At 35.3% G+C, this 72089-nt stretch overlaps 1 protein-coding gene across 2 annotated transcripts; it reads right to left on the bottom strand.

Annotated features, from left to right (window-relative positions):
- Positions 1–28216: 28216 nt before the first annotated feature.
- Positions 28217–45883, bottom strand: LOC131040965 (uncharacterized). Of its 2 annotated transcripts, none has more exons than XM_057973933.2 (9): positions 45245–45883; positions 42326–42371; positions 42123–42201; positions 41961–42006; positions 41746–41844; positions 31209–31277; positions 30745–31087; positions 30308–30474; positions 28217–30214 (listed from the first exon to the last, which is right to left on the bottom strand). In XM_057973933.2, the coding sequence occupies exons 1-9, from the start codon at positions 45848–45850 to the stop codon at positions 28679–28681; spliced, it is 2991 nt and encodes a 996-aa protein (XP_057829916.2). In that variant the 5' UTR covers positions 45851–45883; the 3' UTR covers positions 28217–28678. The 2 variants fall into 2 exon arrangements, with proteins under 2 accessions (XP_057829916.2, XP_057829917.2); XM_057973934.2 differs by having other exon boundaries at positions 30308–30462; positions 45245–45882.
- Positions 45884–72089: the final 26206 nt, after the last annotated feature.

Genomic DNA, 72089 nt, shown 5'->3' with positions numbered 1-72089 from the left:
AGGGAAAAACCACTATGGGATTTTGGACCCACTAAGAAATATACTCTTCTAGAGTATGCTCGGTTAAAAGCAAATCCTGTTAAAGATTACAAACACATTGCTAGATGTGACCTGGTTAAGGGATTTCCCTCAGATTTGTTAGGATCTTCACTTTGTTAAAAGTGACCTTGTCGAAGGATTTCAAACACTCTTTTAGAATGTTACCTTGCTAGAGGGTTTACATATAAGACTATTAAGTCCACTCGGTTAAGAGATTTTCTGTCACTTACAAAATAACAGTAATAAAAATCTATCTGCAACTTCACATCTAAAATACTAAAGCAGATTCTTATTTGTTCAACACAATCAAGTCATAGGACTTATCTTGTCCCTCTACTGGGCTCTCTACTCTGTTATTCAAACAGGTCTTCAAGCTTATGTGCTCGATAATCACTATGTAGCATCCCTGTGCATACACTTGCTCGCATACATTGTTTATCAACAATTCCTTATTTATAAACAATTGCTAACCGCTTAATCTCCTTGATCACATTTCCCATGATCAATCTTAGCCATCAGATCTTCAAATTTGACCAGGTTCAATGTATCATTCGATCTGAAAGTGTTTTACCTTGCCTCAGGACTTGCAGTCCTTTCTTGGAACTTGCACAAGGTTATTGCGGTTCAATCTGCGTTGTAGATCTTCCTGCCGATTTTCCTTTGTCATAGATCCTTAACAAACTTCATACATGGCATACCAATCATTTATACATCTCCAGCTAATCATTGTCCTTCATTAAATAATGTTTTTATCCATCCCATGCGCATTGTCATAACTCGGTAATAGTTGCCCATTGAATAACTTATTTCTCCCTTTATTCATCACATTCTTTCTGTGTCTTTTACCGACATCTTAATTCTCTTCAGATCAATCTTCTCAAGATATGGCAACATCATACTGAATTAGATAATCAATCTCTTGACATCAATGATAAAATAATGTTATAAAGATAGTTATCATCCTTCTTCAGTTATATCAATAATCTTTAACAACTTTCTCAATATCCTTACTGAATATCAACAATCTCCTGATATTGAAATGCAAACAATCTTTCTTACTATAATGCCAATAGGGAACTGATCAGAGAAGAAGACAGATAGAGAACCTAGATCAAAAAGAGATAGAGAGGAAAGAGCAGAGAGAGTTACTAGCAAAAACAGAAAGCACAATTGAAGAGAAGAAAAATAGAACGAAGTGCAGAGAGCAGAGAGAGAAAAGAAAGATAGAAGAAAACCAGTAAGGGCTACAAAACTTTATTTGTAGTGAGGTATCAAATCTGTATTTGAATCTATTCTTAATTGTAAATTTCTACATGGGTACTCAGAGCAGGGGTAGGTGCTCCTTTGAGTTGTAGTTCATAAAACATTAGGGGTTGGTGCTCTTTGAGTAGGTGCTCAAAATTTAGGGGTTGGTTCTCCTTGAGTTGGTGCTCAAAATATCAAGGGTTGGTGCTCCTTGGGTTGCTACCCTAAAACTCATTGTAACTGTTATTCATTGTGAGGCTCTATTGGAGTAGTAGTCTCCAATAGCTATTCTCAGCGAGGTTTTTCCAACATTGGGTTTTCCTCGTAAATCTTGTGTTATGTGATTTGCTCTTGTGTGTATGTTCTCAATTAGCTTAAAGTCACAGTATCAGCACATTTATTTTAAAGTTTTTAAAACACATTGATTCACACACCCCCTCTCAGTGTCCATTTGTGTTCAACAAGCACTCCCCCAATCCAGTTTTTATCATGGAGATTGGAACCTCGGTGATTCATTCTACACTCTCAACCTCGAAGGATAAAAAGGACCCTTCGAAAGGAAAAGGAAAATCCACTAGGAAATGGAAACACATCATTGTTGATTACAGTTCTAATGACTCGGGTAGTGAGTAAATTCCTGCTAAGAGTTTTGTGAAATCTAAGGGAAGGAGGAGGTCCCATAGGCTTGCATCTAAGACTACCAAAAAAAAGAGAAATAGAAGAATAGATGATGAAGAGGAGGAGGAGAGCCCTAATAAAATTGATTTGGATCCTAGGACGGATGAAGAGGACAAGCAGGATTCCAAAGGTGAATTTTATACCTTTTTGACCCCACCTAATACCCTTGAGCCAAACCCCAATTATGTGATGGGGGATGCTCTCGGGAAAGAATGTTTTTGAATATGTGGATGATGAAGAGGAAGGCAAGTGTAGCAACGAAAAGGAGGACCGTATGAAAAAGGGGATGTGTCCCACCCTAACAGAGAAAAGGAGGACCATGTACAACAGGTGGATGTGCCCCACCCTATCAGCCCCACTACCCAATCATCTGGAGAAGATGTTAACACTTTGTCTAGGGATGCGCTCAAAGAAGTGACTGAGGAAATGAAGACAATCGCGGAGGAGGCTAGGACCATTAAGTAGAAACATGAGGTGTTGGACATGAAAATATCGAGCATTGCCAGGGCGAGCCTTAGAATTATGCACAGCTCGACAACTACCTTGTGTGCCCTCCAGGACAGGATGCTCGAGGATGATGATGCTGATAAGGAAAAGATCAAGGGCCTTTTCAAATTCCTCACTGAGGATTGGGAGGGTGTCATTAGACAAGAAGGCATTTGGAATCCCTAGTAGTTTTCCTAGGCGTAGGTCTGGGGGTTGGTTTTGTTTTGACTGGCTTTGTCTCAGGGGTCCCCTGTTTTATTCTGAACTTGCTACTACTAGTTTTTGTTGTTTTTTGGTAATATGTAATGTTGTTATGATGCCTTTGGGTTGTGGATTATTAGGGTCAACTCCCTTGTAAAACTGTTTTTCCTAATAAAAAAATAAGAATCAATGAAGCTGGCTTTTTTGGCGGGAGACATCGCGCATATCTAGTGGGGTTCCCACAATAATTTTCTATCGACTAATTATGAATTTCTTATTCTAATAAAAACTATCCCTTGCACTTGGATGAGGTGCAATGGATAAGCCAATAATAATTTATATGATTATAAATGTGGTAGAATGTTTATAATTGAATGTATGAATACTTTATCAAAAAAATCTAGGAAATATCCAAAGCAAAAATCGGCGAAGCTGACTTTTCTGGTGTGAGACATCAGACATATCTAGTGGGGTTCCCAAAATAATTTTCTATCTGCTAATTATGAATTTCTTCTTCTAATAAAAACTAGCGCTTGCACCTAGATGAGGTGCAATGAGTACGCTGATAATAATTTGTATGATTATAAATGTGGCAAAATGTTTATAATTGAATGTATGAATATTAAATTTCACCCTCAATTTTCCTTAAACAAGTTCAAATAGATAAGCTTCTCCAACTCATTAAAAAAAGAAAAGTATAAATTAAGAAACACTATGATTAATTAATTAAGCAATTCTATATTTCAAAATATATATATATAATCTTTGCTCAAATTTACATTGTTTAACATGATTAGCTAGAAGTATTTCTGAATCAACTTGAAATACAAAAGAATTGTTTAACATGATTAGCTAGAAGTATTTCCGAATCAACTTGAAATACAAAAGAATTGTCAACCTCTTTGATGAAAAGAAAAAACATTAATAACATGGTAAATAATTCAATCCAAAATCAAATTCATGTTTATAAATAAAATCTTGCTTCATACTTCAATAAAAAATATAAAATGTTTGTAAATGAAATCTTTCTTCATACAAATAACTACCTTTCACAATCTTACTGAAATTTAAAAATCACAAATTTTGAAATTATTATTTAGAAATCGATATTTAGAAATCGATTTAAAATATGTATATTAAAACATCTTTGGTTGCTTTGGACAAATTATTAAAGCGAGAAGCCTTTTCTGAAGAAAAGGTGAAATAATATAAATGTTGATCACAATTTACTTCTAGAGTTGGCAGAAATTGAGGCTCATGGAGGTCACACACAAAGGATAGTTGAAATATTGTTGTCTTAAAAGAGACTTTACAAACAAATTGTATTGCTCGCTTGGACCATGGATTTAATGTATCATTGGTAGAAATTATCATGTATCGTGGTTTGTATTTTAAAGTCTAGAAAAAGCCTTTACAAATAGCTCAGGATGCGGTGGCTCAACATAGTTAATCAAAATGAATATTTGTTAACTAATCTTCCTAACAATACAAATATAAAATTGCATGAAGAACCTTTTTCAACAACCTAAAATTCTTTGGCAATCAACAAAAATGAAGAGTACAAAATTCTCGACAAATTACATACATTTTATATGACGTGAGGCAATATTTTGATGGAGGTGCTCTCCACCAAAGATAGTCTATCAAATAGAACTTGCATCAAATAGAGGTGCAATGGTTATGTCGATATTAATATATGCTAAAAGTTTTGGAGTTCTAAATGTGGTTGAGTCTAAATTTATTTAGAACTTTGAATAAAACAAAACATTTATACAATGTAAGAAAGAAATGAATCACCATGTTTGTGGAGCTGAGTACATTAAATAAATTTCTTTTTGGATGTTGTCCCTTCAAAGAGCATTTATGTGTTTTTGTTGCTCATGACTCCTTTTGTTGCATCTAGTATTGAAGGCACAATGGTTAATAAGCATTCAAGCAATATTTTTCCATCTTTCCCAATTGCATAGACGTTCATCATTCTGTTATGAGAGGCTATTGTCAAATTTATAAACATCGGTCAAATTTATTTTTGCCTTATGTTTTTCAGCTCGTTCTGTTATTAGCGACTATGGCGACTTTAACGACACCAGACAAATTTATTTTGGCTAATTAAAATTTCCCAGTGTGACCGTGAGACAATTTTCGGTGGCAGGGTACCCCCACGTATCGGCTAACCATCGGCTAATTAAAATTTTAAATAAATCCCACGACTAATTATAACTATACTAAAAATATATGTAAACAATAACCTACAAATGAATTATATGAGTGACACATATCTATTCTAACTAGGGTTCAAGTGGGACACGAAGATTGAGGTTCGAACTAGAATTTTGGCACTAAAGAGGAGGAAACACACCTACTCCACCTAGATTTGGGGTTCCTAACCCACATAAGTGCCCTCTACTCTGTCTTATCCTCATTCTCTCTAGCAATAAATAATGTTGTGTACTTTTGTTGATTATTGTGGTTAGTTTTAGCCTTACTTTCCAATTGAAATACTAAGGTTGGGGTCTCATGGAGGGGCTTCCTAAAAAGTATAGTTGTAGTTGCTAAGTTTTTTTAGGAAAATTTTAAAGTTGTTGGTCCCATGAATTTTGTAGTGTAGTTCAACTTAAAAAAAAAATCTTTGAAATTTAAGGAAGTTGGTGGTTCATGAATATAATAAATTTGTCTTATATACTATGTGTATATTAAAAACAAGTTCATTTCCCTCCAAAACTATATTTAATAGAAATTAAACTTAGATGTTTGACAAGCGGCAGAAAACATCCCTAAGCTAGTGGGGCAATTTCTAGCCCCACCCCCTTTTCACCCACTTAAATTCCAAAACCTAAAAAGTAAGGCATCCTTCTTTTTTTTGGAAAAGATTCCAAATAATTCTGCAGCACAAAAAAAAAAATTCATGAGACCACCTCTTCCTTAAAAATAGAACTTAAGCCCCCCTCATGGGACCCCTGCCTAAGTAATCTATGAGCCTAGGGCTAGCGGTGCTTCGCTCAACCCATGGATGGTGACCTGTCTTCAAACGCCAATGAGCCCTCTACTCAAAATGCTTTAAACTCGAAATCTTTTAGGGATGCCCTAGTCAATTCTCTAGTGGTTATTCTTGATAGTGCGCAATTTGTTGCTAGCATTATTTCATCTGTAAATATTTATGAACCATTAAATGGGGGACAAGGTAAGCACCCCCTATGCTATCCTTTGAAACTTTTTATCACTTCTAACCCAGACATGGCTAAATTCTTTTTCAAGAAAAAAATAGATTAAAACGCATTGCAATCTTTCTAGCACTCGTCGAAAGTTCAAATGTATCAACTAAGAATTTTTTAGATGAATGGTTTAAAATGTGTGGATTAATACGTTTGGATTTCAAATATCCTTTTGTGGAATGTTACATAAATAATTATTCATTATATTTTTCAAAAACTCTAATATGCAAGAATCTGTTAGCAGTAAGCAATACTAGAATATTGGCATTTGTATCTTCAAGGCCCTAAAATGGACACTTGAAGCTATCAATGATGAATTCATGGCCTTGTCAAGCCCTAAATGGATCACAGTAAAAAATGTTCCTACTTTCTTGTGGTCTCTCTTACCTCAAATGCTCACTTCTTTCGGTAAAATTTTGAGATAGGACAAGGTTAGTGTCACCCTACCTTACATGGATGTCAGAATCCTTATTTCATTAAACCCTAGTATTCATCTTCTAGGCTCTATGAAAATTACTAATTTTTTTTTTATTGGTAATATATGTATTTTATTTATTTAAAACTAAACAGTACAACTTCAGCAAGATAATAAACTATCAAGAAGTTCCCTAAAACCACCCACAAAAAATCATCCAAACCACCCAACCAAAAAACTGGAATTTCACAACTAGTAACCAACACCCACACTGAACCCATACCCCCATGCTATGAGTACAAAAAACTACATATTACATCTTGCCATTCAAAATTCTGGCAAATTCTGCATAAAATGTTCTAAACGGAAACCAGAAAGTTTAATTTTTCCAACTGAAAATTTAACTGAACCAAAAAAATAGAGGAAATTGGCACCTAGAGGTACCATTGCATGATGTGACCAATTCATCTCTCTTCCTTCACATCTCTTGCAGCCGAGGCACTAGATTCACCAACCACCCTAAGTCGGCGAGAGCCTCCTCTTCCCGCGTGTGGATCCCCTATCCTTCCTTCTACATCCTTGCTCGTTGCCCCTCGTGAGAGTGGTTTTTTCGACTCGCCGCCACGTCCACCCACTGCATCACCCCCCACATGTTTTGCCATTTTAGTAGATAATCTCCTTGTTCTCGACCTCCTAAGGCTCAATTACTCCACCACTCTCTCTCCACCCTCTTACCTAATCTCATCTTCAATGTCCATAATCTGGACAAATATTAGCAGCCCTTCCCATCCTCACTTTGCATCATCCTTGAAGCGAGCTCTAGTTTCTTCACGATGGCGAAGAAACTAAATATGCAAATGTCTCTCCCTCAACTCCTCGTTCTCCTTCGGGATACCTTCTACGAAATTAAAACCCCATCCTGGCACCACCCACTCCAACAAGGACTCCAAATTTAATAGGTAGTCTCTTGGAACAATTCTTTGCAAGACTTCCTCACCTCTTCACAAGTGTGTCCCAACTCCAAACCCCACGCCATAAGGAGCAAGTAGATGTCTTCTCTGCACCTATAACGGTGGCCGATAATAGCCACCTCTTCTCCTAAAACCAACTGAATTTCTTTCAAGAGTAGAGGGTCCTTAGCCAGAAACATTTTCTTAAGCTTCTTGGGAGGGACAGGTCCTTGAAAAGACGACATAAGCTTGGAGGATTCCAGAGTGAAATTTGCTTCCATTTCTGAGCTTGCTAAAAGTTGCAAAAATTTTCGATGAAACCTGATTTAAATTTGGTTTCACCAACTTGCCAAATCTATTCATTACATGTGCGGGCATTATGAAATTGGCATTCAATGCATAGCACTCCACCATCGCTGCCAATTCAGAGCATGTCGCAATAACTACACATTAACTCAACCTTGCATAGGAAAAAAGTCGGCTTCTGACAGGAAATTTGAAATGTTTGTCGTACCAACTTGGCAAGCGATCTTAACTCCATTTAACAGTTTCTTTTCTGCTATTCCGCCACCTCACCTCCCCTGGCACGAGACCACATGCATCATTTGACAACCCATCCGCAATAATATTTCCATCTCTTTTCACATGCAAGATGCAGTAATTTTTGAAAGCTTTCAGTTTTTCACTTATATTATTTACATATTTGTTCAATTTCCAGCACGGTGTATGGCCTCTAACCAAAGCCTGGACAATAATTCGGGAATCACCCTCCAGGTGTAACTTTGTCACCTTCATATTTGTTGCTAAATCAATTTCTAGTAAAGCCACCTGAGCTTCCACCTCATTATTAGTGCCATCTCGAAGCCTTCTAGCACCCGTACATAGGATCTTCCCTTCATCATCAGAGGCCACACATCCTACACCTGAAATCCCTGGATTGCCTTTTGAAGCTCCATCAAAATTTATTTTCACCCACCCCTTCTCTAGTTTTGACCACTTTACCATCTCTCCATCCAAAGGGTCAATTAAAGGATTAACCCTAGGGAACCCATGAACGAGTCTCTATGAAAATTACTATTGATGGAGAGCTCTTCTCATGTAGTATTGAAGCCCTAGGTGGCCTAAATGTGTGCATTCTTTGTCAAAGAGAAGTTCATATTCGAAAAAAATTCTCATCATTGCTAATAAGAAGAGCAAGAAAAATCTCAAAGTATTATTGAATGGATCTAAGATATCACATTTGAAACCCAACCCTAGCCTAGCTACTATTGAGTTGGATAAAGGGTTACCATTGATTACCTTGCCAAACCCTAGTAACAGGGTTAATGTCTCCACTCAATTGGAGGCTTCAACTAATGTGGTTCATCAAGCCATGAAAGGACATTCACAATGGTCATGTGCTTTGGTTGAGGGGAATGTGATCCCCCAACACCCTAACTTGCATTCTCTAGATAGTTCTCTATTGGATAAGAGAATTCAATGCAAATCCCCTCCCTTATCCATCCATCTTTCAATATCTCTCCCAAATACAAGACAACTCCAAGGATAAAGACCATATGTTGGAGTTAAATGTCCCTACCAAATAGAGTAGAGGTAAAAATAAGAATGCTCAATAGATTGTTATTGATACTATCAGAAAGAATATTACTAACAAGAACAATAATATGGGTTCTAATGATAATTTGATTGAGGATTGCAACCCTAATGTAATACTCACCTCTCTAAACCCCAATATGATGGTGATCCTATTCACTTCTTTGGCACTAGATCTATTGCTAAGAGCATTATCAATGAGATGGAAAGTAGAGCCAAAAATGTAAGAGCCTTCATAAGAATAACTGTGTGACAATTCTCTCAGTGCCTGAGACTAGCTTGAATCTTTCTCAAAAATTCAACTTCTTGTCTAACATACAAGACATGTAGCCTAAAAATGATAGGAGTTTGATGGTGCAAAATCCCTCTAAGAATAATCAGAGTTTCATCTTAGCCAAGGAGGTTGTTCAAATAGCCCCGCCTATGCAAGCTCCTAATATTCTAACCCCTACTAGCTACATCATGGACAATGGTATAAAAGATCTTGATAGGCCAAAGGAAGAATTTGGAGGACCCCCAGACCCAATCCCAAAGGGACCTATTCACAACCCAATCCCAAATGGACCTATTCACAACCTAAACCCTATTATGGACAATGAGACTTCTAATACCTTTGATTCCAAGGCATTGATCCCATATGAAAAGAGCTAAGCCAACTAAAACATGTCCAATAAGGATATGCTCCATATGGAACTTGTAGAGGTTATCAAGGAAGCAACCAACCATGAAATCATTAAAAGGAAGGAAAAGACCAGAGGAAGGACCCCCCATATGGAGAAAAAAATTTAAAAGATCTATTCCTATCAGACATGGACAAGTTTATGTGGTGAAACTAAAAAGGAGATACAAAACCAAAGAGTTTGCTTCTCCATTCACAAAAAGAGGAGCAATGAGGAAAAACTACCTAAATTCTTTGATGGATTTAGGAAGTCAATGGATATATCTAAGTAAAGTTGGCTATGGAGTTGAACTATGTCTCATGAAATGTTAGGGGACTAGAATCCCCAAATAGAAAGTATGTGGTTAAGAGATTCCTTAACCTATCTAAAAATAAGGATATAGTGTTTTTGCAAGAGGTCAAAGCAACCAACTTTACCCTCAATGTTAATCTTAAGTGCATTTGGAATTATGCAAAACAATTTACTACTAAGCATGATAAGGGTAAAGGAGGGGTTGTGATCCTTCTCTCTAATAAATGGGCCAACTATGTCATTGAAAATGGCTCCTCCCCATTTTATAGGGCAACATGGGTCATTGTTAAAAAAGAGAGCATTATGTTTGGGCTTTGTTCTATATATGCCCCAAATGACTATAGTAAAAGGATTGAATTGTGGAGATGGATTTATTACCTTGTTGAAATCCCCTAGATTATCAGAGGAGACATTAACATGGTAGAGCATCAAGAAGACAAAATTGGGGGATTGAAGTTTGAATGGAAAGGAAGTGAAAAATATTATTGGGCTAGAATGAAAGACAAACTTAACCTCATTGACCCCCTTCAAGGGAAAAAGCAGGAACATAGTAGGATCTGATTCACCTAATGTAATTACCAACAAGGGAGCAAGAGGATATACTCTAGGCTAGACATGTTTTATGTCAATAAGAATTTTTTCAGCTTTGATAAGGATGACAAATGTAACAACATTAGGGTTTCCCCTTAAACCCTTTTAGACCATCACTCTATTCAAGTTGTCATTAATTTCATTAATGGTGGTATCTTAGTTCATAGAAAAAATGATAACTTTATGCTTAATAACAGACTTTTGGAAGATGAGGATTAAATTGTGTTGCAAACATGACCAAACAAATCAAAAAGTGGGGAATGTCTAATAGTTCTAATATTGACAAATGGGTACAAAATGTCAAGGGTCCAAATCAAAAGGATCCAATGTATGAGACTGAGAGCCAAAGATAATTGGATGCAATATGGAAATAAGGGGACTAATCTATTCATTAGGATGTTGAAACAAAAAGAGGCAAAAGAAAAAAATCATAGGATATGAGGGGAAGAAGGGGCAATCAAAGACCAAAGAGATATTAGTAATGCATTTATCTAGTACTATAAGTAGTTGTTTACCATAGAAGGTAACAACATTAATAGCTAGGAAATTAGGGAATATTGTAAAAAGCTCATTCCTAACAAGCCTACAAAAGAAGACATCTACATGCTTAGTCAAGATATCACCTTGGAGGAAGTGAAAAATGACATTAAGGTGCTCGATAAGGACAAGTCACCAAGTCTTGATGGGCTCTTTGTGGAATTTTAAAAGAACATTTGATGGATTAGTGAAGACCTTCTATATATAAGCTTTAAAAAAAGGTTCTTTGGGGTCAAATATTAACAGAGGGGTTATCAAGTTGTTACCCAAAGATGGGAATAAAACCCTCACCGAGAATTGGAGGCCTATTACTCTACCGAACATTTCCTATAAGATTTTGGCCAAAATCATAGCTATCAAACTTGTTCATAGTCTCCCTAAATTTGTGACCAACATTCAAACAAGTTTCATTAAAGAGGTGTGCAGTTTGGAGAACCTGTTGACTAGCTGGGAGGCTATGAACTGGGCTAAGGTCTCTAACCAAAATGTTGCTATGTTCCTCCTAGACTTGGATAAAACGTATGATAGAATCGAATGGTCATTCCCGATCATGACTCTTGATACCTTTGGATTTCCTATAAAAAAAATCATATCGTGCAGACCCTCACGAGGGATGCTTCTTCTCAAATAGATATTGATAGTTCATTGACTATAAGTTTTTCTCTTGAAAGATCTATTAGGTAGGGTTGTCTCCTTGCCCTGACCCTTTTTGTTATAACATCTGATGCTATTTACTATATTCTTAGAGAATTTATTGTTTCTCCTAGGGTAAAGGGTGTCTCCCTCCCTAATAATGATAACCTTCTCAACATCTAATTTGTTGATGACACGACTCTGTTCATTATCTTAGGGAGGAGAGCATGGGCTCTCTGATGTACAAACTCAATTTCTTTTGGTGATGCCTCTAGTGTAAGAGGAAAGTGAGATACCTGGGCATCACATTTTCTATTAACCCCAATTTGAAAGAGATGTGGTCATGGATTAAGGGGAAAATTGAGCATAAGTTGGACAAATGGAATAAGCAATATCTTTCCTTAGTTGGGAGATTGCAAGTTTGCCAAAAAATTATTTCTTCTTACAGTATATACTATGCCTCAGTTTGGATTTTCGATAGTTATCAAATCAATGACATCCAAAAACATATCAAAATATTCCTATGGTCTGATGGAAAAGGACACAATAATATTCACTCTATGAAATTGCAATGGTGATGTCTTGAAAAAAGAGGATGGGGTATTGGGCTTAAAGACCTTAAATTGCAAGAACCTTGGAAGATCTTAGTAAGAAACAACATTAGTTTCTCTATCCCCAAGACACACAAATCATGGAAATTCCTTCCTCTGAATGATCTACTGGCTGGGAACTTCCTTATAACCCCTATTGGTTCCAATCTATTTAAATCTTTTTGGAAGGATTGATAGCATACTAGAAGTCTCATTATGCATAATAAGGTCATTGTTGATGGTAGTAATATTGATGGTATGATGAAAGAATAAGTATCCGGTAGATTACTGAAAGGGGGGGTGAATCAGTAAACTGAAAAATTGATACAAACTTGTCAATCTAAAATTCAAACACATAAAGTAAACTTTCACTGTCAAGATCAATACTCATAAGAATACTCAACATCAACCGTTAACTGTTATAACAACTTCAATCTTGTAAACATCCAAATGCTTAATCATATATCAATATATTCCATCTCTCAATGCTTTTAGTTATCATGCCTTATCAGAATAGTTAAGTAGTCAATCAAATCAACATATAAGATCATAACCACAAAAACATTCACCACATGACACAAATGTTTTTATGTGGAAAACCCAAATAGGTAAAAACCACAGTGAGATGAGACTCACAAGATAGCTATTTGAACTCTTCTGAAGTTTGCCCTGTTAGGAGCCAAGCTTATTAAAGCCTATTAAGAACTGATCTTGTTAGGAATCACCTGGTTAAGGGATTTACAAAATGCCTTGATGAAAAGAAAATACCCTATTAGGAGTAACCTCGATAGAGGATTTGAGAATCCAAGCTAATGGTCCACCTTGTTAGAGGATTTAATAAGTAACCAAGCTTGTTAGAGCTTACCCGGTTAGGGGATTTCAATTCTACTTTAATTGTTAGAAAACAACAAGTTTTCTCGATCTGTCTGAATAGCACTACATTTGCTTGATCAGATCCTTTTAAACTTCAATCTGCTTTTACTCAAACTGCAGATCCATTCTCCGGTTAGGCAACCACACACTCAACCGATTTCTGCCAACACTTTGCCAACAACTTTACAAACAACTTCATCAACCTTAAATACAAATCAATTAGGTTGGTAACACAACAAAAACCTAATTCTCTCATAGAGATTACAAACAAATCGGTTCAAGTGTGACTGTTGGATTTACATAGCAATCTATACACATTCTTCAAGAAAATTCCAACCACTCCATGATCACCGCTTCATTGGACTTTGTAACTCATCACGCGCTATACATTAGATGCAATCCACTTTGCTCATTCCCTAGACAATCAAACAAACGAACAAGTGCGCCAAAACAATCTGAACTTATCCTCATACAATGATCACACGTGTCACTATCATTACCGCTCATCATTAGATCTTAAACCAACAAACTTGATCGGTTTGGTTTTAACAAAACAACTGGTAGGGTTTATCGATTACATTGCATAGAAAGGGTTTTAACCTTATACATCGATTTACCGGTTCAACTCACAAACTTACATATCGGTTTACAACATCTTCCTCAAAGTTCTTCCTACCAGTTACAAGACAATATCATAAATACCATTACCAATTAAATTGACATCAATGACAACATAACATATCATTAATGCAATCTTCATGCAAATGCCAACAATCTCCCCCTTTGGCATTGATGGCAATACAAATATCAATGCCTCTGATTGTTGCTGTGATTGGTGAATAGGAATCCTGGTTTACATTACCAAGTATTCACCATGCTTTGTCTGTCTTCAGTCTGTCGCTAGTTTCCCTTTGCCAGTCACATAATTCTTCTTCTCAATCACATAATTCTTCTCCCCCTTTGACAGCAATGCCAAATTGAAAGTAAAACATGTAATGTCAAATTTTCACTGTGCATCAACAACATATTGCAACTCGATGCTCCCCCTATGGAATACATCCACTCTTCATCAATGCTTCTAAGATTTTGCAATTAATTCAAGGACTGATGCAATCAGCATCATGCTCAACTAACTTCATGAAGAGGGAAAACCCCCAACTGACTTCTAAGATACTCAAAAGTGGTCTTAGACAGAGGTTTGGTAAAAATATCTGCAAAATGCTCCTTGGTAGAAACATGCTCTAAGATAACATCTTTACTTTGAACTTTTTTCCCTAAAAAAGTGATACTTCAATTCAATGTGCTTGGTGCAAGTGTGCAAAACAGGATTCTTAGAAATATTAATGGCACTTGTATTATCACATAAAATCTTTATAGGTTTTGAGATCTTCATCTTAAAACCTTCCAAAATGTGCCTCATCCAAATAGCTTGTGTGCAATTCATATAAGCTGCAACATACTCAGCTTCAGCAGTAGATTGTGAAGTACAACTTTGCTTCTTACTACTCCATGAAACTAGCCTTCCTCCTAGAAAGAATGCTCCACTGGTAGTACTTTTTCGGTCATCAATATTTCCTGCCCGATCAACATCTATGTATGCCTTCAAATCAAAGTTTCCTCCATATGGATACCATAATCCATAGTCAACTGTACCTTTCAGATATCTAAAAATTCTCTTGGTTGCTATCAGGCGTGTCTCCTTTGGATTCTTCTGAAATCTAGCAACTATACCAACCGCATGGGCAATATCCGGTCAGTTGTGAACAACATAGTATAATTTACCAATCATTGACCTGTATTCCTTTTCATCAACAGACTTAGATTCATCTTCCTTGGATAACTTACGACCTGTAACCATTTGTGTTCCAACTAGTTTACAGTCACTCATGCCAAAATTCTTCAAAACCTCTTTCACATACTTAGATTGAGTAATGAAAATACCATTCTTCATTTGGTGTATCTGCAAGCCTATGAAAAATTTTATTTCCCCTACTAAAGACATTTCAAACTCATTTTTCATTTCACCTCCAAAACTATTGCTCATGACATCATTACCTCCAAAAATAATATCATCAACAAATACTTCACTGACCAATATTTCATCTCCCTCAGACTTGAGATAAATATTACTATCATCATTGGTTCTTGCAAATCCTATCTTCATCAGATGTGTATGAAGTCGTTCATACCATGCTCTGGGTGCCTGCTTCAATCCATACAAAGCTTTATGCAATCTGCATACCATGTCTTTCTCATCTGTCAAAGCATAACCATCTTGTTGCTCTATGTATACCTCTTCTTCCAATATCCCATTCAAAAATGCAGACTTAACATCCATCTGGTATACCTTGAACTTCTTATGGGCTACAAATGGAAGTAAAGTTCTAACACCTTCCAGTCTTGCTACTAGTGCAAAAGTTTCTCCATAATCTTCTCCTTCTTCTTAAGCATAACCCTTGCAAACTAATCTTGCCTTGTTGCGAACTACAACACCATCTTCATTTAACTTTTTTCTGAATACCCATTTAGCACCTATAACATTCTTATTTATCGGTCAGGGTACCAGGGTCCAAGTGTTGTTCTTCTCAATTTGATCCAATTCCTCCTCCATAGCTTTAACCCAATGATCATCACCAAATGCCTCCTTAGCACTTCTTGGTTCAATGGTGGAGATCATGCAAGAGTTCTCTCTTATTCTCCTTCTAGTTAGTACTCCAGCATCTTTATCCCCAATAATCTGCTCAGGACTGTGGTTCAGTCTCACATACCTAGGAATAACATGATCATTCTCTTCAGGTTCAGCTTCTTCATTGTCATCTTCTTCTGAATTTATTTGTTCCGGTTGAACAAGTACATCAGAATTTGCTTTACCGGTTTCTGATTTGACAGTTTCAGGTTCCAGAAGCAAAATGCTAGGATCTTCATCCTTTTTCACTGAACTGGTTCATTCTGAGACTTCAGGACATTCATCTACTCGAACATCAGCACTCTCAACAATTCTTTGTGTCCGGTTGTTGAAGCATTTATAGGCCTTACTCTTGGTGGAATAGCCAAGAAATATGCCTTCATCACTCTTAGCTTCAAACTTGCTTATGTAATCACCTCTTTTAATAAAACATTTGCTACCAAATATCTTAAAATAGCTAACATCGGGTGATCTTCCATACCAATATTCATAAGGGGTCTTGTCCTTACCTCTTTTCACCAAAACTTGATTCATAGTGTAGATAGTTGTACTTACAGCTTCTTTCCAAAAAAAATTTGCTACACCTCCTTGTATCAACATTGTCCTAGCAGCTTCAACCACTAACCGGTTGTTCCTCTCTGCTATACCATTTTGTTGTGGTGTCCTTGGTGCAGAAAGTTGTCATTTGATACCATTCTCATCACAGTACTTAGTGAATTCCTCATAAGTAAATTCACCGCCTTGATCTGTTTTCAGACATTTTATCTTTTTGTCACTCTCTTTCTCAGCTGAGGCCCTGAATGCCTTGAACTTACCAAAAGCTTCATTCTTATCCTTCAAGAATGTGACTCACATCATCTTTGAACAATCATCAGTGAAGATCATGAAATATCTATCACCTTGAATGCTTCTTGTTCTTATTGGTCCACATAGATCTGTATGAACCAAATCTAACAAGTGCTCTATTGAGAAGGACTTGCTCTTGAAAGTTGAAGAAGTCATCTTTCCTAACTGACATTCTTTACAAAGAGCATTAACCGGTTTGTCTAGCTGAGGCAGACCTCTTACTATCTTGGACTTGCTCACTTTAACAATGTTATCAAAGTTTAAATGACAAAATCTCCTATGCCAAAGCCAGCTATCATCTATCTTTGCAATCAAACAGTTGCTAACTTTAGGATTAAGATGAAATAGATTACCTCTGGTTTGTTTCCTGATTGCAATCAATTCACCTTGTTGTCAAAGATTTTGCACATACCATTTCTAAACTCCAATGGGTATCCTTTGTCATTAAGTTGTGCCACACTTAGAAGATTGTGCTTTAGGCCTTCAACCCAATAGACATCGTCAGCACTACTCTTACCATTAAGAGAAATAACTCCCTTACCTTTAACCATATAGGGTGAGTCATTGCCAAATCTGACAACACTGCCATCAAATTCCTTCAAGGAAATAAATTTTCTCTGATCATCGGTCATGTGATGTGAACAACCACTATCAATGATCCAATCAACAGAGTTATCCATCCTGGACACTAGTGCCTTTTGATCTGATATCTCTTCCTTAATAGCTACAAACACAATATCTTCACTAGCATCATCATCAGATTCTTCATAAGTGATCCCACTATCAATAGCAATAAGACAATCTCTCTTGCCTTTACCCTTATACTTCTTGAATTTGTCTCTCTTGTATTCATTTTCACCATTAGGATAGTTAGCTTCTATATGACCAATCTTGTTGCATGCAAAACATTTTAAAGATAGTTTACCTCTATATTTACCAGTGCCTCTAGGTAGTCGTTTTTCCAACAATGCTTCAAGTTCCACTAAGTTGTCTTCATCATCAGCATCTCTGTTGGATCTAGATTCATAGCCATGACAAGTTTCTCTACTTTTTCTCACAGATGTGTTAGAGACAGAAGCTCTGAATGCAGATTCTGATTTTTGTACACTACCATCATAACCGTTTAATTTAAAAGCAGTAAGTTTGCCAATGATAGAGTCAAGAGTTACCTTAGTTTTGTCAATGGACTTCAGCTCCTGAATAGCTACAACTCGGATAGCATAGACCGGTAGAAAGGTTCTCAATACCTTACTAATCACTGTGGCATCTTCCACTTTCCCTCCTGCACTCTTTATTTCACCAACTATCTATTTTATCCTTTGACCATACTTCTGGATATTCTCACCTTCAGACATCCTCATGTCATCAAACTTTCCTCTTAGACTCTCCTCTTTAGCAATCTTAACATGTTCATCACCGCTATAAATCTCTTCAAGTTTTTCCATACTTCATATGCAGTTTCAAGACCATGAACATCTACATATTCAACATCAGACAGGGAATTGATAATAGCCTCCATTGATAATTTTCTTGTTGTTCTTTCTTCTGATCATCAGTCAGAGTTCCAGTAGGTGCAATATACTTAGTTTCTACATGATCCCAATACTAACTTCCCAGACTCTTAATGTAAATCTTCATTATGTCACTCCATATCCTATAGTTATCTTTGTTGAACTTAGGACCTTCCTTCTTCATCATGATCTACAAGATCTTTTCCTCAAGTTGTTAGGCTTTTAGGTTAAAGAGGACCTAAGATGCTCTGTTACCAATTGATGGTATGACGAAAGAATGAGTATCTGGTAGATTACTGAGAGGGGGGGTGAATCAGTAAACTGAAAAAGTGATACAAACTTCCCAATCTCAAATTCAAACACACAAAGTAAACTTTCACTGTCAAGATCAATACTCATAAGAATACTCAACATCAACCGGTTAACTGTTATAACAACTTAACAGTAGACAACTTCAATCTTGTAAACATCCAAATGCTTAATCATATATCAACATATTCCATCTCTCAATGCTTTCAGTTATCATGCCTTATCAGAGTAGTTAAGTAGTCAATCAAATCAACATATAATATCATAACCACAAAAACATTCACTACATGACATAAATGTTTATATGTGGAAAACCCAAATAGGTAAAAACCACGGTGAGATGAGACTCACAAGATAGCTATCTGAACTCTTCTAAGGTTTGCCCTGTTAGGAGCCAAGCTTGTTAAAGCTTTTACAATAAGTCCTGTTAAGAACTGATCCTGTTAGGAGTCACTCGGTTAAGGGATTTACAAAATGCCTTGATGAAAAGAAAATACCCTATTAGGAGTAACCTCAGTAGAGGATTTGAGAATCCAAACTAATGGACCACCTTGTTAGAGGATTTAAGAAGTAACCAAGCTTGTTAGAGCTTACCCAGTTAATGGATTTCAATTCTGTTGTAATTGTTAGAAAATAACAGGTTTTCTTGATCTGTTTGAATAGCACTACATTTTCTTGATTAGATCCTTTTAAGCTTCAATCTTCTTTTACTCAAACTACAGATCTATTCTCCGGTTAGGCAACCACACTCAACTGATTTCTGCCAACACTTTGCCAACAACTTTACAAACAACTTCATCGACCTTAAATACAAATCAATTAGGTCGGTAACACAATAAAAACCTAATTCTCTCATAGAGATTATAAAGAAATCGATTCAAGTGTGACCGTTAGATTTACATAGCAATCTATACACATTCTTCAAGAAAATTCCAACCGCTCCATGATCACCGCTTCATCGGACTTTGTAGCTCATCACGCGCTATGCATTAGATGCAATCTACTTTTCTCATTCCCTGGACAATCAAACAAACGAACAAACGCGCCAAAACAATCTGAACTTATCCTCATACAATGATCACATGTGTCACTATCATTACCGCTCATCATTAGATCTTAAACCAACAAACTTGATCGGTTAGGGTTTAACAAAAACAACTAGTAGGGTTTACCGGTTACATTGCATAGAAAGGGTTTTAACCTTATACACCGGTTTACCGATTCAACTCACAAACTTACATACCGGTTTACAACATCTTCCTCAAAGCTCTTCCTACCTGTTACAAGGCAATATCAATAACAACAACAATATCAGCAATATCATAAATACCATTACCAGTTCAATTGACATCAATGACAACATAACATATCATTAATGCAATCTTCATGCAAATGCCAACAAATATATGTGGAGAAAGATCCATATGGTGGAATCTCCTCCTTAAGGACAAGCCTCTTGCTCTCTTACAAGGGTGTTCTGCCAAGAATTGGCATCTTAAAGGCATTAAATATTTTAAAGACATCATCAGTAATGGGCAGATTAAATTTTGGACTGCTTTAAGCCAAGAGCTTGGTATCCCTCCCTCCAATTGGAGGACCTACTCTATCCTTAGAGATGCTTGTAACCAGATATATCTTCCCAAGAATTGTTCTTGGGATAGTGAGAGTTTTAAATCTTTCAAATGGTGTAATGGTTCTGCCTTGCTTAAGAAGATTTACAATTCGTTATGTTGTAATATAGAATTAATCAATTTTCTTAATCAATTCTGGAATTTGAATTACTCTAACAAACAGTGGCAGGATATTTGGTGTAAGATTTGGTACGATGATTTGAAGCCTAAGAAGGCTTGCTACAGATGGTTTCTTATATTGCAAAGACTTCCTTACAAAAGCACCCGTCAAGAGTGTGATCTATGTAGCATTTGGAGGAAACAAGACACTATTAAGCACATCATTTTTGAATGCCTCATTGCCAAATAAATTTGGAACATTTTTTACTCTGACCCATATGGTTGGGATAGCAGTTTCACTAGTCCTCATATTGTTTTAGTTTTGTGCATGGATTAAATAAGTTTTATAATATTTTCTAGTTGATGCTCACTAATGAAATCTTATGGCAAATCTGAACTGCAAGGAATGGGGATAATTTTCAAGGAAGAAGAAGGGTACTTACTAAGTCCTTTTGGAGATTCATATTCCATAAAGTTGTTATGCAGGTTACAATCACAATGAAGATATAAAGATGTAAGTTTAAGAAATTTATGGAGTATGGCACAACCAAAGTTTACACATAAGATATCCTATTTGGACACACTTGGGTGCACATCATGAAGAATGTGAACCGATTGTGAAAGGCCTTCAAGAATTTTTTAGGGAATACAATGAAAGAAATTAGAATGAAGGGAAAAATAGACGTAAACATTAAAAAGACACTAATTGCAAAACAAAGGGAGTTAGAGTCCATATGAACCTAGGAGGTTGCTCTGGCATGGAGGTGGTAAATGCCAATAATGATACTTCAATAATTGATCCCTAAATTGACTAGAAGGATATGAATCAGTTTAGGATAGCAAGAACTTCTAGTCTATTAGACACTGTTATATGTTAATGTTTTATAAATATATTTTTTTACCTTTTGTCACTAATAAGCCCTACATGGCTACTATAGTCAATTGTGTGGGATCCATATTGTTAAATGATTTCACTATAATGACATTCCAATGATATATTTGTAAAGTTTTCATTCTATCTTCAATATAAAAAAAATGATAAACTTTGGATCTTGTGCAAATTTTACCCTTCCCCCACCCTCTATATTTTTTTATGTACTCTTTGATCTATAAAAAATCATTCTTCTATGCTCTCTATCATCCTCAAGATGTATCAGGAAGTGTGGTACAAAACATTAATAATAAACCGAATATCACATCATTCTATAGAGTGACATGGGCAGGTCAAATAAATATTTATTTCTTTATAGATTTCAAGCAGTCATTTATTTATTTATTCATTGTTGGAGCATTCATGACAAACTCAAATCATTTATGCACCTTGATATTGAGCACAAGTCAAGTGAATGCCCATTTGATTGAGAGCCAAGGATTTAGAGGTATCCATTTGACTAGTTTGTAGGAAACAATTTTGTCTCAGACCTTATTGCACCCTTGAGGAATTTGAACCTTGATGAATGGCTTGATCAAGGAACATACTATCAACCTCTTCAATTGAGCAACAACCATTTGGCAAGCGATCATTTTAAATATCTAATTTAACTAAATATAGTAAATAATATTATTACATGTAGCTTTCATCCATGTTAGTTTTTCCTTGTATATTTTATGTGCATGAAGAACCTAGAAGACGTTTATATCTTGTTTATCTTTAATTTTTTGTGTTAAGCTTAAGGCTTAACGTAAAATATTCTATTCTGGATGACACAATATGATTCATCACTTGCTCTCATGCTTAGATTTATGTCAAACTTTATCAAACAAATAAATTAATTATACCAATCTAGATTATTTTTACATTACGCAAACAAATTTATCACTTGTCAACTCAATCTCTAATTTACATATTTGACTTGGTTGTTTTAATCTTCACAATATTGTTTGTCTTAGGTGTCTAAACATAATCATGTTGATATAAACTAGTAAAGTTTATTGTACTAGGGGCAAGAATTACTTGATCCCCGCCTCCCCACCTACTATCCTAGTCTAACGCCTAGAATCAAATCAACAATTTGAATGAGTTTCAAGACACTTCAAGTAGCCATGCAAATATTTATTATGTTCTTATTAATGAATATATTTATGTAATAGTAACACTATGATAAGTTGTAATGTCATAAAATGATTCTTTATAATTAGTAGAATTTATTGTGCTAAGCATAAGAGTTTATTCGTAATAATGATTTGTTCTTTTTATACAACCTAGTGTACAATTTTAAAATTTTCACACAAGTTAGCAAGTAATGACTAATGGTAATATTGTTGACTTAGGCCCATGTTGAAATTCGAATTTGCAAGTGTCGGCAATAAATTCGTCCTTACAAGTTCAATCCAAGATAAGGGGAAAGAAACTTGAAAATCAAATTTGGACTATCGGGATGTGAGGAATCAAGTTTAACCAAAGCTTAAATTAGTTGTCAACTTTTATGCAAAAACATGCCACTTGTATATAAGTTATTGCATTCAGGATAAATAAGTCAATAAGAGTTGAAAATGGAGTGGGGTAAGTGCTAGGTATGTATTTTTCACCCACAAAAATGAATATCTAAGTTATTTATCTACATAGATACTCAATTAAGAAAATTAAAGACAAACAAGTAAGATGGTTTCTAGGTTCTTTGTACATGATAAAAAAATGCAATAGAGAAGTTTTTTTCCTATTGCTAACATCATGGATGAAGGATATTTGTAATAATATTATCTATTATATTTAGTTAAGTCAAATATTTTAAACAATCACATGCCACATGTTTGTAGCTTAGCTGATTGAATAAATTGGTGAAGTTGATAATATGTTCCTTGATCAAGCCATTCAAAAGGTTAAAATCCTTCAAGGATGCAATAAGGTATGAGACCAAATTGCTCCTTACAAACTAATAGAATGAATATCTCTAAATCCTTGGCTCTCAACCAAAAAAGACAAACTTAGAAGTGTGCTTGATATCAAGGTGCAAATATTACTTGGATTCGTAAATCCCTCAACAATAAATAAATAATTTTACTTATAACCTCTGTGAAAAAGCTAAGATACATAACTTAGATACGTTCAATTCTATTAAAAATATTAAATATTAGAATACTGACGTGATCCAAAAATATTAAAAATATTTTTAATCATTGTCAAAGGTTACTCTTTAAACTAGATGGTTGATCCCTATGAAGGGAAAAGAGATGTGCATAGGAAAAAGAAAAAAATAAAATAATTGCTTTTGTCAAAGGTTGCTCTTTAAACTAGATGGTTGATCCATATGAAGGGAAAAGAGATGTGCATAGGAAAAAGAAAAAAATTAAATAATTGCTTGAAATCCTCCATGAAAAATGCTTGCATATATAATTTAGATGGATTCAATTTTGTTAACTGTTGCAATGATGATTTGTGAATCTAAGAATCTTAAAAATTATTATTCATTTCTATGTAAATTAATATGGTTGATCCCATAATGATGATTTGTGAAATCTAATGATTTGTGAATCTAAGAATCTTAAAAATTATTATTCATTTCTATGTAAATTAATATGGTTGATCCCATAATGATGATTTGTGAATCTAAGAATCTTAAAAATTATTGTTCATTTCTATGTAAATTAATATGGTCGATCCCATAATGATGATTTGATTTGTGAAATCTAATGATTTGTGAATCTAAGAGTCTTAAAAATTATTTTTCATTTCTATGTAAATTAATATGGTTGATCCCATAATGATGATTTATGAAATCTAAGAATCTTAAAAATTATTGTTCATTTCTATGTAAATTAAGATGGTTGATTCCATAGAGCTTCTCATGTCCACAAAAAGAGATGTACATGCATATGTCAATTTATTGTTAAATCTATGGAAAGAATCCAAACCACTATATTACACCGTTCATTACAGCAAGTGACATAATCAAAATGACAAGGGGTAGATCGTAATAGTCTGAATATATTGACAAAAACACTATAACCTAACTTTGATAACAATTTACAATCCAAATTATTGATATTTATTAACATATATAAAACTATTGCTTGCAACCAAAAAAACATAAAACATAGCAAAAATAAATAAATAAATATACTTAAAAGTATTTTAAAATAAAATAACTAATATCTAAAACAGAATAATTCTTGAAAAAATGTTCAAATAAACCCTTTCATATGTATGTATGTATATTTATTTATTCAAATAAACTCTTTCATATGTATGTATGTATATTTATTTTAAATAAATATTGAAAATGATTAATATAGAAAAATAATGCTATAATTAAAAGTTCAAATAAATTATTTATTTCATCTAAAAAATTTAACAATTGTACAATCTTTAATGGTTTTTTGTCAAATAAAAGTTAAATACATAATGTATAAAAAGCCTTTGTTTATTTATTTGACCGTGCATCTAGTGAATGGTTTAGATAAAGTAAAATACTAGTTTATTCATTTGTCCATGCATCTAGTGAATGGTTTAGATAAAGTAAAATATAATGTTTATATTGTCACTAGAGTTTTTATGTCAATTGGTAAGACCCCTTGATTCTCATTGAAGATCAAGATTCAAATCTGCTGGACCATTATAGTAGAAGACTGGCGTACGTGCTAAAATAATACTGGTCCAGTTTTAGTCGAGTTTGCAATATGTGACAGCACAACGAAAATGTGGTAGAGGCCCACAAGTGATTGTAACTACAGGAATACCCCACAGATGAATTGGCAACTATCTTATTCCATGTAATTAATTCGAGTAGGAGACACATTCAATACAGGCTCCTTCTCACGGTCTTTTAGATTGATATATTTAAAACATTTATCACTAATTTAGATATAGACACAACTCAATGCAGAAACGAGATCCTTTCAGCCTGTATAAATATGAGGTCGATATCACTTTTAACTGGCATTAATTAATAATTCACATTCAACGTATCTGTCAATTATAACTGTGGGCAATCAATGTACAACGCCATATGCCTTTCGTGAATACAGTACCATCCACTGCCATTCCCTTTAACATCACAAATGAAATGAAAAACTTTTTAGCTGTTCAAAATCAAAAGCAATAGGATCAACCTAATTTACACTAGCAAGGAAGGAATCATTTGGAGAAAATTGTAAACCAAATATCACATCACGCTACAGAGCGAGATGGTCCGGTCAAAAAGGAATAGAAACATCGTATACCTGCTGCTGGCACAATTTTCATTTGCATATCGACCTTTTGGCATTTTCCCACAACATTCTATTCCTTGAAGAAAATGCCAAGCTAAAATAGGGAAGCGTAACAAAGGCACAACTTGCATGGAGATCGACCTGCTACAAGACAACCACTCTTGTCAGTTTTTAGGAGATCTATTACAAACGCGTTAACAGAAATATACTACTTCCTGTCATTTCGTCTTTGCTGCTAGATAAAAATCGATTCCAAACCTATCAAAGCTAATCTACATCTGCGTCAAAGATTAAAAAATTGCCTCCTTTAAACTGTTTCTACGTACAAAACGGAGGAAAATCGCATCCCGGCGTACGAGGACAACCGCTCTGCATACAATGAGTAAACAACCACCCACCCCACAATAAAGTGTCTCTAACAAAGTGATAACAGCATTTCGAATGAAAAAAACATTTGCATCTGTCAAGAAAAATCCGTCTGTTAAAACCCAAGAATTTAGAGCAGAAAGCCATCGTTGTACAAGATGGGTTATGGAAAACCATTCGTTACAACCAATGAATTTATAGCAGAACGATATCAGCTATCACTAAAGCACGAATATGCGCCAATGGGAAACCTAAATAAAATCTGGATACAAATATAAAATGAAGAAGACATGTCAGGCCACAAGCCTTTATTCGAATTTTCAATTTTAATTTTAATTAGAGTTTTCGTTTTTACATTACTTGCCTAGGAAAGCGGTGTGTATTGAAATCAAATTTTATTTTCTCTCAAGCAAAATTGTGTACATGGAATGAAAAGAAAGCGGCACGGTGAGGTATCGGGTTTTAAACTGGAAAATGAGCAAACACCTAATGTCAGGATCCCTGTACTAGCTGTCAATGTCTTCAGGAGAGCGTAGCAATTAAATCTTCAATTATTGAAGGGAAATTTTTTAGATAATGAACAAGGCAGCAAAGAAATTTCAGCCCTCCTAAATGGCACAAGATTAGTCTATGATCAAATAACACAAAAACACACAAAACATTAGTGTTAGTCAATCGAAAACTAATCTAAAAAGGCATACCAAAAGAGAGACTACAAGCATGCAAGCATATTTAACTATCAAAGCAAACATGATGAAGCATCTCCAAATACCTCCTAACATACTCTTAGTTCCTTCTCCCTTGTTCCTCTCCTCTCCAAGTTCCAAAATAGTGTAGCTCTCAGCAGCTTTTTGCACTATGGATGCTTATGGAGAATTGAGATTTAATATTAAGCTTCAAATATGAAATGAAAAGCTAAATACTATGCTATTGATGCTAAAATGATATATTTTAACCAAAAATGATAAGATGTTAGATTGTTTATGCTAAATGCTCTCTAAAAATGTCTATAGCCTAAATGCATACAAGTTTTCAGGATCTGGATTATGAAGGAATGGGCTCTATTTATAAGAAAAATGGAGCAATGGATGGCTAGGATTGAAAGGTTTAATCAAGGGTCAATCTTGAAAGTTGGGGATCCATGTGAGAAAAAGGAAGATAAAAGCATTAAAATGCTTGAAGACTTTGGGGGGAACCATTAAAGGCTTGAAGACTTTAAGGAAAACCATTAAAGTCTTAAGAAGACTATAGAAGGAAGCCATCAAGTTTGAAGACTTTAAAGCCATCAAGTTTGAATACTTTAAAGGAAACCATTAAAAGCTTCAAGTGGGTGAGGATAAATAAGATTTTAAATAAATAATTTATTTAAAATAGTTGTGCAACTTGCTTTTGTAGGAAAATACAAATGGGTGGAGGATAAAGGTGATTTAAATAAATTATTTATTTAAAATAATTGTGCAACTTGCTTTTGTAGGAAAATACAAGTGGGTGGAGGATAAAGGTGATTTAAATAAATTATTTATTTAAAATAATTGTGCAACTTGCTTTTGTAGGAAAATACAAGTGGGTGGAGGATAAAGGTGATTTAAATAAATGATTTATTTATTTAAATGTGAGAAGTGGGATTTTGGGGGATTTAAATAAATATTAATTTATTTAAATGTAAGAGGTGGGATTTTGAGGGATTTAAATAAATATGTGAGAGAAGATTTAATTAAACAAATATGATTTATTTATTTAATTAATGGTATGAATTTGGTTAAGTGAATTAAATCAAATAAATTGAATAATTTATTTAATTAATAAGAGAAGAGGGTTAAGATGAATTAATTAAATATTAATTTAATTAATTATTAATTGATGGTTAAATAATCAAATAAATACTAAGTATTCATTTAATTAAATGGACAGATTTATGTGACTACAGGTACTATTGAGGGGAAAATCTATGCCAGTTTCGATTGTTTTCTATCAAAACGCGTAGTACTCTTGCCGATGAAAGGAACACGCACTTTGGTGACTTCGAGGAAAAATATCCAACATTTACAATTATCATTCCCAATATTTTTTTGGCAAATTTCTAAGTAAATTTACCTGTATAACACTAAGTGCAAAGGATTCACGTTTCCCAAACATAGCACCAAGTTCTACATTTTCAACGATTTAAAATTTAAACCCTGAAGGATAGATCTTTGTGGAAAGGTAGCAAGGGATTCACGTTTCCCAACCATAGAACCAAATAAAGTTCCAGATTTTCCAACGATTTCAAATTTAAACCCTAAAAGATGAAACTTCATGGAAGGGTACACTCTAGATCAGGGAGTTCTGCCTCTACAAGTTAGTTCAACTGCTCTATAAGGTGGTTCCATTCAGTATTACTCTTGTTTCCATTTTTTTATTTCTTGATACACGCATCTTGTGAGGTTTAGTGGGTCTAACAGATGCTAGATAAGTCCATACCCTCGGCCCAATTCTACATTGAAAAACAAAAACTATATCAATCCATTACACAATTCAACATTACCATGTCATCATTATTTAATGCTTTGTGACTTTGTGAAGACCCAAATATCTAGGCACCACAATTGGAATGTCCTCACAACCGAAAACTACAAAATATGGAAGTGGAGCATTGTGCCAAATCCATAAAAACCATTAAACGAGAAGTAGGAGTAATGTTCTGTAATTCCAGCCTTTGTAAAAATTAAGACGACTTACTGAAACATTCACCTCCAATGTCGGACAATAAAATCCAGAAGTCTGCTCTCAATGCGCATATATATCTTGGACCTTCTGCGCATAAAATGATTCAGCATTCTGAGAAGAAAGCTACACAACTCTTGGAACCGTTAAAAGTATCGTTTTACAGAATCAATTACAATCTAATTTTAAGTTAGTACATGAATAAAATATTAAAATTTAATAGTACATGGAAACCCGCTTCATGTGACCATGAAATTGGTACAGATTTGTACAACTCGTTCCAACTTCAACAGATATTTGAATGAAGTTTGGGTCTGTATTTGATATGCTTACAATGAGTAAATCCAATAATCCATTAACGTTAATCAAAGCTGAAGAGCTAAATCAGGCTGTTGGGAATCAGTCAACATTCCAGAAGACTGCCGAGCTGGAGACTTTGGTTTCTGAAGTCCTACATTCAAGTCAGGTGGTTTTGAGGATGACAAATCTGATGATTGCTCTGGAAGAAATTGTGAAGGTAGACCTCTCCATGAGTGCATTTGAGACTTGGATGATTCAATTCCCATAGGTATCTGCACATAAGAAGGGTTTACTGCTTTTGGACCCTGAGATTCAACTGTTGGGCATGATACTGGATTATTATTAGATAACTTTGCAGAATTCTGAGAATGGAACCGGCTAAACTGTGGCAATGCATGCCGTGCCATATCTAATTGCATCTCTTTTGGCATAAGACGAGCAATGGCAGAAAATTTCCTTGCTTGGGACTCATGCTGCTCAATATATGAGTTTGTTGCAACCTGCACTTTGTTTCTAGAAGTTGCATCTACATCAGTTAAATGTGCATTTTGAGATTGCATCCATGCTTGCACTGTTGGATCATCTCGCTTTATTGATGGTCCTGTTGACAGAAGTGGAGAGTTCACAAAAACTGGAGCATTTGCAGACATATTGGAACCTCTCTGATGCATAACTAGCATCTTGCTAGGCATAAAATTGTCTAAACTAATTGATTTCTGAATGTTATTCCCTTGACTGTTTGTTGCTTGAGGAGCCTGAAAAGCTCCACATCCAGCTTGATAATCATGAAGGGAAGTATTTGGTCTGGTCATACCAGCATTTGTCTCAGCGGGACCACATGCATGCTTCAATGCATCACTTGCTTCTTTACCAAGACCACGACCATCACCGTCACGTATCATGCTTTCAGATTGCTTTACCTGAAAATTATTTGCAGGACTTGAACCATCAACCTGTTTTAGAGAAAGCCCATGCATATGTGTGTTGTTTCTCGAGACCATTTCCAGCAACCTGGACTGAGTTACTTCTGAACCAAACTTGGTATTTGAAAGGGATAGGTCATTTGATGTGGCAACTGGCAGAATTGCCTTTACTAGCCCATGTTTTACTTCATGGGAAGGCATTGTAACCTTCATATCACTAGCAGCATTCACTCCAGCATTTTTGTTCACATCAGACACACTATTGGAACTAGAACGGCAATTATCTGGACGTTGACATGCAGTGGGATTGGAAACCGATTGTTTCACTAAGGATGGTTGAGTAGTTAATGGAACAGACCTGCACTCTGAAATCAAGTTCTTCGGAAGCTCTCCAACTCTTATCATGGGAGTATCAGCACAGGTATTTGACTTCACCTTGCTTTGGCCAACAACATTCGGCATCGCAGCAGAAGTGCCTGACAATACTGCAGATCTCCCCTGTGATGATAGATAAAGCGAGGGAGATTCATGTTCACCAACCCATCCAGGTCCAAATGGAACACCTGAGGGAAGAGCTCTCTGAATTTTCTGAGCTGCGATTTTCCATGCTATTGGTCCAGCATTTGAAACAAACCAAGCAAGACTCTTTGCATAAGGATACTCTGACCGAAGTCCAATCTGAGAAAAATAACTTTATAAGCATGTCTCCATATCAAGTATGAGGTTTTCAAGAAAACTTGGAAAAGAAAATGCTCAAGAAATTAAACATACAGGGACTAGCTGCTTTGGCTCCCCATCCAGCATGGCAAATATTGCATCATTTCCATTATCCACTTGGTTATATGGTTTGTATGTTGCCCGGCGATTTTCATCCAGCTGCAGAGACCTTCTCCCATTTCTCCAAGCCACTGCCTTGTGTGTTGAACCTGCAACAAATACTATCCAGAATTATATAAAATGACCACAATCAATGACTGAAAATGTGAAAACATATTAGATCTTAATTGCAAACCGGCCACTCCACACTAAAAAGTGTAACTGAAAGTGGTTGCACAAAGATCAAATAAGCATTACGAGTCATCAAATGAATATAGAAGGCAACGTATGGCACAAAAATAACGGTGTGTAAATAAAGCATCTTGGAATCAAATTCATTAATTTTGAGACCTTAAAGAGCAGAAAAAATTGAACTGGTTTAAAAGTCAAACCTTGAAGGTCTTCTAATTTCTCAGCTTTGGTTTCACTCAAGGAACCAAGACCATCTGCACTTCCAGGCCTTTCAGCTGTCGCAGCCCTTCGTAACCTAGAAGAGTCTTGCAGAGATGCATTAGACCAATTTGAATGGTCTCCAAATGTAGCCAGCGTTGCCCCGGAGGAAAAATCAGAACTAGCAGGTTCAAACTGAAATCTTCCATGCCCTGGCTTTCGAGATTTTTTATAAGAATATCCAGGTTTCGTTTTTGAAGCAAGATTAAATTCTGCTTCAATCCGTTCTGGATCAAGCCTAATGCTCTCGAATTTTTTCTTTGCTAGCTCCTGTATTGCACGTGCCTGGAAAAAATATTGCATTCCTAGAGTAAATAATCATTCCATGCTTCTTTTTTTAAATAACTTGCACAACAAGAGAGGAAAATTTAAAAGTTGTAAAACTTAGACCAGGTGGATTCTTTACCTGTTTGTAATAGATAGTAATTGATGCATTATAATGCATTGCATTGGTACATATCAAAGAGACGTCCTTCTGCAGGTAAACTAAAGATTAAAACTAAAAAGTAGGAAAACAAATAAGCAGTTCATAATAACAAAGTAAATATATATCAAACCATAAGATACAAAGCAACATTAGCCCTAAATATTTTCATCCATTCACTACTTTTCAATTGTAGAAAATAAAATAGAAAATGTTCATTAACAGAGATGCACTGATCATTACATCTATTTGACCGCAAAATAGGCATGCATGATACTCAAACAATAACCATAGAACTTTATATTTATATAATATATATAAAAAATATAGCTTAGATACGACAGATTAACTGAAATGATATTTACAGAAAACAGATAACAGTTGTGTATAGCAGCAAAAAGCGGATATAGTTCAAAAAAAATTTCACCTACATATCGAAAAAATGTATATTGCTCATAAAAAATAAGAATATTTAAGATTTGATTTATATATATCAATGGCACATACATTTCACAAGATTAGTGGATGCAATCATTTTTAGTTTCTCTTCCATCAAGACAAAACAACGATGTAAGCTCCATAGAAATAAATGGTGACAAATTAATCCTCTCCCAGGATGCACACATAGAAGTAGCTTGTAGAAATTGAATGTAGTCCACAACAATGCATGCAATTGACATGTTTCTTTCAGATATTTGCATTAGAGAAAAATTTGAAGTGCCATGGTAAAGCTTGTAGTCCATAGTGTAAGGAATTACAGCTAACTCTTAGTTGCCATTACAAATAGTAAAAATCATTTCCAATAATGGGAAAAAAATAACCACCAAACTCTTAGTACCATTCCAGAGATTATCATCTCCAGTGTAAGAAATTACAACCAATATCTTCAATGCCACTACCTCCCTTTCTGACCACTTCAACCGCTCTAAGTATGCAAATTCCCAACAATATGAAGATAGCAAACTTCTCTTAAAGACTTAAACAGAAGGTATGCAACTCACCATCCCTCCATTGAAAATCATCCATAAAATGGATCCGAAACTTTAATCACACTACATTTGTTAACAACATTACATCTTTAATATACTTCTAGTGATTTTCTGGTCTCTCTAAAGCAAATTTCTCATGGTTGGTTTAACTTTCTGTATGCCTTGCTAAGGTTCTTGTGTTTTGTCTTTACCTTGAGAGAACGAGTATTATGGGAATTTTGTTTACTGTGTTCTGAAACCCCAAGTCTAATAATTTTCTGGTTTCACTGCACACCACGCCCCATATTTTTTAGCTCTATAACCCATGTCACATTACTAGAGCAAGCAATGCTTTTTTCCTTTAGAGAACATTTACAACACATAATGCAAGACCCACTGACATTCTAGACATAACTGGAATTAATTATTAAACTATTAAAAAGCCATGCTTCCCCCAGTTGCATTGGCATAAGCCTTTGTGGTTTAGCTGAGACAAAATAAAAAATTAAATTCTTCTCAGCAGATGATCCCACCACCCGTGATGGTTCGTAGATGGATTGCACATACTAGCTCTTTTTTTGGTTTCATCTGAGTTCTGCTACTGTTTTACGGCTTGGAATCTTGCTATTAACTTGCCTTCTTACTTCTCAAAGTTCACACACTTGGAAATGTGTCTGACATGTTACATTTTGCTTTTATCAACAACTTCAATTCCAATTTTCAGGATGGATCTACAATGGGTTTGCAAAAACATTCAAAGCCTTGCCCTATTATTTTAAGCATTATTCAGCTTCCAGAATTGATTCACTTTTTACACGCCACTAGGTTAAGTTAAATGATATATGCCGTTTGGCGCACCAGAAGACTCAATAACACAGTAACACCCACTTGCCTGGAGAAGGTGGACTCATTTTTGTAATCCTTGTAATCATGAGATCCATATACTATATGAGTCATTTTTTCTGCCAACCAGATAAATAAAATGTTTGCCACCACTTGGAGCACAAAAGAACAGGTCCCATTGCTGAAGACAACACATCATGGCACCATGCAGTTGGCCTTCATTGTATTGAAGAAGCAGGCATATCATTTCAAAGCCAATAACCATTGGTTCATGTCTAACAATGCCCTCTTCTCAGATCAACTTCTTAACACTGCCATTTTAATTATGTACTTGTACAATATGTATACACTCACCCATGTAAAGTTTAACCCCTCCACTTATGCTTTCATTGTTCTAGAATTTATTCTAATGTTCTAGTTCTTGGCCACTTTTTCAGCTCCTAGAGTAATTTCCTACCCTAGTACTTTTTTATTGTAACCCAAAATATTTATGAATCCCATTGACCCCATATGGTTATACTCACAATTCACAAACATTAATATAACTTATTTCCTTCTATTTCTGGCAGTGCCACAAAATTAAGCATCGATTTTTGAAGTGAAGCCCCAGTAGAACACAGCTCATATCAAAGAGTTGGCTTTACTTTAACTACTCAGTTGCCTGTTCCAATGTCCAATCTATCATATGCATCTGTACTCTTTCTGAGCAATAAATCTTCCAACAACCACAAACTACACTGTACAGATGTATACACCCATAATTGAAATTCATATAGCTATGTAGGAAAATACACAGAATTGTGATCAAATATTATCCAAAACAAACCCACATAAAATTTCAGATCTGAAATCTTCTAATGTTAGCCCTCCCAATCTTTATAAGATCCCCCCCAGGCCCTTCAGACCCCTAGACCAATCACACTCCATTACATTGACCCATCTAGGCCCCAATTGCCTCGTTATAATGTAATCCTAATAATCCTGAGCTCCATATACCGCTTGAATCATTTTTTATGGCAACCAGATGAATAATATTATACCTACCGCAGGGGACACATAAGACCAAATGCCATTTAAGAGTTGAGGACTTCAAGTATCTCTCTCAACCCCTCCTCATAATGTAATAGTGACACACAACACATTGTACCATGTAGTTGAACTTCATTATATTGAAACAGGCACTTGATTTCCAAGCAAATAACTATCAGTTCCATGTATAACAATTTCCTCTTCTTAGATCTGCTTCTTCACAAGGCTATTTATATGTGCACTTGAACATTATGGGCACAGTTTATCCATATGAAATTTACCCATCTACTTTTGCTTTTGTTGTTTTATTCTAGTGTTTCAGTTCTTGCACACTTTACAGATCCTAGAGTAATTTTGTGCCCTTGTAACTCTAAATGTTTAGTATACTATTGATCCAATCTAGGTACTCGTTAACTAAATTACTCCTCTTTCTGATGGTGTCGCAAAAATAAACACCGACTTTTCAAGCCCCAGTAGAACACACAGCTCATATCCTCAAGTTGGCTCTAATTAAACTACTCAGTTGTCTATTCCAATATCCATTCTTTCATATGCATCTGTACTCTTTCTGAACAAAGAAATCTTCCAACAGACACAATCTAAGCTATACAGTTCTGCATGCCCATAATTTAATTTCAAATACCAAAGGAAACTACACAAAATTGTTATCATATATTAACTAACAGACCCATATAAAAGCTCAGGTCTGACATTTTTTAATGTTAATACTCCCACAGTCGAGGTATATTTTGGCCTTCTTGCACCCTTCAGCCCCTTAACCAATCAAACTCTACATTCAGCCCTCTGGGTCCTCCTTAATTTGTTCAGGCCCATCAACCAGGCTCTCTACATCCTTTAAGCTCCTCATTATACCACTTGAAAGTATATATATACATATAATTGCAACCATGTAAACCACATTGTTTGGTTGTTTGCAAACAATTTTTCTTCCTCTAAGAGACAAACATTTGCAGGTAATCCTTAAAGGTCCTCATTACACCACCGATGAGTCAACATCTACTGCCTTCCCTAATGTAAATACGTTTATCAGAAGAAAAAACAGAAAAACAATAAGTGCATTGACTCAAGGTATTCCACTGAAAACTGTTTATTTTGTGTTGGCTTTGACAGAAGTTTTCCTTGCTTACTTTACTGAACCTTAAACTTTCTCAATATTAGACTCATAAAAAGGAATCTAAGTCCACCAATACATCAACTGTCCTAAACAGACCAAACAGCGCAGCCTACATCAAATAGCATCAATTATTGACGTCAAAAAAAGCATATTATGGTGATGAATAAATTTATCCTTCCACTTTAAGACTTAATTTGACTCAAGGCCCATATTATTCTTGAACTCAAAAGTAAAACAAAAAACAAAAATTAATTTGTGCATAGCAGGAAATAATTGTAACAATGTAAACCGCATTGTTTGGTTGTTTAACATTTCTTCTCCCTCTAAGAGAGAAACATTTGCAGATAATGCTTAAAATGTTTGAGCTTCATCCCAAAGCTAGAAGTTGGGGTGTGCAGTGTAGTTTACCAATTGATTTTCTTGAATGTGCAGTGTAGTTGGGGTGTGCTGCACATTCAAGAAAATGATGATACCAATTGATTTTTCAACAGTCAAATGCCATGTGAACTCAAGTCTTCAGAACAAAAGCGCTATAGTCATTGCCATTATGTGTTGATGTTTGTAGCTAGGTTGGATTCCTTCTAGGGCCGACCTAGCATATGGGTGACTAATTGGCCTATCGGCCTTAGTCACATTGATATGCAAAATTAAAATGTAACTTGTAAATAGGGCTGACCCTATAATGTGCAATGTAACTTGTAAATGCATATAGGGCTGACCCTATAATGTGCAACGTAACTTGTAAATGCATATAGGGCTGACCCTATAATGGGCGCCATTCTAAGAGCATATTATTATTATTTGTTTACCTTGTGAAGCCGACCTAAGGAGAATAAGGTGGCTAAAGCTCATATATATAAAAATACTCATTCATGCATTTTAGTCATTCAATTCATTCACATTCAAGCAATCAAGTACTCAGCGAATTCTACTACAAAGCATCAGCGAATCTTCTAAGAGCAGCGAATTATTGTCTAAGAGGCAGTGAACTAATTCCTAAGGGCAGCAAACTAGTTCTGAGACAGCGAATCTCCTCCATGACCAGCAAATCATATTCATGATCAGCGAACTGAATCCATGATCAGCGAATGATCCCTGTGATCTGCAATTGATCTTCGTGTCAGCAAATTGTCTTCTCTGATTAGCACATCATCTTCAGTCAAGGATAGTGCAGATAAGTTTGCCCTAGATCAGATTTACATGCTACTGTTCATACTACTGTGTATGCCCTAATTCAGTTTTATATTCTGCTGTTCATATTGCTTCAAGTGGTGAAGCAAAGTTGTAAGACACATACTGATTACTGTCTAATATAAACTAAGATTCATTGCTGGGTTTTTCACCTCCAAGAGGGAGGTTTTCCCAGGGTATTCTTGTGTTCTCTGTCTTCATTGTGTTAATTGCTATCAGTCTGATCTAAAATCAACATTATGGTGTGGGTATCAGCAAGTAGCACAAAATTGGTAAATCAAAGGAACAGGATTCTAATCCATTTTGAAGTTGTAAACTGAGTGGGATTACTAATCAAGAAAAGTAAAAATTGGGCATTTATTTTGCAATAACCATTTTACTTGGTTCCAGCAAGATCTCATAAAAAAATATAGCAAACAGCACCACTGGAAATAAGTAAATAACTTTGTGATAACATGACATAGAAGTTTGCTAAAGAACGCCATATTTACATCTGTCAAGATTAAAAAGGTAAACAGCTGCAAAAGGTTTCCCCTCTCACTAAATCAAAGCAGAAATTCAGAAGAATTAACTAACAAACACCTCCATCTACATACCAGTCAAAATTCCTTTGAGCAAATATAAGTTTGCATTACTATAGATCTACAACTTACTACAACCAAAATTTACAGACAAATAAGCTTTTGTCTTTGTCACATCCTCCAGCCTAATTACAACTGTAAAGAAAAATCAATGATTGGTCTTCTATCACAAAAACCTTCTTGATATATCCCAAAGAAGAGTAATGGAAAATATCCAGGAAGACTTATTACTTATCATCACAAAAATAAGTGCCAAAAATAGTCACTACGAGGAAAATTTTAAGTCCACAACAGACTGGAAGCCCTTAGAGGATTAGGTACTATTCTTGTATCAATTTGATATTCTAAATATTCTAAATGGCCATTATCTGCTCTCGATCTGTATTATCAATTATGATTATACCAGGATATATTTGAAAGATTTCTCGCTGTTATTGCTCAAGAATATGTCAATCTGAGCAAAAATCGGTTTCCATGGTTATGTTATAATGTGGGCATCATTTTATTTATTAATAGTTCTATAGAAATTTACAAAGCATAAACAGGTTCAGAGGAGTAAAAAAGTTATGTTTTTCATCTGAGCTTTGAGGACAAAGCTGTGGTGCCTTCTACCATACTGCACCTTTTTTCCAGATTAGCTGGAAACTCCTTTGTCCCACCCTGGGCACGCGTATCCCCATATCCGTTCCCGTATCTGATACAGCCTGGATACACGTCAAATACTGTACCCCCATGCGTGCCCAAAAAACCTTGATTTCCAACCATAATAGATACTATGTGATTTGATTTTTTAAAAAAATTGACTTAAATCTTCCTAAATTTAATTTTTTAAAACTTCACTCATGCATTTTTAAACAAAACCTACACCAAATGAGAAAGACAAATGAAATGTTTTTCTATTTCAGTAACCCATTTTTGGGGTTATCTTCCAGTGTAACTCTATTATTTTTGCATATTGTAAAATGTTAAATGAACTTATAATTATTTATGTAGCAATTATGTGTCTATATTGCTTTTAAAGTAATGAAAATTTCCTCAAATAACTTAGAAAATTGTGTTAAATATATGTGTATGCGTTTTTTCTGAATGACGTATCCAGCCGTATCTATATTGGGGGTCTTAAAAAATGGCTGTACCCGTATCCGATACCGTATCCATATTTGTATCCGTAACCATATCCATGCAACTTTTCTTTTTTCTAAATATACCTCAAGCATCTTTAGATGATGTCATCATTGCTCAGGAATATGTAAATCTGAGCAAAACTCAATTTGCATGGAATCTTATTATATGGCCATCATTCTATTTATTAATATTTCTATAGAAATTTACAAAGCATAAACAGGGTCAGAGGAGTTAAAAATTATATTTTTCATTTGACCTTTGAGGACAAAGCTGCCACAGCCTTCTACCATACCGCACCTTTTTTCTAAAAATACCTCAGGCATCTTTAGATGATGTCATCATCATTTGGCCCTTGTTTTATCAGGAATCGTGTAATTTTATCAAATCTCAGTTGTATAATTTTGCTTTTATAGCTTGGATATATTGGCAGTATATTATATTTAATTTATATATGATCCAATCTCAGTTATTTTAGCACGATGATCATTGTGACGTAGCAATTATCAATTTGCTATGATGTTTACAGTTGAATTTATATATATTAAAGTATGAAAGTCAATATTTTATCTTATTGTATCATAAACAAGATGCTGTGATCCTATGTAGTTAATGTGCAGATCACATATGTAAACCAAGCTGAGTTAACTAAGTTACAAGGTTCCATAAGAGGATAATTGAGTTGACCCAACAGTGAGGCATCTTCAGTAACAGAAACAACATGGGAAAACTTAAATAAATCTTTGGTTGCACACTCAGATTACAATTATCCATCAAAAAGGCAATGCCATAATTCAGAACTCAAAGCAATGGAAAGATGTGAGGCGAACAGATAACCAGCTAATCTGATGTGTTGAGTCACCACATAAACTGTGATTCAGATGATAGGTATTTCTCTTTCTACAAATAAAAGCTTGGGTTAGCAGGTATTATTAAAACAATTTATTGTTGAAGGCATGAACAAAGTTTACTGCAACTTGTTCACTGAACATTTTAAATAGGGGATTAGAGCTTGCCGACATGAGCCCATATCAAAATACAAAAATAATTATTATATCCTTGTACAGCATGGAAAAGTCATGAAAAAAAAAGAGCAGGTGAAAGTACCAAACAAGGTCTAGAAATCTTATATATAGTCAGATGAAGATCATCTCAGAAAAAAAAGGAACAGAAAGCTTAAGAAATGAGGGTGGGGAAGGAAGACTGCAAGAAGAAAGTCAGAGGCAACAGGATGGAGAGCTCAATATGGCAGGATCAAATTCTCTACAAGGGAGGTGGTATGCTAGTGTTACTGGAAGATGAGGGAAAATTTATTGTGGAAAAGAAGATGGAAAATCAAGGTGAGAATGAGATGATGAGACTTATAGATCATGGTTGTGTAAATTTAAGTCTAGGAATGGAAAACCCATATCCTTTCTTTTTAAACTGCATTAGAGTTTTGGGGTATTCTGTTGAAGTTTTATAACTGTTTTGAAACTGCTGGTTTGCTCTTGTATTCTTTTGGCAAATTCATAGTTTGTTTCTCTCTTCCTTCGTTTCTGTTGCCATTGTGTGTGTGTTTCATACATGAAGAGAATGAGGGAAGATGAAAGTTACCACCAAAATACTAGTTGCACTGAAGTTCATTTCAAGTGCAAGAAATGACTAGAGGCCTAGACTCTGTGTTTGGTGAGGAGATGCAAACTATTGCCAGTCTCTGGACTTTAAAACCTCTTATATTTGTGGCAGGAAAAATCAGAAGGTACTAACTTTTAGCTGAACTAGCACTAGATATAGCAAGGATCTACAACCATACTGGTGGCCCTATTGCAGATATTTGAAGTAAGGTTGGACCTAGCATAGGAGATGGTAAAAAATAGTACGGCTCCAAAATCCTTCTAGCCAGGTTCAGTGGTCCTACTCATTATTATATTGATCACTTTTAATTTTGAATAATCTTTACTATAACTTTATGTGTCAAAGTTTTGCCTTGTTTGGTAGAGAAGATATCTATGAGCAATGGGTGACTTGAGAATTGGAGGGGATGCAACTATCCTACAGCTCATAATTTTTTAACCTTACTTGTTTGAAATTCCTCCTTACTGGTCCAGCGGGCTCCCTTCAAATGAATCTTTGGTCATCCTCTACAAAAACCCTTCAGGTTTTATTTGTGATATGTTTTCTTCTTTGCATGAAAAGCGATTAAAAACGCACGTTTTGGCTGATTACAGATGAGAGTACAACTGTACTGCAGTTTACAAATCCCTCTTGTTTAACCCAATGCACTCATTAAGATGTTTCTTTGTTATCTTATTGAAAATGGTTTACCAGATTTCATCTATGTTACAAGATTCGAGTTGGTATTTGGCAACAATAAATTCATATGAAGTTCAGGAAGAGGAAAAAATTCGAAGAAAAAAATTGTGATTAAATTCACCTTATTTAAATTTGATTTTCTTTAATATGTAATATACCTGCAAAATTATCAATAAAGTTTTAAATTAAAGAAAAAATAAATAAAAAATAAAAACTATATAAGATTTTAATTTATTAAATGTTAAAATTTTTTAAAATAGTAAAATAATAATAATATTAAATGTCACCTTATATAAATTTGATTTTCTTTAGAATATGTAATATACCCACAAAATTATCATTAAATTTTTAAATTAAAACCTATATTAAATTTTAATTTATTAAGAGTTTAAGATTATAAAATAATACAATAATATAATATTAAGTGTTAATTTTTTAATAAAAAATTAATTTAAATATAATAATACTTAGCATTAGAAGAAGTTCTTTAATTATAAATAAAAATGAATCATATGATCTACACCCACATGGATTTGTGATAGACTCATGATAAATGATTGTGATTCTCCCAGCTGACCAAGTGACAAGGACGACAACAAAGTTTTATGACACCCGAAATTTGGACCATCATTTCTGAATTTTAGTGAAGCACCATATTTCCACCATGTGATTTAAAAACCGAAAGTAACACACTCATGACAAAGACCCCCTATTTCCCAACACAAAATGAATCATATTACATTTTTCTAGGAATGCCCCTATGTGTGTGAGGAAATGAGGAAATTAAATCCAGTGCAATTTGCACAGCCACGAGACCTAAAGTTGTAGTGGAAATATTTCCTCATGCTTGGGCTAAACCTTGCCCACACTGGTCAGCTAAGATCAGATTTGTTGTGTATCCTATAAAATAATTAAATAAACAAGGGCATCACCCATGCTCAAAAAATCAGTCTACTTTTTTTACTGCAATTAAAACTATAGTTAAATGTGTACCTAGGAAAATAGTATATGTATATTATTTAGTTGGCATGCATTACAAATAGAATTATAACCTGGGTCGTTGCTTACTTTTATAATTAGATTAGTCCACAACAGTTCTAATACAAATCCAGAATCACATATTTTTTTCATTTTCAATTAACTTAGGATTTAAGGGCTTTCACTACTGAAATCTTCATAATTGCAAATGAATAAATACATTTTTAAGAATAGCTAGCTCATAATACAGTTGAAATGGGACCTACCAAAAAAGTTGCTTTTTTTTTGCATACGAGAAAGAACAAGTTTCCAGTTGTTGATACTCTCCCAAGAAAATCTCTTTTATGCAAGTTCTAGAAGGTAACTAGGAGACTAACCTCAAATTCTTCCAAGCAGGCATAGTCTCCCTTAGCAAGCTTCTTCCGGATTGTGCCAAAATCCATAGGATGTTTTATGACTTCACGATAATCTGGAAGCTGACATTGTAGAGAATTGCATATCATCCATATTTAGCATTGACAAGTTGACATATTTCATTGTTTACAGTAACATGAAGTACAATCTTGAAATTCAGTCACAAGATTTAGCATACCTCTTCTGGGTCAACAGGTTCAGAAAACACACCATAGGTATCTTTTCTGTTGGAAAAACATTAAACAAATAAGCATCTATAACTTGGAAGCTACAGAATTGAATATAAAAAATATTTCAAGGAAAGTACACGCTAGTTAAAAAGGAACAAAATTCTACTTACTTTTGAAGCTTATCAAGGATGAACTCGACCAATTTCTTCTCTGGCATAGGCGTCCTTGATCCTGGATCCAATGACGCACCTATCACATAACATTCAGAAGATTATCTAAAGTTTCTAATAATAATTGTGGCCCTGTTTTAATAAAAATGATTGTGCATTAGTACAGGTATAAACTTTAGACAACTTGGAAGAAATAAACAAACCTGGAACTGATTCTGTTACTTCAAGACTTTGGTTTTGCTTTTCTGCCTATAAAAAGAAATGTGCCATAGTTAATATCTGCCAAACAAGCTTTCAACAGCAAAGTTAACTTAAAGATAGCAAGCAGATTGCAGAAAATTCATGATTCATACAATTCTAGCTGAAAAAGAAATGATAAGAATATTGCAATGCAACCAAAACCAAACAAATAGAAAGTAGACAACCTAATCCATATATAAAACACTAATTACACCTGGGTCCTGTATTCATGATAAAGTGCAGCACAAAATGAACAGCAATTTAAGTTTTAACATTCAATGGAAATCAAATAATAGCAGAACAGACTTTGCCACTGTAGAGTCTATAACATCCAAGAGTAACACACCTGTATATATGTGTATATAATAAAATATATATGGGTGCATGTATATGTAAATCACTCATAGCCTAACAATGTACCAAATTAAATCAAGGAACCACCGCCATGGGTTCAGTTTACAAAAATACTTGACTGCAAACTAATGTTGTACTAAATCCAAAATCAGCAATGAGATGAAGTATTTGAGCATGCATGAAATAATTGTTACTGAAGTTTTATAAAAAGCTGTTGACATCATATTGTAAAGAAAAATTATCCCTCAATTAACGTCTCTCTCTGTTTACTAGAGTCCCCTGCACCCAATTATATTCATAGTCCAATAGCTTGTACGAATCCCACAATGCAAGCATGTGTCCCTTGCCTCTGTTTTCTTCACAAAATAATTACATTTCATTCACATTTATTTAGACATAACAAGGAACTGGTCCACGCTACAATTACCTAATGTACTATGCATAGCTTGTACAGGTGTGCATGAACTGTCCCTATAAGTGAATTCTTTGAGCTCAACGTTCAAACTTATTTAGTTAAACCAAAAGAATGGTGTTATTACATACTTCCTAAAGCTGATTCTAAGAACAATGAACAACCAATAATATGATTAACAGTAACACAATCCGAGGGGCATTTTCACAACCTGATTAGAAGAATGGATTTCTAATTCCAGGTGCAAACTCTCTATTTAGACTTATAGAGTCATGCCTACATTAAGACTATATTAAAAAATGCTTCCAATAATCTCTTCCCAGACCCATTTTGCAGTCTTAATGATCTGGGGAGACATATCATGTGAGAGTTTGATTGGAAAGTAATATCCAAAAAGTTCATCAAACTTCATGTGTTATCCACCATTGACTTCATTGTGATCCCAGCTACTCATTGCTGAAACTACAAAATCCAAATCTCAACATGTGGTGGCACCCAGTGTCAAAGGTACTGGCACAGCCTTCATCCATTCAGGCCAGAATACTTCTGGAGAATGACAAATCCCGGAATAACAACCAAACGAAGACACAAAGTTGCTCTTCTTTGTAACTGCCCAACTTCACCTTCATCCTTCATACTCTATAAATATGCAGTATAGTCATTCATCCATCAATATCTACTAGTTTTGGAGTCAGTTTGCAGCCTGGTTGAATCTTACATCCAACCTCTCTGACTTTGTGCAGATTTTGGAGATATGTGAATTGCTACAATCTATCATTACATTTGCAAAATGCCATTCAATCAGTTCCCTTGAATATTCTCTTATGATGGTAATCCAATTATTGTTTGTAGAAGCAATATAACACATTTTTGTGTTGTCCAACGGACCACCCCTGGGCTACGAATCACTTAAATAATTAAATTACAATAATATAAAATTATTACAGAGTTATGTCAGTTACTGCTCAGCAAACCATCCAACCAACTTTGAGATAAGCACTTTCCAATTTTTGCATTATTTAAATGTGTAATTTCCAAGGCACCATCCCAGGTTGAAATAAGAGGATGAACTGAGTAGATACTTACTAAGACACAAAAGTTACAGTGCATCACTTGTAAGACCCAACGCTCAACTTATAGACAAAGTGGAGTTAAAATAAGAACTAACTAAATACTTACTAAGACACAAGTTACAGTGAATCACTTGTAAGAGCCAACCCGCTCAACTTATAGACAAAGTAGAGTTAAAATATGAACTGACTAGATACTTATTAAGACACAAGTTAGAGTAAATCACTTGTGAGAGCCAACGCTCAACTTATAGACAAAGTTGAGTTAAAATATGAACTAACTAAGACAAACAAGTTACAGTGAATCACTTATACGAGCCAACCTGTTCGACTTATAGACAGAGTTGAGTTAAAAAATGAACTCTCTAGATACTTTCTATGACACACAAGTTACAGTGAATCACTTGTAAGAACCAACGCTCAACTTATAGACAAAGTTGAGTTAAAATATGAACTAACTAAATTCTTAATAAGACACACAAGTTCCAGTGAATCAATTGTAAGAGCCAACGCCAACTTATAGACAAAGTTAAGTCAAATTATGAACTGACCAGATAACTTACTAAAACACGCAAGTTACAGTGATTGACTTGTTGCGAGCTAAAACCGTTTCTGAAGAAAGTCGAACACACATGCACAGGACAACCAGGTAGAATTATATTAGGTGTTGTCAGAGACGGGGTATTTTCAATCTAAGACTCGCAGTCAACTGAAAATATAAAGCGACCGGCTGCCGTAGATAAATTCTCATTCATAAATTTGAAATATATAAATTAATGTTCAAAAGCTTCTGAGAAAAAGAGAATAAAAAAATAATTCACAATAAGGCCGTTTGCGCTTCTGAAATAGAGACAAAAGAAAGAAATCTGAGCGAAATATATTATTGAAGAGACGTAGAGGCAATCGTAGAGGCTATACGAGTGTTAGTTTGGCATTGCTAATGATTTCCACACACATACTAGAACTAGTCAGGGTAAAGCCAGTAAGATTCAAAAGACATAAAACATTTTTTTTTTTTTAATAGGGAACTTGACTTTAAAGCATACCTTACGAGAAGTCCTCCGCAGGGCAACGGCTTCCGGAGACATCCGGGATCCATTAACGGAGGTGCGGGCGGGCACCGCATTGAGCTTCCGCTTCTTAAGCGGCTTCTCCTCATTATCATCATCCTCATCATCATTATCATTATCATTATCGTCGTCGTCATCCTCGTCCTCATCATCATCACCATCACCAGAGGCATCGTCCTCCTCCAAGGAAGAAGAAGGCCCTGAGATGGACTGAAGGGCGGGCGGAAGCCGCTGCGCCACGTTGCCATCACCATCCGTTTCTCCTGATGTACCAGAAGACTCCCCCTCCAGTGGCCCTGCAGATCCTTCTGCTTCTACTTCTCCTTCTGCATCTGCTTCTCCCCTAGCGGCCAGGGAAGAAGAAGAGGAGTTAGTGCGCTGGAGTGAAGAAGAAGGATATGAGCGTGTGAGTTTGAGAACCAGCTTAAGTTTGTGCTTATTGTTGCGGTCGGAGTGGCGTGGGCGTGAGCGTGAGCGGGGTCGGAGCCGTTGTTCTTCCTCGTCTTCTGTTTGTTCCTCCGCCGCCGCCTGATGTGCTCCTCTCCTCCCCTCCTTCTTCTTCCGCCGCTCATCTTTACCCATTTTCTTCCACAAAATTCTACAAACCCTACCCCTTTCCCAAAGATCCCCTTTTCTTCTCCCCAACCCCCTCGCTCTTCTCTCTCCTCTCTGTACCCTCCGAGCCTCTGCCTCGGATACCCCCGAACCTGTCCTGCTCCTCTCCGCCCATGAAAACTCCTCCTTACCAAATGCTTTCCGGCTTGTCAAGCTTTGACCCGGATCCGAGCCTGCGACTTTCGGCGGTTCGTTATTCCGCTGTTCCCGTTGGCACCGCCACGTGTGAAGTTAAAAGTGAAGTTTTACCAGGGAAATCCCATCCCAAGGCGGTCAGCCTCTGTCTAATTGTCAACGTGGCGTCTTGTCGGTGAAGGACACGTGGCATGGTCCTTTTTCCTTGTGTGGTCCCCCGATTCCCCGGGGGCGGGGCCGCCCTTTGTCGTGCTCGTGCATCACGTTTCACACTTTACTTCTCTCCAGACAAAGTTGAGTTTTACCAGCGACAATACGTTCTTTCCCAATTCTACGGTGTGAATAAATTTGGTCTTTTATTCGGTTTTTTACTTAGATGGGGAAGTCGAACGGACTTTCCGATTTTACGATCGATAAGATTTTTTTGGGGGCGCAAATATGGCTGTACTGTGTTTGTTATTCCCCACCTCGACAACATCTCGAGACTTTTTGAACTGCTGTCACTTGGGCTCTTATCAGCTTGAGCAACTTTATAACGTGGTGGGAGCCACCTGACATTATTGTGTTTGAGCACTCCAAAATATTATTTAATAATTATGTAAAGGTCCATTGTGTTTTGTGGCTACTCACACATCTTTTGGTTTTTTATTATTAGTTTGTAACTACTTGGAAGTTGTTGAGTTTAATTAGGTTTTAAAGGGTTAATTTAATAGTTTATGTTGTTAGGTTTTAAAGGGTTAATTTAATAGTTTATGTTGGTTGGAGAGAGAATTTCAAATATGTATATTAATATCAATGAGTTTTTGGTCTATTTGTATAGTTGAACGGTCTTAAATGAGTTTATCAGCGATCAAGTCTTGTTGAGTGTGAAGACTCTAACATCATAAGGAATGGGATTGGGATCATGACCTAAGCAAATTTGGCAAAATGGATACCAATCCTTGGCTCTTCGTTGAAGGCATCATAAGGAATGGGGTTGGGATCATGTCGTGAGCAAATTTGGCAAAATGGTTACCAATCCTTGGCTCTTTGTCAAAAAGGTACCCATTTTACCAAATTTGTTTGAGACATGATCTCAACCTCATTGCTTATGATGTCAGAGCCTTGCACTCAACAAGACTTTATTGTTGATGAGCTTATTTAGAATTGTTCAACTATACAAACAGATCAAAAACTCATTGATACTAGTTTACAAATTTGAAATTAACTCTCCAACTAAGAAAAACTATTAAATTGACCATTTTAACTCTAATTAAACTCAGTCCCTTTTGAACAACTTATAGTAGTTGGAAACTATAATAAAAAACCAAAAGATGTGTCACCGCCACAAAACTAGCTAAAAGTTCTTTATAGGTGATATTAAATCCTACATCAAAAATATATTGTATACTAATGGGTAATGGTATAGTATATGAATTTGAAATTTGAAATTTTGTAATCATTAGTATACAAATTTGGAATTAAGTCTCCAACCAAAAAAACTATTAATTTAACCTTCCAACAAAGAAAATTGTATATTGATGGGTTATGGTGTATTATGATGACTGGATATTGTTGCTATGATTCGTGTCACCAATGTTCAGATCTTTGTATTGAGGTGTTAGTGTTCAGTATTCATTTTGAGATGAGGTCTCTCATTTGCAGTCTAGGTAGTTCCTAGCACCAATTAAAAACATTTATCTCCAAAGTTTGTATAATAATTATATAAAGTTTCACTATGTTTTGTGGCTAGATACACATCATCGTCATCATAATTAGTTTTTAACCAAAAGTTGTTATAATAGTTGAGTTTTGTTTAAATGGTTAAATTGATATTTTATTTGGTTAGAGAGTTAATTCCAAATTTGTATAGTGGTTGGTATGGCATAGTATGACGATTAAGTCTTGGTGTTGTGGTTTCTATCACAAAGGTTCAAATCCTTCTATCAAGGGATGTTATTGTGATTGTTCATGTTGGGATGAGGTCCCCCATCTATGGCCTCACTAGTTTAGCTCCAATTAAAAGCATTTATCTCCAAATTTTTAAATTTTTATAATGATATTTATATTAAGTTTGTTGATTTTAAGTTGTTACCATTTTTTTAATAAAGTAAGTTAATTACTATATCTATTTTTAGTTGGGGTATATTTTAGTAATCAGGGTTAAGTACAACTCTTGGGTCAATTTAGCAAAAGAAATGTCTCTTATTTGTGACATTGAGTCTAAAAGACTCTCCTACGAGAAAAGTACTTAATCAAAGAGAGAACTCACCTAGTTGGAATGTACCAATTTTTTAATACTAAAAGAACAACAACTTTTAATGTCCATGAGACTAAAAATAGCTTCTAGGATAACCAACCTTGCCATTTTGGTCTTCTATATTTCAATCCTTTTCCTATTCAAGTAGATGATGAGATTCTCCATCTTCTCAAAAGTCTCCTCGTTGAATAAATTGTGCCAAGAAACAATTGTCATTATATTGGCATGCTTGTCTCCGATGTCCTTGAAGGCATTATACTCCAATAATGTTTACTAATTTCAATGCCCTAGTAGTGCAAAAAATACACATCCTTTTTTCCCATGCATGTTTAGGTCTTTTCCACTGGCCCATTTCACATCATATTTGATGAGAGTTGGTTCCTAATTGAGTAATAATATTCTTGGCTCTCCACAAATTACTAGATGCTAGGTACACTTCCATTGATGATCTCATGTGGGATTGAACTCTTCAAGATAATACTTCTTATTTATCCCTGGTACTTTACCTCATTGTTGAACATAGAGGTGTTATTGATGTCAAAAGTACCATTAGTGTTGTCATAGAAGTCAAGATATCAAGGAGATTGTTAAAGCATTGAATCACGACCATGTTATGTTAGAGCATTTGAGAATAATGAATAATAGAGTGAAGTAATATTGGATATATATATTAATATTATCATATTTTTCCAATATCGATTGTTCCTAACTATCTAGCATATTTATTGAGGTCCTAAAGTGTCTACAATAGGTTTATGAGATCTATTACTTAGAGATAGTACGAGTACCTAGTTGATTTGTCTTAGTTTTGATACCGCATTCTACCACAGTTGATAGTTATGGCTTGCAATTTGGAGGTAAAGTAAAGTTGCACATGAAGTATGTTATTACAGATTTTCAAATGATTTGGTTAGCAAACAAAATTTTATAAGTGATAGAGTGGTCATACTATTAACTTGTTGAATGTGTTGGTGTTCTTGTTATATGTGCTAGAGACTGGTAAGGCATGCCAACTGGAGGAAACACGTGAAGGTAGTTTGGGACTAGTTGAGTTTGTGTTGGGTAACACACAACATGATTTTGCTCCTGGTGTAACATGTTGACTATAGGGTTGAACCAACTACATGTTTGGTTTAGGAGATGTTCTTGTTGTTGACTTGTGGATATTGTAAATATGTTATAGGCTGACTTGAGGAGGTAATTATTACTGCAATACATATATAATGTCGATCAAATTCATTTCTTGAATCACTATAGATATTAGTGAAAGTGGAAAACATTGTGAAATATGTATCCTTAATAAGGAGAAATAGAGATGCAATAAAATTTGTGAACTATGATACATATCCTATGAACATTTTGAGAGTATTCTAATGCAAATCAAGTTGGATAAATGTTAAAGGTTGAGTTGTGAATGCTTGTATAATATATCTTTTGTATATCTCCTTGTAATTAAGGTTGGTGACTCATTATTTGAGTTTGCTCAGTTCCTTGGATGATGGGAATGGTGTCTCCTTGTCATGTTTCATTTATAAAAATGGAACTTACTATTTATAGTAAGTTCAAATATCCAAAAAAGTAAATTAGGAGCGGTGGATAACCCAAAAAATCATATATATTTTCATGTCAATTTTAAATCAGAAATATTATTTATCTATCAAAAGATATTTAAATTAAATTACTTTCCCAATTGTGGCATGAAAAATTGGAAAACGCATTTTAGAATGTTAAGTAGCAATTGGAAATATTTTACATCACGAAAAAGTTGTGAGTTGCAAAAAGGAAAGTTAAGAGGTGAAGGACAAGTGGAAGAGGGAGCCACATTCTTGGAATGCAAAGCATCTTTCCTCTTTGGTGTGCGATTTGGGCACCCAAATATGTGCTTGAATATTTTTTTATGTTTACATTTTTTTGGTTCCCGTTATTCATCATTCACTTGTTCTTTTGCTAATCAACTTGATGTTCTTCATAGGTTGTCAAACTTGTGGAGAAGTACGCTCAATAATATGATGTTTGAGGGTTTTTAGGTGAAATAGGGGTGGGAGTCAGAGGTTCACTATGGTGTAGTCTCACATAGAGATTATTGTTGTGTAGATTCATATTGTTTCTTTCAGTATCAATAGTTTGTGTTATACAATATAGCTCTAGATTTTGTAGTATTTTGTGCTCTTGACATTTATTAGTTAGAATAGAGCATTGATGGGCTTGATTAAATGCTCTTTCTATTTTTGGAGTGTATTCTCATTTATTATTCTAATAAGAACATTTGTGAGAAGTTTGAATAATTTATCTAGAAGTTGTTGATGTTTCTAGGTGTGTTTGAGCTCCAGCTTGGGCATTTTGTTTGTTATTTTGCAACATATGTATATTATTGTTACTAGATGTATTCAATAGAAAAGATTTTATAAAATCCATGTCAAAAGTACTAATAAATATTATACATTAGTTGCACAAGGTTTAGTTTCATTTTGGTGTGTTTTTGGTGAACATTTTGGTTTACCCAATTTCTCTATTTCCTATCTTTTGCAAATCTCAAACAGAAGTTGAAAGAAAGTCTCAAAATTAGTTTTAAAATTATGGCAAAGGTTATACAATGGTATCAAAGTCGTGATCTTACCAGCCTAGATATTTAATAGAATTTATGCAACCAAATGAAAGGGAAAGAAGGTATTTGCAGTGTGAGAGGAATAAAGGGCTTTTGGATAGTTCTTCCTCAAAAGACACTGAAGTAGAAGCTTTGAAGAAAGTGGGAATGGCTAATATTAAGGAATTTAATCAAAAAATTCTTCAATAACTCCAAAAAAAGTCAAAGGAAAACTATAGAAAACCTTGTAGAGACCAGAGAAGCGATGAGGTTACTTGTAGAGAAACTACAAGGTTCGGTGTCTACGTGTGAGAAAGTAAGTTATTAAGAAAATTACTAAAGCCTCAAATTCATCATCTTTTAAAACTTCACCATGTATTTTCATCCCTGCATATGAAGCACCCACTTAGCACCTACCTTCTTATCTTATGGAAGAAACTGCAGGAAATTTAGTTGCAATGAGAGAGCTACCCAAAATAATTTGGATGAAGAATTCAAGAGTTTGGTTCCATTTAAAGATTATGTAGACATAATTAATACCTTACTGACAAGGAAGAATTATAAGAAATACTAGGATTTGGGTAGAGGAGAGCTCAAAAACAGGCTGATAAAACTCTCAACTGCTACCTTTGACAGGACCAATAAGATTTCAGCTAGAGTATGGTTATAGCTACAAACCTTTTTCACTCTCAACCCCATGAAGGAGAATGATACTATTCAATATACAACTTTGCACCTTGAAGATGTTGCTTATGGTTGGTGGTATCATGGTATGACTACTCAAGGCAATACTCAAGAAAATTATGAGCTTAGTCGAAGGTTAATAGATAGATTTGAACTCAAGGATGAAGAAGAATATTTTAAGGAGTTGTACTAAGGCAAACCAAAGTTTTCAATGACTATGTGGAAAAAAGAAGAAGTTGTTGTTATGATGCCAGATACGTCAAACAAGGGAGTATATATCTCTTTCTTGAAGGCCTTGAAGAACTTGGTTTAGGCTTTCTCGCCTTCCACTTTGTAGGAAGCAATCAAAAAAAGCTTGTATCTTGAAACTTATATGCCTAATAAACCAATGGCTCACCAAACCAATCCCCCTAATCTTTGGCAAAATAAGGGGAACTTTCAAAAAGAGACATTCCCAACCCCTCGACTAAAGAATGTTCTAGATGAAACCAATAAGAAGGTGGATAATGAAATAAGAAGTGAGCTTAGGAGGAAGAAGCTTTGTTTCACCTACTAAGAACCATGGGTTCTAGAACAAAGATGCTTGGATAAATGACAAGAGCATTTTATTGAAGTTGTTTCAAATCCTAAATCAAATACCAATGAATAATTCCATGATACCCAAGAAAGAGAGGAAGAGGATAAATAAATAAATAAAGGAGGCACTTTAGTAGCCTTATCAAGAGCTCTAAGATATCATCCTTTTAGAGTTGGAGGAGATTTAGCTAAACAAAAAATGACTATCCTACTTGATAGTGGAGATACCCACAACTTTATAGATGAAGGATTTGTTGTGAATAGAAGGCAAAGAAAATCAATTTGAAGGTTTGCATGTTACAGTTACATATGGATTCACCATGCCTCATACCTAGATGATTAGATAATTCAAGATGACTCTAGGTGATTATGAGTTATTTGATGATTTGTATGTTGTTATTATTGGAAAAATAAATATTATTGTAGGTGTCCAATGGTTGCACTCTGTTGGAGGTTATTATATGAATTATCAAATGATGGAGTTCAAGTTTCAATCAATGGCAAAGAATTTCTATTGAGAGGCTTATTGAAAGGATCACCTAGAGTGATCACTAGAAAATATGGAGAGGACTTTTCAGAGAGGATAACTATCTTCTCCACATCTTCCTTCCTTATGTGAATCTGATGATACCCTAATCTCATCCAATTTTAGAGAAATATACCGTATGAGGAAGGAAGATGTGGAGAAGCTAGTTATGATCCAACTACATTCCAATCTTGCATGAATAAGGTATTCAGTAAACATCTTAGGAAATTTGTTTCAGTGTTCTTTGGTGATTTATTGATTTACAATAAAACATGGAAAGAGCACCTAGATACTTTTATGGGCATTATGGAGCATCACTCTTTTTATGTTATGATGTCTAAATGTGAGTTTGGCTTGAATAAAAAATTATACAAGTGGGACATGTCATAAGTTTTTGTAGCGTCATAAAATTGCAACCCCGACAATTTTGACCACATCTTAGGCCCTCGTCTATGCGACTGCACCTCTATATTCGACTAAGACCCCTCTCTACCCTTTCATCCTGAGTCACCCCTTGTTTCAGCCCACATACTACATCGTGACCTTGTCTGAGCCCCAAAATAGGGCAAGACAAGGGTGTGGTGCCTTTTTCCTCCCCCTTTGGGGTGGCCCTAAGATGGGTCCATTCGACCCTTTAAGCATAACTTGTTCTTCAAGGATTTAAACTCCTCTTTGTCAGCCTTCGGTGGGATGAAAATTAATCCTCTTAGGCATGTATAAAAGGAGACATAATTCCATCATTCGATAGACACGAATACACGAAATACACAAGCATAAAGGGAATGAGCGAAACTCAAGTGAAAGGTCTCCATAAAGCATTCAAGTCTTCAAACATCCATCAAGTTCTTCATTCATCCATTGGAGAAACATTACAACATTCATTTGCAAGTATGTGTGTGTGTTAGGGTTTTGTCATGTTACATGCCATTTCATGCAACACTTGTGATTACATTCAAGAAGCAAAGCAATCATCATCAATCAATTGCAGATCTACAAGGTATACATTTCCATCGTTTACATTTAAGCATTTGCAATTACTTTCTTTGAAGGTTGATTCCCCAACCGGGGTTTGACTGAGGAAAATTCTTATCCACAACCCTTATTCCCTTCTTTTATGTGTGTAGGTTGCAGATGCACAACTATAATTGTAGGTTTGGGCTTCATTTGCAGAGACGAAAAAACCATTTTCAAGTCGCGGATTTTTCAAAGGACCATGTGCACTTTCAACACGGTCCCGACAAATTTTCTCCAAATTTGCAGGGAAGATCCATATTAGTCTAAATATCTCATATCCGAAGTTACAGCACGATCCAAGACCGATAGCTCCTTATTTCATCCATTTTATCTCCCTTTTCTACATAGTCAACAAGTCTACATATCTATTTACAAAAGAGGGCAAATTGCATTCTAACCCTTGCAATCCACTTAGTATTCATATCCTTATTCCCCTTGGATCTGGATCTAGTGGATTCAAGCCCCTCTTTTGAATGTAAAGTATCTCCCAAGTGAAAATCATCCTAGTGGTTTCCTTTCTCTCTCCTAGGTGGGGAACCACTAGGGTTCAATTTTCCACTTTACATTTTGATGAACTCGACATCTTACATCTTAATTATGAATTCTTATCATTAGATCTAAATTATTGCAATTTGAATTATAAAATTTCATTTCCAAGTTTGATCTTTTTGTAAATTTTAGAGGTTAATTGCATAAAAACCCTAATTTTTCATTTTGACAAAATTAAGCTTGTGAAGTGTACTATTTCAGTTGCTTGTTTCAGATTTGCTCTTTATTTCAAAATTGCAATTCAAATCTATCTTTTAATTCTAAAAATTAAGTGGTTAAAAAGCAAAACCCTAATTTTTAAGAATCTCTTATTTTCGACCTTTGACTGCCAATTTGACTGATCTAGACATCTCCAAATCAGTTGTTTTTTTGGATTCCACAATAAAATCATAATCTCTATAATCCCTGAAAATTTTGAAAAAAATTTGTCAGACCAAGTGCACTTTGCACTCGGTCCCTAGCTTATTTCCCAAAATTTTGGGAGATAGAATTGACTGTATTTTTCTGCTTAAATCCAAAAAATTAGCGTACTTTATCAGTTTTTGCACCCCTTAAAGTCGAGTATAAATTCAAAATTTCACACTCTTCACTTTTAAAATTAATTTACATAAAAAGGTCCTAATTTTAGATCTTCTTTTCAAATAAATTAAGATTTTAATTAAGAGACTTTCAATGGAAATTGATGCATTAGATTTATTTGCCCTTTCACACATGATTACATTATTTTTAACATATGTTTATGACAATCATGTGTTTTATAATGGCTTCTTTCATTTCATGTTGCTTCTTTTCATTCATAGCATTTGGTGATATTATGTTGCTAGGGTTTCAAAGTCATTTTCTTTTCAATTTGATCTCAAAGCTTGCATGTATCATTTTTGTTGTATTTTGGTGATGTTGTTAACAACATGCATTTCATGTGTTGATCACCTTAAGGCTTTTGTAGATCCCAACCTTAGAGATCTTAATTCTTACACCTCTCCTAGGGTATCTTGTGTGAATAAGATGAGAGCTATTATATCAACCAATGATCCTTTTGAAAAGGAGCAAGCATTGGAAAGTAATATTGGCATGTCTTCTTCTTATACACATACCCTTGAGCAAGGGGGGTAAAATCAAAATATTAGCATTCTTACATCTTTAGACCCTCCTTATTCTCCTAGAACCTATCTTCAACATCAAAGTATGTGTAGAGAGGATGATTTTATGCATTTTATTCATGATCTTTCCCCTCACATAGAAATGAGTAAAGATGAACCTTTAGATGATGAAGATGTTGATCCTATATCTCCCAGAAAGGATAAGAATGACAAAGGAAAGAAGATTATCCTTTCACAAGATATTCCTTATTCATCTACAAATCCTTTTATTCCCTCTTACACATCATATTTCAAGGAATTTCATGATTCTATTCCCCCAAATTCCCATTTGCAATATTTTTATAGTTGTGGCTTTAATATAATAACAAAATAAGGTTTTAGAGGACAAAGAATTGGGAAATTTGAACAAGGAATCTGTGTCCCTATAAACCCTCCTATGCAAGCTACTACAGAAGGCCTAGGAAGTGATGCTCCTCTCTCTAAGGATGGACTCTGTAGGCTTGAAAATTTTAAGAACTATCTTCAAAGGCAACAAATCAAAAGAGCCCGCAAGAATGCTTCTTCTTCAAAACGTCCTTTTTGCTCCTCTCATCAAACCCATGATCACAATGTTGAAAATTGTCTTGATTTTCAAAAATCTATTCAAGATGGTATAGACGGTGGCAAAATTAGAATCGTGGATAATAATCCTTCTTCTTCTAGAAATTCTTCTCCTCCATGTCAAGAAAATGAATTAAAACGCATTTATCATCCTGAAAGCTTAGCTACAAGAATCTATGGGAGATTGAAATATGATAAGAATATTTCCTTTCCTCCTAAAAACAAAAACAAAAATCTTAAGCAAGTGAAAGGTGAGTAATATTGTATATTTCATGATTCATATTCACATTCTCTTGGGAAATGTCATGCATTAATAAATTTGTTCAAACACAATATGATCGTGCACGAATTTCTCTTATAATAGATCTAGTTGTCTTCCTTGATATGAACATTGTGCCTTAGCACCTCTTTCCTTTTCATGTTGCTCTTCACCTTATGACATAACTAGCCAACTTAACTGGGGGATCTTTATCATTTGTGGTAGTATTCTTAAAATTTTAATACTCTGGGGTAGCAACATGAAGCTCATTCTTTCTTTTTCTTTCCATTTAATTTATCTTCGTGCATTATTCATTATTAGATCTCCTTTCTTGCATAGAGTTATTCTTATGTGAGCATATAATTGTTCTTTGGTTTTTCCTCTTTGCTTGAAGAGGAGCATCTTTAATGAGTAATACACTTCTTCTCTTGCCTTCATTCTCTTAAGAAAACTTACCTCTTCTATGCTTTCGGTTATTCACATGTATGATATGCCCCTAGCATGGAATGATTTCTCCTGAAGTACATGACTCTCCCTTGAGAGGATTTGTTCCACTATGAGGGAATATCACTTGAAAATGATCACCATTAGAAGATGTGTAATGTTTCTCCTTGTTATTCTAACTTGGGGGGGCAAGGATTCCACTTCTTTCTCTTTTTTTCTATCTCATTTATCATTATTCACTTTAGAGGCTGCATTTTTCATATATATGTTCTTATGACTAATTCCTCTTGTGATGTTTTTTCTCTCTTCTCTTAGAAGATTACCACTTCTTGAGATGTGTATTTTTCATATACTAATGTCTTTTCTTGCATATGTTCATGTAAGTTCATTGTGCATTTGCTTATGTTTAATCTCTCTCTAAGAAGATTGTGTAAGCTCTTCTCATTGTCTCAACACTTGGGAGGCAATGATTTCTTTCTCTCTCTTTCTCTAAGGATCCACTCTTTCCTATGTCGTGGATGGTGTGAGTTTTATTACTTGATGTTATTCCTTATGTAAAATTGATGTTGTTTTATCAAGAGTTCTCTCTTATACAAGAGGTGTAAGTCCTTGACTATAACCTCTTTTACACTTGGTAAAGTACATCTATAATAAATTCACCCATCCCCGTTGAGTTAAAAGTGAGTTATCCTTCATCAAGAATCCCTTTCACCTAGCAATAGGAGGAAGGATTAAATTCTTGTTCTCTTTTGTGCTTCATTCTAGAAGATGTTATATTTGTCTAAGACAATTCCTCTTGGGGCATAGATGTCTTTTGAACAAAGATCTCTTTTGCTCCAAAAGGATCTCCTTTACACTCATAGCAAGATATCTCTTTTCAACTATCTTATCCTTGCTTGAAGAGTATTCCCTCTCTTAATTGGATCTATGACATTGTTGCATAATGGATATCTTCTTGATGTCGAAGGAAGGTATCCTTGATTTGCTTTCCTTAAGATATCAACATTGAACAATGATGACATCTCAAGGGGGGGGGCACCCACACTGCTCCTTTTGTACTATATTTCTCTTGTGCATTGTTTCTCTTATACAGTGGGACATTCTCAAAGCTAGAGGGCAACCTCTTAGAGTGAGATGTCGCTGCTTTTCTCTTGTATAGTGGGTCATTCTCGGAACCAGAGGGCAGCCTCTTAGAGCAAGATGTCACCACTTTTTCCTTGTACAATGGGTCATTCTCAGAACTAGAGGGCAACCTCTTAGAGCGATATGTCACCACTTCCTTTCTCTTATACAAGGTGATCATTCTCAGAACCAGAGCACAGTCTCTTAGAGCGAGATGTCATGCCTTTCTTGACATTTGTATTATACATCTTATACAGGTTGTAGCATACTCAGACATAGATTCCTATGAGGTGCTTCGAACCTCACTTGCACACACGTGCATGAAGTTGGGTGGAACTAACAACGTTCTCACCTTTCTCTTTCACATGGATCACCTAGACAGACTCTAGGGGCTAGTTTTCCATTTCCTTTTCTCCATGGATCACCTAATTCTAGAGGCAAGATGTCCATGGTTTCCTCTTGTTCGCCTTTCTTCTCATGGATCACCAAAGTGTGTATTCATGTCCTCTCTCTCCTTCCTTTCATGGACCCATAGTTATATTATCAATGGTTCATGGATGATGTCAGCTTTGCTCTTTTATGTGATTAATGGTGTTTATGTGATGGCATTGGTCTTTATGTTTCAGTTAGTTGTTGAGACATTGGAGTATCGAGTTTTCTTCGGCTAATTGATGTGTGGTCTTGTGTTTTGGTTTTTGTTGTGTGTCTTTTGTGCTTTGTCTTATTTTGTTTTTCTTGTTCTTTTTGTTTTGTGTGCTCTTGCATATGTTTGAGTGAGTTAAGATCCTGAGATTGGGGGCTTTTGTTCCTCAAGATTAGTGATGTCTTATACTCCTTGTGGTATTGCTCCACATCCTTCATCTCCCTCCCTTTATTCTACTTTATCGGTAGTATTGGCACAAGCCATACCCCTGCTAATGTGGGGGCTAAATGTAGCATCATAAAATTGTGACCCCCACAATTTTGACCACATCTTAAGCCCTCACCTATGCGACTGCACCTCTCTATTCGACTGAGATCCCTCTCTGCCCTTTCATCTTGAGTCTCCCCTTGTTTTAGCCCGCATACCGCCTTGTGACCCTGTCTGAGCCCCAAAATAGGGCAGGACAAGGGCTTGACGCCCCTATCCTCCCCCTTTGGGGTGGCCCTAAGATGGGTCCATCTGGCCCTTTAAGCATAACTTGTTCTTTGAGGATTTAAACTCCTCTTTGTCGACCTTTGATGGGATGAAAATTAATCCTCTTAGGCATGTATAAACAGAGACGTAATTCCCTCATTTGATAGACATGAATACACGAAATGCATAAGCATAAAGGGAATGAGAGAACTCAAGTGAAAGGTCTCCATCAAGCATTCAAGTCTTCAATCATCCATCAAGTTCTTCATTCATACATTGGAGCAAAATTACAACATTCATTTGCAAGTATGTGTGTGTGTTAGGGTTTTGCCATGTTACATGTCATTTCATGCAACACTTGTGATTACATTCAAGAAGCAAAGCAATCATCATCAATCAATTGCAAATCTACAAGGTATACATTTCCATCATTTACATTTAAGCATTTACAATTAATTTCTTTCAAGGTTGATTCCTCAACCAAGGTTTGACTGAGGAAAACCCCTATCCACAACCCTTCTTCTCTTCTTTTTTGTGTGTAGGTTGCAAGTGTGCAGCTGGAATTGTAGGCATGGGCTTCATTTGCAGAGATGGAAAAACCCTTTTCGACGTGTGGATTTTTCGGAGGACCGTGTGCACTTTCAACACGGTTCTGACGACTTTTCTCCAAATTTGCAGGGCAGATCCATATCAATCTAAATATCTCAGATCTGAAGTTACACCGCGATCCAAGACCAATAGCTCCTTATTTCATCCATTTAATCTCCCTTTTCTACATAGTCAACAAGTTTACATATCTATTTACGAAAGAGGGCAAATTGCATTCTAACCCTTGCAATCCACTTGGTATTCATATCCTTATTCCCCTTGGATTTAGATCTAGTGGATTCAAGCCCCTCTTTTGAATGTAAAGTATCTCCCAATTGAAAATCATCCCAGTGGTTTCCTTTCTCTCTCCTAGGTGGGGAACCACTAGGGTTCAATTTTCCACTTTACAGTTTTAAAGGAATGCAAGTTGACAAACAAAAGTTTCATGCAATACTATATTGGCCACAACCAACCAATCTTACTAAATTAAGAGGGTTCTTAGGCTTTTGTAATTATTACAATAAAAATTCAAAGGTTTTTCTTAACTTGTTGCCCCTTTGACTAATTTAACCAAGAAAGGGGCCTTTTCTTGGACAAAATAAGCATAAAAAATATTTAATAAGTTCAAAGAGGTGATGAACTCATGGCTTATGCTTATAATTCCTATTTTTTCTCTACCTTTTATCGATGAATATGATACATCAAGAGAAGGTATAGAGGTTTTCCTAACATGAAAGGGGATTCAAATAGTTTTTGAGTGCAAACAATTGAGTAAAATATAGAAGTGATATTTTATTTATGATAAAGATATGTCAACAGTTATGCATGCACTTGACAAGTTTAGGCAATATTTGGTTTCTGGTTAAAATGAATCACAATAGTCTCGAGTTATTCTTGGAACAAATAGATTTGAATGATTGACAATAAAAGTGGGTGAGTAAATTGCAAATTTATGATTTTGAAATTGATTATATGAAAGTGTTGGGTGAAAATTTTGTAAACTGATGAAGGTTTACAAAATGTAAGTTTCACGACATCACATGAGATAATATCTCTCAAAAGGCAAGATATGATCTCTCATAATTTTAAGGGAAGGCTCCCCCTTTCTACTGCAATTACTTTCTATTCTATCTACCTGCTGACTTTACAATTATTCCAAGATGAAACAAAAACTTAGTTCTCTTTTTTCAAAACCAGTTATATCTAATTCTCTTCTAAGAAGATATTTCCTTAATTAACAATTCTAATCTTGCAGTAATATTAAAACTGATCTAAATGGGAAGTAAGATGTTCATGAAAGAACAAAGTCTTCTGTTACTCCCCTTTTTCTAGTAAAATGACCTAGGGACAAGAATTATGCACACTAAGAACTCAAAGATTCTTTCGAATACTCAACCCCTATCAACCATTGTAACCCAAATATACTGTCAGCTCAAAGTGAATATATTGAAAAGAACTTCTACTCTAACCAAATAATCTGTATAGCACAAAGACTTTGCTTTTTATCTTTCCAATACAAATTCCTAAGATAACTTGCAAAAGCTCAAAGACTTAAAGCAACCTTCTCTCAACCAATTTCCAATTCTTGAATTTCCAAAGTAACTCAAATATTAGTTGCAAAGACTTAAAAACTCTTCATTATTCAGCATCAAGAACTATACTAAACTTTAATCATTCAATAAAATATGATACCAATGACATAAGAACATTCATACCAGACATAAGTTGTTGTCAAAACAAAGTTTGAATGCCAAGCGTATCTCCTTTTTTATTAAATTGTAAATATTACAAAATGAACACCAAGTCTCAATTTTCTCTTCACTTTGGTAGAGTTTTGTTGCATAAACAATGATGGAAAAAAGATCCTTATTACAATGATAACCCTCATGGGTAAACTCACAAAGCTGGTTCCCACTTTTTGGTACATCCTGATTTTTGCTGAAATCATACATTTTTTGGAAAATATAATTATTTAAGCTTTAAGAGGTCCCATTTGAAGTAATTAATTGAAGAGAGTTAGATCAAAGGCTCTTAGATCAAAATTTCTTGGATAGAACCTCTCTACTTCTAAATCATACTTGCAATGGAGTCTCCTTTGCATCTATCAAATGCTGATAAAAACCAATTTTACATTAGCTTTTGACGGGTCAAACGAATTCATTTAGAAGTTTTGTTTTCTTAAGGATTTAGTCCTTATTATAAGCTTTCCAAATAGTATGATTTTTATTATATTTAAGTTTATTAATATATTTTTATTTTATTTTTTATGAATGTAGGTTTTTCACCGAACATGAACTTCTTTGTTCAATGCATTGGGAAAAATAGCAAACTAATTCAAAAAAATTCTAAAAAATATCTATGCCCTAGGTATTGATGTCTTCTTTCTAACAAAAAAAATAAAACTTAATTTTGATATATATAGAGCAAGTTATGTGTTCAAACGTACACCTATATCTAAATTATAATTAGTCGGACTTCAAAACTTAATAAAATAAAAAACATTCAACATATCACTATCAAACCAACTGCATGCCCTGGGTATTGATGTTACAAACCAAAATTTAAAAGAGATAAGTTTTTATCATTTATAGAAAAAAATCTATACGTTTCGGGATGCACATCACTCTTAAAAAATGTTGTTTCCTGTAAAAAACTACTTTTGAGGGAGATGGAAAAATCAATAAAATTTTATTCAAAAAAATTTGAAAAAAATATATTTAGAATCTACGAAAAGGATGTTACAAATCACTAGTTTACATCATCTTCAAATTCTTAACGATTTAAAAGTTATAGGTGTTGGAAAGTGAAGGTTTTTTGCAAAATGTTCATCTAAGTGTCAAAGTTGGTCAAAAAGTGGGAACCAGTATTGTGAATTCACCCTCATATATATAGAAGAGGGATGCAACATGAAAATAGGAAATTATATCTAATCTAATACTAAGTCAAAGAAAGAGTTCGATTTGACTTAGTACTTGTGCACTCAACACACGCACATGAGCATATACAAAATGATACTGAGGTGTTGATTGATCTATCAAAATTCAACTGGGGAAAACATTAAAATAACTAAGTGTGATTTTCCTTAAGTTGAAACTCGCTTTTAGAATTATTCAAACTTTTGCAAAGCATTCTTCATTTTAATTTCATTGGGTCCCTAGGTATTGTCAGTGATGACCTTGACTTTGGTGATGGAATCTTTTAAGTCGGTGCAACACTTCATGTGTTTATTCAAAATTAAATCCAAAAAATCCAAGATGAACTGTAGATCAAGTAATTTATTAATCGAGGACAAAGAGAAGTCCTTCCTATTAACTTCAGTTGTCACAAGCAAGCTAAATTCTTTAATGATTTCATCAACATCAAGAATTTTTTTATTCTCATCTAGGAAAGCACATGGAATTTCAAAGATTTTAGCAACAATCTCCTTCTTATCTATACATTCTCTTCGATCTTTCCTCTTATCCTTGACCAATCATTCTAGGATATTCATTTGATGTTACAATACCTCTTGTTGCTCAATATACATTCGTCGCGAAGGGATAACACCATTTTGAATGAGATCATCTAGATCATAATCTTCAAATTTCAACCAGGCTTCAAAATCTTTCTCTTATGTTTCATGTTCTCAGGAGAAGGCATCTATGGCGCTATCCACCTTTGTTCTCACAACGTCAACATAACAATGGTGTGAGATGAGCTTATGAGTTATGTACCTTGACTTAGTATTCTATCCATCCATTCTCCTACGACTCTGTTTCGTGATGCGACTTGCTCAACTCTTTTCACAACCTATTCATCTAGAGATGAGGCTACCAGATTAATGACCTCAGAGGACTTAGTTACTTTGATGAGAATTGAGGTGAGGTAAGTTTCCCAATTCGTGCCTTGAGTTGATCTTTTATTTCTTTATCTTCATCATATCTGGATACTAGGGCCTCCAAAGTTGACTTAGCATCCTATGCAACAGAATCATGAGTTTGCTTTCCCAACTCAACCCTGTGAATTACATAGTCGAATTCCTATATCTTATCAATATATGTGTCCAGGGGAGGAATAGAAATGTCATCATACTTGTTCCTTGCTTTGTCAACCTTCACCATTGATAGAGTTTTAGCCTTCTTGGTAGCCTTAGGTTTGACAAGAACAAGTTGACTGAAATCAAAATCTTCAAGAGAAACTACTTGCTTCTTTCTCTTTGGTGCATTGGAAAATAAACATGGTGGCAAAATTGAATCATCATCATCACCTACTATCACATATTGAGAGGGTTTGATAGAATCTTTAACGATGGTTGTTACAATAGGATATGTCATGGTAATCACATTGATAGGATTTTCAAGGGACGATTCATTTGGCCAAGGAGCATACTTAGTCATAAACTTGTCAAAATCATCTAGCATGGTGGCAGACACTTTAAACAATGTGGGAAAAGCAGAGAAAACATTCTCAATATTGTCACGAGGAGTGTCTAGGGCAGATTCACTAGCATAGATAGAAGATAAATGAATAATATTGGTGGAAGAAATACAAGTGACCATTGGAGGCTTTGACTCAGAAGTAGAAATGTGAGCTTGCATCATAGATGAAGAAAGAGGTACCCGAGGTAAGGACTTATCTACTTGTGGTAATTATTTTTCATCAAATTCACCTTGTTCTTGTTCATCTTCCTGACCCTCCTCCAGTTGGTCGACATCAATTGGTTCTGCATCAGGATGTTCACCTTCCAATTGTTCATTTGGTACCTCAAACTCCTATGTCTCATGAACATTAGAGGTTGATGGCTCTCCTTGGGCTTTCCCTTTCTTGGTTCCAAATATGAATTTTAATTTGGGAGCCTTTTCTAGAGTGGTTGGATCCTATCTATTCTTGGTTCTAATTTACAATCTTCTTCCCATTGGGTTAGCAGAGTCATCATCAGAACCAAAGGAGAAAGGTTTCAATGGAATACCTTTACTTGAAGGTGTAGTGTCATAAAATTGTGACCCTAGCAATTTTTGAATGCATTAAGGTCCTCACACATGTGAGTTTGAATCCTCTATCCTGATCAGAGATCGGAGATTGCTCAGCCCTCAGAAATAACCTCTTCCTTAGCCTTTGCATCACCCCGTTTGCACTCTGCCTTGGAGAAAGGGGTAGGACACGGTCATGGTGCCACTATGCCCCCTTGGATAGGGGCGTGGCACCCTTTTCCTCCCAGGACAGGGGTGTGGGGCCCCTATCCCTGCCCTATTTTGGGGCAGGACCCTTCCTAGGTTTGCATTATTGGTTGTGCATCGGGCGGTAAACTCCCTCTTATGTCGGCTCATGATAAAAATAAGATCCACTAACATGTATTTAAGGGGAATTCATCCTCTTATTTGGAAGAAATAAGTTCAATAAGTTGGATGGGTGGAAGTTTACATGAGATCAAACATTCAAGAGCATTCAAGCATTCCTTTCCAGCATTGAGCATTCCCTAGTCTCTCTTCAAGGCTAGGTGTTGCATTCAAGTCAAGGATTCAACCATTGAAGAGGAGATTGATTCCAACATTCAATTCCACACAAGCACTTCTATCAACATTGCTATCACAACCTCCCTTGAGGTGATTTACAATTCAGTCTTTCATTTACAACTACTTGCAAGTACTTTCTTTCATTACTTGGTTAATTCAAAAACTGGGGTTTGACCTAAATGCAAACCCCTAATCCCAACCCATTTTCCCCTCTTTTTTGTGTGTAGTTTGCAGGTGTGCAACTGTACTTTCAGATTCAGACTCCATTTACAGAGGCGGAAAAACCCTTTTCATTTTGGGGATTTTTTGATGGACCGTGTACATTCCCACCACGGTCCGGGCAACTTTTCCTCAAATTCGCAGGGCGACTTCATCTCAACATATTGCTATCAAATCTAGGTGCACAACTTCATCCCATATTCCGATCTCAAGTTATAATCAGTTCTTTGTCACTTTTGCATTACACAATTCAATCAATTTCACTTCCACTTCAAATAAGGAAGAGGGGATCAACTTGTCATTCCCATTTCATTCAAAAATCAATCTTCATCTTTGAAGGTTGAATCTAGTGAATTTCCTCTCCTCTTCCAAATGTAACATGGTGAAAAGTGTTTGAAGGGTAATCAATAGTAAGACTCTCATCTCTCTTTGAGGGAAAGGGTAGGTTTCCTCTTGATCTATCATTCACCATTTTTCCACCATTACATTTTGATGAACCCGACATCTTGCATGCTTTCCTTTGAACAAAATTGCATATTTTTCATTTGCAAGTTTAAATTTTCTGCAAACTTAGTGGTTAAATCATTAAAAACCCTAGTTTTTAAAATTAAAATTGAACTTGTGATTTATAAAAATTGCTTGTGGTTATCTTAGATCTAAAAATTGTTTTGTTTGTCAAATTCAATTTCCTCATGGTCTTGTTCAATTTGCAAATAAAATTTACAAAATTAAGACATTACTTGTTAAAACCCTAATTTTCAAAAATCATCTTGAAATTGTGCAAAAATTGGATTTCCATTTAATTTTCAGATTTCTGATTGTTCTTAGACTTGTCTTCATTCCTACAATTCAAAATTTCAAATTCCCCCCTTTTTCCCAAAATTCAAATTTTAAAATTAAGTGGTTAGGTCATAAAACCATAACTTTGAAAATTAATTGGATTTTATGCAAATTTCAAATCAATTTCATTCCAATTCAAATTTCAAAACATTTTCCAAGGTGTCCCTATCCATTAGGTTTGACCCTTTTCAAAATTGCAATTCAATTCCTCTTTTTCTTCAAAATGAAACAAGCAAGAGAGAATATAGACTCCATATGGGAAGACAATAAAAACCTCTCTAAACCAAAGGAAATTCTAGAATGTTTTGCTTAGTATTACAAACAATTATTTTCTATAGAACCAATTAGGAAGGAGCAGGACAATGCAAGGAAATTAATCATGTCTTTAGTCCCCAAACTCCTTGATAAAGAGGATAGCAGGATTCTTGAGGGTGCTATTTCCAAGGAAGAAATCAAAGAAGCTATAGATGCCCTCAGTAATGACAAGTCTCTTGGACCTGATGGATTCCTAGTAGAATTTTACAAGGATAATGTTGAATGGATTGTGGATGATCTCCATGAGCTATACTCAGAGGCTATTCACAAGGGATCCCTGGGAGAAAATATAAACCAAGGTCTGATCAAACTCATTCCCAAAGAGGGTGATAGAACCCTTGTTAAAAACTAGAGACCCATTACACTGTTAAATGTATCATATAAGATATTAGCAAAGTTGACAGCAAGCAGATTGGAAAATATTCTACCTAAGATCATCAGTACTACACAAACAGGGTTTGTCAAAGGACAATATATATTAGAGAACTTAATCACATGTTGGGAATCACTCCATTGGGCTAAAGAATCAGGTCAGAATGGAGCCATGTTACTCATTGAATTCAAGAAAGCCTATGATAGAATAGAATGGGAATATGTTATTCAGATGCTTCAGACTCTAGGACTCCCCCATGGGTTCTGTAAACTGGTCAAAACACTATTATGTGATGCTAATGCCTCAGTTGAAGTAAATGGAATGAGATCCCCAAATTTGTACTTTCAAGATCAATAAGGCAAGGTTGCCCCCTTGCTCCTGCCCTATTTGTCATAGTTGTTGATGCAATGTTCTATTTACTCAAAGACTCCTCTGTCACTCCTCCTGTCAGGGGCATATCCTTACCTAATAAAAAGGAAATATGTAATGTCCAATTTGCTGATGATACTGCAATGCTAATTAAACTTGATGAAGAGAACCTTACTGCTCTACTGGAAAATATAAATGTTTTTTGCCTTGCCTCTGGAAGTAAGATTGCTATGCACAAATCTAACTTACTTGGTTGGGATGACAGCCCCCCGAACTGGCTCACAAAATTCTCTCTCAATTGGTTGGGTCCTTCTCATATGGTTAAATATCTAGGCATCCCCTTCTCTGTTCTTCCAAATCTAAAAGAAATGTGGGAATGGGTAAGGAATAAGATAGAGAAGAAACTCTCCAAATGGAATAGGAAATATTTATCTTTGGCTGGAAGATTTTAGGTCTGTCAAAAGATCTTGGCATCATATAACATCTATTTCTCTACTGCCTGGCTCTTCAAGAACTATCAGTTTAACCATATCCAAAAACAGATAAGGGAATTCCTTTGGTCTGATGGGAAAGGCACTAGGAAGCAACATGCGGTGAAATGGGAGTGGTGTACTATGCATAAATTGTATGGTGGGATGGGGCTAAAAGATCTTAGAACTCAAGGGATAGCCCTTGCATCCAAATGGATTCTCCAAGCCATAGATGGTGAGGAGCCATGTAAAGTCCTAATAAGAAACAATATATCATCCTCAATTCCAAAAAAAGCTAAGAAGCGGAAAGGCCTCCCCATGATAGACCTTCTTCTTGGATAGATAGATGTAGCCCCAGTTGGATCAGGGGTCTTTAAGTCCCTATGGAAGGCCTGGGAATAGGTGAAACATTTGGTGCAGTACAATCTGAAGGGATATAAATAGGGCCAGTTCACTAGTGATAGATCTATCTGGTGGAATCTAATTTATCATGGAAAACCATTGGCAACTCTTCAAGGTTGCTTTGCTCTTAAATGGAACAATATGGGAATCGAGCACTTTGAGCAGATTCTGGAGAATGGCCAACTAAGAACATGGGAGGATCTGCAACTTGCCTTCTCTATTTCGGTATCCCAGAGTAGAGCCTATAACATCCTTAAGTCTGCCTTAACCAACGCTCTTCCCCAACCTCACCTTTCTCACCCCCTCTTCTCCTTCTCTACTATTAGCTGGGTTGATGGCACACCTCTTTCCTCTCTTAAAGCCAAAAACATTTATGCATCCCTCACTGAGGCAGATACCATTTTTCTTCACCTAAATAATTGTTGGGAGCTAAATTGGGAACCTGGGATATGGAAAGACAAATTAGGTAGATTCTGGATGACTCCAAACGATCCAAAAAATAGTTCTTTGGCTGGAAGCTGCTGTTAAATAAACTCCCTATTAAGGATAAGGAAGGTAACCACTTAAACTGCAAAATTTGTAGAACCCCTGAGACTATGAAAAATATCTTTTTTGACTGTCATTTTGCAAAGGAAATCCGGAACTTGTTCGGTCTAAATATGGATGCTAATTGTGTTGAAATCATTAATATTGTTTTAGGCTACATTAAGGGTTGTAGGAAAACTACAAATATCTTCTGGTCTTGTTTATCTTTAGAAGTTCTTTGGCTCATTTGGAAATACCGTAATGATGATGTCTTTAATAACAACACCAGGCACCTCACCGAGTCTCTTAGGAGACTCATTTTTCATACTGTCTCAATGCAGGTCATTGTGGTTATAAATCTAGATTCAGATAAGTTTGACAAATGGATAAAGGAAGGTGCTACCACTGTCTACATCAGAGAGCTATCCCACGGCTTCACATGGGAGAGAGATGAGCCAAGAAAGGTGGCATTTGAGCAAGCACTCATGGCCTTCATGAGACAGATTAACCGCAAACATCTACATATGGAAATTTATCGGGAGGAAGCTAACCTGATTCACCAGAGCACCTCACACCCTCACAGGCAAGACATTCTTGATGGCCGCATGGAAGTATGGCAAGATGGAGATATGGGCTGGGTGGCTTGGATCCCACCAGTGGGAGTCAACTCTTCTCCAGACTCTGAAATTTCTTTCATATAGGCTGTTATGACTCTTTAGTTTGATCTTTTTGCTCTTATAATATGATGTAATTGTGGTGTTACTCGTGGATTATAAATTTTTTTGTTGATGACTGCACCCTCCTATGGTGCCTTGAAGTGGTTATTCTCAGACAGTTCTGGTGATATGTAATGACCTTTTGATATTTAATCCAAAAAAAAAAAAAACCCTAATAGGGTCCTATCTTTACATTTGCACCTTCATTTTGCCCATCTAGAGACTGTAAAATTCGCCAATTTTTTGGGGTTAGCTTTAAAATCATCGTAATATCCAATCTTCTGGATTTTTGATCCCTCTAGAATCAAAAATACCTTCAAAATTCAACATTTCAAGTTTCAAGAATTTTTTTAAAATTAAGAGGTTGATTATAGTCTGCCTTGATTTTAAAATTAAGTGGTATTCCCTTGGCCCTATTTTGAAATTCAAATTTCCTTTCATTTTTTGGAAATTGTGTCATTCCCTTCCTCCAACAAAGTTCAAATTATGTAATCATTATTTTCTTAAATTTTGCATTACTCAATTTTGTAAGCTTTGTTCCACAATTCAAAATTCAAATTTTCCCTCTAGTGCATGAGTTTTACCACTATTAGTCTTACCTATCCTATCCCTGTTAGACGAAGCATTAGAATTAAGGCTTCCCAAGGTTTAATTACCGAGGAGATGGAGCCTAATTTGGGTGACTTCTTTAATGAGGATCATGCTTCCCATCTTAATCATGTGCCTGTTCACCCCATTAATGGATCCCATGATGAAGAAGAAGCTTTAACTAGGGTTTATTTAGATCAACTTTCTACATTAGACAATCAATTTGATAACTTTCAACAATGGATGTCCCAAGAATACCCTAATAGTGAAGCTCTTCCATTAATTGAAGGCCTTAAGTGCATGATTCAAAGTGATAAGAATGAAATTGATATATTGTGTGACATTGCACATATTGTTGATTCTAATGTCATGCCTATCAAGAGTTGTGCTGAAACACTAGGTTATTCACAACCTTCAACACAAGTCAATCGTTCAATTCCTTTGACTACTCCTATGACTAGTAATCCTACTTTCACATCCAATATCATGGCTACTTAAACTCAAAATGTCATCCCTACAACAATTGGTCATGGGGGCAATCCCTCTTCTTCATTTAATCCTCCATTGTTACCTATGTCTTCCATGAATATTCCTATTATTTCTCAACCAATTAGTATGACACAAGGGGGTAATTCCTTCAACAACTTTGTTCCTCCTTTAAGTGTCCCTTTTCCTACCCAATCATCACCTATGCCTACTTATCATAATGTCCCACCACCTTATTCTTAGTCCATGCCTTCTTTCAATAACCTCACACCACCTTACCAATCACCTATGTCTAACATCAATTCTTCTACCGAAGCGACAATTAACAATCTTGCTCAAACAATGTCTTCCTTACAACAACAAATTGCTTCTATGAGTCAATCCAAGTTTGGTGTGCCTACATTTGATGTTGCGAGCCCACTTTCTCTTGATATTGTTAAATTAGTGCCACCTAAACATGTTGAGATCCCTCAATTGGAACTCTATAATGGAAAAGGTGATCCTCTTATGCATGTCAAACATTTCAAACCTTGTGTACTGATTTTGCTTATGATCAAAGATTGCTTGCAAAACTGTTTACAAGACACTAAGAGATAAGGATTTGCAATGGTATTGCTCTTTGCCTTCTTATTCCATCACTTATTTTCAACAATTGGCAAATGCTTTCATCCAACAATTTCAAAACAACATTGGTCCTACGATCACGTTGACTGATTTAATGCATTGTAAACAAGGTGTTAAAGAAAAAGTGACTGATTTTATTGGTAGATATAAGCATTTGTGTGCTCAAATTTCTTTTCATGTACCTAATAATTATATTCAAATAATTTTTATTTCTAATTAACAAAAAGATATTAGGGAAAAGCTTCTTTTGTCTGAGTTTACTTCCTTTCCGCAGTTGTGCGCAACACTCCACAATTATCAATTGGCTATGAGTCAAATGGAGCAATCCACTCCTATGGCTCCGAGTGATAAGGGGGAGAGTTTTCAACAACCGTTTGCGAAGTTCAAACCAACAAAAAGCTTCATCAAGTTCAATGATCCAATCAACAACAACCATGTGAATGCTACAACAGGTGTGCCTTCTATTTCTAAATTTTTCCAAAGAGAAAGACAGTTTACTTCCTTGAATGAATCTCTACATAGTATTATGTCTCAGTTGTTTCACATAAATGTTATCAAACTTCCTCCTATAAAAAATTGACCCTTCTAAACTTGCATCCCCTTATTTTGCTAACAATTCTTTTTGCTAATTTCATCGTCAACCTGGTCATGATACAGAGAAATGTTTTGCATTGAAGAATAAGATTCAAGACTTTATTGATAATAATACTATATCTATGGCATGTGCGAATGATAAATTGAATAAATAAGTAGCTCCTCCTAATCAAAATCTTAAGATTTTCACTGATCCATTACCTTCTCATACCTCTAATGTTATTGAGATTGTGCTTAATTCTCTCTCTTCTAAAGAATTCACTTCTATGGCTACAAACTTGGTTAATATGGTAGAAACACAAGATAGGCCTAAGGATCATTGTATTACATTTGAACCTAGTGAGACCATTAGAGCACCCGATGGCCCTTTATACATAGTTGCGAAGGTTAAGGATATCCCTTGCCATGGTGCCCTGATTGATCCCTCTTGCATGGTTAATGTCATAACTAAAGAGTATCTTTTAACTTTACGATTGCATAAACCAATATATGATGCTTCTAATGTGGTTGTGAAGTTATTTGATGGCTTCTCTTGTCTTACCATTGGTTCTATCACCCTTCCTGTTGAAGTTCATACTAAATCCATGGATGTTGACTTTGTTATCATACCTTCTTCCGAGCAATTTCATGTGAAGTTGGGCTATCCTTGGCTATCT

Source organism: Cryptomeria japonica, chromosome 4 (assembly GCF_030272615.1).
Source record: "Cryptomeria japonica chromosome 4, Sugi_1.0, whole genome shotgun sequence".
Taxonomy (NCBI): domain Eukaryota; kingdom Viridiplantae; phylum Streptophyta; class Pinopsida; order Cupressales; family Cupressaceae; genus Cryptomeria; species Cryptomeria japonica.
This window is presented reverse-complemented; position numbering and strand designations above follow the sequence as displayed.

Excerpts from the sequence above, each read along its gene's own strand:
- LOC131040965 (XM_057973933.2), bottom strand. The coding sequence starts at position 45,850 with ATGGGTAAAGATGAGCGGCGGAAGAAGAAGGAGGGGAGGAGAGGAGCA. Across the intron at positions 42,007-42,122 it reads ATCCTTGATAAGCTTCAAAA|AAAAGATACCTATGGTGTGT; the intron begins GTAAGTAGAATT and ends TTTTTCCAACAG. Across the intron at positions 31,278-41,745 it reads CCTGCTTGGAAGAATTTGAG|AAGGACGTCTCTTTGATATG; the intron begins GTTAGTCTCCTA and ends GTTTACCTGCAG.